The sequence below is a fragment of the Mobula hypostoma genome, unplaced genomic scaffold (genome assembly GCF_963921235.1).
Source record: "Mobula hypostoma unplaced genomic scaffold, sMobHyp1.1 scaffold_75, whole genome shotgun sequence".
Taxonomy (NCBI): domain Eukaryota; kingdom Metazoa; phylum Chordata; class Chondrichthyes; order Myliobatiformes; family Myliobatidae; genus Mobula; species Mobula hypostoma.
The window spans coordinates 8,495-80,583 of NW_026948208.1; the positions used below are offsets into that span (position 1 = coordinate 8,495).

A 72,089-nucleotide genomic window follows, 5' to 3' on the forward strand; every position below is an offset into this window, starting at 1 on the left:
TCACGAACAGGATCCCAGTACAGGGAGAGTCAAGCAGACAGACTGAGTTTTATTCAGATTCAATGTTAACATTTGGCATCACGAACAGGATCCCAGTACAGGGAGAGTCAAGCAGACAGACTGAGTTTTATTCAGATACAATGTTAACATTTGGCGTTATGAACAGGATCCCAGTACAGGGAGAGCCAAGCAGACAGACTGAGTTTTATTCAGATTCAATGTTAACATTTGGCGTTATGAACAGGATCCCAGTACAGGGAGAGTCAAGCAGACAGACTGAGTTTTATTCAGATTCAATGCTAACATTTGGCATCACGAACAGGATCCCAGTACAGGGAGAGTCAAGCAGACAGACTGAGTTTTATTCAGATACAATGTTAACATTTGGCGTTATGAACAGGATCCCAGTACAGGGAGAGCCAAGCAGACAGACTGAGTTTTATTCAGATTCAATGTTAACATTTGGCGTTATGAACAGGATCCCAGTACAGGGAGAGTCAAGCAGACAGACTGAGTTAGTGTCTGCACCACTCTGGGGACTGCGGAGACCGACCGGGCGCCCAATAAGTATTTTACCTTTTGTCTCTCTCTGTTAGTAACTCACCTCTCTTCATCTCACATGGAGGTAGAACAAAGGTGATTTTCTCAACAGCTGATGTAAAAGATTTTGTTCCCTCGGAGGGAAATGGAAATAAATCAGAGAGCGGACATTTACTTTGGGACTTGTTCAGCTTTGACGGAGAGAAGGACGCCGAGGGAAGGAGATAAAGTGAGAGGGGGGACGAGAAAAATGTCAGAGACAACCAGGGGGAGAGAGAGTGTGGGAGAGAAGGGAGGCAGTTGTGAGGGAAGGATGAAAGAGGGAGGGAGAGAGAGAAAGAGACATAATGAGGGGGAAAAGAGAGAGAGACAGAGAGATAGTGAGAAACAAAGAGAGAGAGAGAGACAGTGGAGGGGAAGAGGAGGGAGAGAGAGAGAGAGAGAGAGGGAGAGAGAGAGGGAGAGAGAGAAAGAGAGAGACAGAGAGAGAGAGAGGGAGAGGGGGAGAGGGGGGGACTGAGGCCGGACAGAAAGAGGAGGGGTACCGTTTATGGCGGTGAAAGGTTTGGGTAGAGACGGTGGGGAGGGACGGAGAGGGGGAGAGGGGGGTGGCAGGTGGTCGGGGCAGAAAGAGGAGGGGTACCCTTTGGGATTTGCCGGTGAAAGGTTTGGGTAGAGACGGTGGGGAGGGACGGAGGGGGGAGAGGGGCAGAAAGAGGAGGGGTACCGTTTGGGGATATGGAGGTGAAAGGTTTGGGTAGAGACGGTGGGGAGGGACGGAGGGGGGAGAGGGGCAGAAAGAGGAGGGGTACCGTTTGGGGATATGGCGGTGAAAGGTTTGGGTAGAGACGGTGGGGAGGGACGGAGAGGGGGAGAGGGGCAGAAAGAGGAGGGGTACCGTTTGGGGATATGGAGGTGAAGGGTTTGGGTAGAGACGGTGGGGAGGGACGGAGAGGGGGTGAGGGACAGAAAGAGGAGGGGTACCGTTTGGGGATATGGAGGTGAAAGGTTTGGGTAGAGACGGTGGGGAGGGACGGAGAGGGGGAGAAGGGGGTGGCAGGTGGTCGGGACAGAAAGAGGAGGGGTACTGTTTGGGGATATGCCGGTGAAAGGTTTGGGTAGAGACGGTGAGGAGGGTCGGAGAGGGGGAGAGGGACAGAAAGAGGAGGGGTACCGTTTGGGGATATGCCGGTGAAAGGTTTGGGTAGAGATGGTGGGGAGGGACGGAGAGGGGGAGAGGGGCAGAAAGAGGAGGGGTACCGTTTGGGGATATGCCGGTGAAAGGTTTGGGTAGAGACGGTGGGGAGGGACGGAGAGGGGGAGAGGGACAGAAAGAGGAGGGGTACCGTTTGGGGATATGGCAGTGAAAGGTTTGGGTAGAGACGGTGGGGAGGGATGGAGAAGGGGAGAGGGACAGAAAGAGGAGGGGTACCGTTTGGGGATATACCGGTGAAGGGTTTGGGTAGAGACGGTGGGGAGGGACGGAGAGGGGGAGAGGGGCAGAAAGAGGAGGGGTACCATTTGGGGATATGGAGGTGAAAGGTTTGGGTAGAGACGGTGGGGAGGGACGGAGAGGGGGAGAGGGGCAGAAAGAGGAGGGGTACCGTTTGGGAATATGGAGGTGAAAGGTTTGGGTAGAGACGGTGGGGAGGGACGGAGAGGGGGAGAGGGGCAGAAAGAGGAGGGGTACTGTTTGGGGATATGGCGGTGAAAGGTTTGGGTAGAGACGGTGGGGAGGGACGGAGAGGGGGAGAGGGGCAGAAAGAGGAGGGGTACCGTTTGGGGATATGCCGGTGAAAGGTTTGGGTAGAGACGGTGGGGAGGGACGGAGAGGGGGAGAGGGACAGAAAGAGGAGGTGTACCGTTTGGGGATATGGTGGTGAAAGGTTTGGGTAGAGACGGTGGGGAGGGACGGAGATGGGGAGAGGGACAGAAAGAGGAGGGGTACACTTTGGGGATATGGAGGTGAAAGGTTTGGGTAGAGACGGTGGGGAGGGTCGGAGAGGGGGAGAGGGACAGAAAGAGGAGGGGTACCGTTTGGGGATATGGAGGTGAAAGGTTTGGGTAGAGATGGTGGGGATGGATGGAGAGGGGGAGTGGGACAGAAAGATGAGGGGTACCGTTTGGGGATATGGCGGTGAAAGGTTTGGGTAGAGACGGTGGGGAGGGACGGAGAGGGGGAGAGGGACAGAAAGAGGAGGGGTACCGTTTGGGGATATGCCGGTGAAGGGTTTGGGTAGAGACGGTGGGGAGGGATGGAGAGGGGGAGAGGGACAGAAAGAGGAGGGGTACCGTTTGGGGATATGGCGGTGAAAGGTTTGGGTAGAGACGGTGGGGAGGGACGGAGAGGGGGAGAGGGACGGAAAGAGGAGGGGTACCGTTTGGGGATATGGCGGTGAAAGGTTTGGGTAGAGACGGTGGGGAGGGACGGAGAGGGGGAGAGGGACGGAAAGAGGAGGGGTACCGTTTGGGGATATGGAGGTGAAAGGTTTGGGTAGAGACGGTGGGGAGGGACGGAGAGGGGGAGAGGGACGGAAAGAGGAGGGGTACCGTTTGGGGATATGGCGGTGAAAGGTTTGGGTAGAGACGGTGGGGAGGGACGGAGAGGGGGAGAGGGACGGAAAGAGGAGGGGTACCGTTTGGGGATATGGAGGTGAAAGGTTTGGGTAGAGACGGTGGGGAGGGACGGAGAGGGAGAGAGGGACGGAAAGAGGAGGGGTACCGTTTGGGGATATGGCGGTGAAAGGTTTGGGTAGAGACGGTGAGGACGGACGGGGAGCGGATTGAGGGGGTCGGGGTGAGGGAGAGGGAGATGTGTTCAGAGGTGGGGGGAGTCTGTCCTCACTCCGGGACCGACCGGGACATCCTGCGGGCCCGGGAAGGTTCTGGTTATTCCTCGTATCCAAACACACGGACACCGGGAACAGCAGCCGGCCACTCGGCCCCTCTATCACGTCCTGTCATTCAATCAGACCCGGGCCCCAACACCGCTCCCGTCCCCACTTTGCCCGGACCATTGGCCCCGCTTGCAGGGCAACAGTCTGCCGGTGTTTGCCCCCCAATGTGGTGAATCCCTCTGCTCGCCACCACCGTGGGCTCAGACATTTCCACAGATGAGCCCCTCCTGTCCCCACCGGGACAAACATCCTGTCCGCCCCCTCTCTCACCGTCTTCATCCTTTCAATAAAATCCCCCTCTCCCTCCCCGGGGAACCGGCATCAATCCGACGGGCCGAGCGGTCTCCTCCTACCTCTCAGCGACACATCAGACTCCGGCCGCAGGAGACGCTTCACAAACGCCCCAACTTCCCTCGGAGGGAAATGGAAATAAATCAGAAAGCGGACATTTACTTTGGGATTTGTTCCGCTTTCACGGTGAAGTGAGATCGGGGCGGGCGATGACCTCAGTGGGGGTAACGCCCTCTCGGTTAGTCCGCCTCTGCTATTGGTTGTAACCGGTGATTGACATCGCTTCACACCAATGAGAAGAGCGCAGCTCCTGAATCCTCTGTTGACAGCGGTGGGGGAGGGGCTGGTCACGTGATTAGTAGCCCAGCCGTTAAACCGATAAAGCTCGAGCTCACCAGCGCGTGGATGACGTAACACACCGCGCACGTGAGGGCAGATCCCGGTGTGGGGAGCCCATGTGTGACGTCAGGCGCGTGGGTGCGCCTGTGTGACGTCACCTGTGGGGGAGCGCTGGTATTTAAAAACACCTGAATGGACGTTTCTGATGATTTCAGTGGGACAACAACATTAATCCCGGGTTTCATCACTGAATCCAGTGTTGTGAGATGTAAAGTCCCCTGTTATGTGTCCGGCTGTGCCGTGTTGTTGGTGGAGTGGGCAGCGTGGTGTTTGTCTCGATTCGGGTCACAACACCAGAATTGCCAGCGGGGTCCACACACAGTGTATTAGTCAACAGAAAACCTCCCGTCCCTGCAGTCTCTGTCTCCTGGTAAACTCAACACCCTGACAATGTGGACCATAGACACCCCTTCCTCTCAGAGTCAGGGAATCACTCAGACAGCTGATCGCTGAGAGGAATTATATTTATTGGTCATTAAAGTTCACCCAGATTCGTGTGGACGGATTTGATGTGGAGTTCGGGGTGTCACAGTGAAAGGGCCGGACGGCCGAACTCTCTCCGTTGTCCAAATATCCTTCCAGGTGAGGCGACACTTCACCTGTGAATCTTCCGGGGTCGCCCGTTGTGTCCGCTGCTCCCGATGCGGCCACCTCGACACTGGTGACACCAGATCCTCCGCAGTTGTGCGGGGTAGGGCTGTTTTTATTGGGGGTGGGGGGTCGATGTTATTGTTCCCTTTTGTGCGGGAGGGGTGGGTTTTGGGGGTTGATGATCGGGATGCCGTTTGTTTTTATGCGGGGTGGTGGGAGTTTGATTTTTCTCTCTGAACGACTTCCATGTTCTTTCTTTGTTTCGTGGCTCTCTGGAGGAGAACAAAAAACTCAGTAGTTCATAAATACCTGCCTTGATAGTAAATTAACCTTTGAACTATCCGCTCTGAGCAGTAATTCTGGTGTCCAAACATTTTCATTCCCATTCCGACGTGTCAACCCATCGCCTCCTCTTGTGCCAAGATGAGGCCACCCTCAGGGTCCAGGATCAGCACCTGATATTCCTTCTGAGTACCCCCTCCCCAACCTGATGGCATGAACATGAATACTGGACTCCTGACTGGCTCTAGAAAAGGGTCTGGCCAACAGGAATCCAGAATAAGTGTCCACCATTGTCAACACATATATTGCCCCTTCACAGTGTGGGTGGGGGTCATCAATCGAATCTGCTGCTTCAAAAGTCAATTTAATCGTTCAATCAAGCCAGCTGCTTGGGGTAATAGAGTATGTGGTGGACCCAATAAATACCTTGCTCTTTCTCCCAGTCCTGGATCTGTTGCCCTGTAAAGTGGGATCCATTATCTGACTGTATTTACTCGGATGTGACATCATGCGACACCAGGTATTCCACCCACCGAATAGCGGACCCCTGACTGACACTAGGAAAGGGTCTGGCCAACAACAATCCAGAATAAGTGTCCGACATTGTCAACACATATTTATCATTCTTATATGGGGGCAGGGGTCCAATGTAATCAATCTGCCATACTTTCGCCGGGTACGGAACCTCTCTTAATATGGCCAAAAGGTCCACGCGGGACAGAGCGAGGCTTGACTTGCTGACAAATAGGACATTCCGACACGGTAGTCCGACAGTCATCCACCGTCAAAGATATCCCATGGTCTCGTCCCCACTCTCACGTCCCCTTCTCCCCGGGATGGCCGGACTGTTCGTGGACCCACCTGACTAGAGGCATTGTAATAGCAGATACCGCAGCCAATCCGCCTACCTGACTATTGTAGAGCGTGGTAGGGCTAATGTCCTCCTGGTGAGCATTCACAGGATACACATAAATATCGCGCCTCCGCACCTCTTGCCATATCTGCTGCCAATATTCCTTGCCCCAGATAGGTTTATTATGAACTGTCCACTGGTGCATCTGCCAGCTCACCATCCAGATAGCCATTCCATTAGCCACCGCCCACGAGTCGGTATATATTCTAATTTCCTTGGTGGGGAGTGAAGAGGGCAGGGTAACCGCCACAAGTTCCGCCAGCTGACTGGATCCGCCCTCTCCTTCTTGTATTAACTGAGCATCGTCGGAGGGTCGCAGGGCAGCGGCCTTCCACCGTTGGCGCCCCGACACCCAACGGCTCCAGCCGTCCGTAAACCAGGCACCAGCCTTTTCACCCGATGTCAATTCCTCGTACGGCCGGCCCCATCGAATGGGGGAGGGTTCGAGAGGGGGAGCCGCTTTCTCTTCCTCGGTTCCCGCTGTCATAGGTCATCTGGCTACTTGTTCCTGAAGACGGCTGAGTACTTCGGATCCTTTGTCGGCCCGGTCCTGTATATACCATTTCCAATTCGATTTGGATGACTGCTGTGCACATCTCTGTCTCACCTTCGTATCTGGGGCGAGCACCCAGGACATAATAGGCAAATCGGGTCGCAACACCGTGGGGTCCGATCCCGTGATGGACTCCGTTTCCACCAGGGCCCAGTAACAAGCCAGGGGCTGTCGTTCCAACCGGGTATATCGTCCGGCAGCCTCCGGCATAGTGCGTGACCAGAACCCGAGGGGCACCCTCCTTCCATTCTGCAGTTGCCACAGACTCCATACGGCCACGTTATCGTGAACAGACACCCGTAATTCATACGGAGCCCCCGAGACCCGAGGTGAAAGGGGAATAGTCTGTTCAACTGCTGTTTTGGCCTGCTCGAATGCCTCCTTTTGTTCATCTCCCCGTGTGAGTTCGCTCTTCTTACGAGTGACGGCGTACAACGGTTTCAGTAGGAGAGTCAGTTCGGGAATATGTCTCCTCCAATAACCCCACAAAGTGCTGAGATTCTTGCTTATTAGCGGGGGTAGCTGTGGCTTGTATTTTATTTCGTACCTTTTCCGGTATAATCCCCTCCCCAGCATGCCAGTGGATGCCCAGAAACGTCACGGACTGACTGGGACCTTGCACCTTATCTTCATTCACAGCCCATCCCCTCTCTCACACACAGTGTAACAGGGACCGCAGCGCCTCTGGGACACCCTCCTCGTCCGGGCCCTGTAACATGACATCATCGATGTAGTGGTGAACTCCGACGTTAGGGGGCAGTGCCTCCGCGACACCCTCCTCGTCCGGTCCCTGTAACATGACATCATCGATGTAGTGGTGAACTCCGACGTTAGGGGGCAGTGTCTCCGCGACACCCTCCTCGTCCGGTCCCTGTAACATGACATCATCGATGTAGTGGTGAACTCCGACGTTAGGGGGCAGCGCCTCCGCGACACCCTCCTCGTCCGGTCCCTGTAACATGACATCATCGATGTAGTGGTGAACTCCGACGTTAGGGGGCAGTGCGCAGGTCTCCAAATCACCTGCCACTATCCCGTGGCGTGAGGTAGGACTATGGACAGATCCCTGTGGCAAACGAGTGAAGGTATATTACCGACCGTTCCAGGTGAAAGCGAACTGCTCCTGTGATGCCTCCTCCAAGGGGATCGAACCGAAGGCGCTGGCCAGATCAATAACAGCGTACCATCGACCATCTGCATCATCCGAGATATCATCTGCCAGTGTCACGATGTCGAGTACAGCAGAACTCAACGGGGGAAGAGTATCGATTCAATTGTCGATAGTCAACAGTCATTCGCCAGGACCCGTCTGGCTTCTTTACCGGCCAGACCGGGCTATTGTGCGGGGCCGTGGCGGGTCGAATAACCCCAGTTTGCTCCAAGGAGGCAATAGTTTCAGTTGTTTCCTTGTGACCACCCGGGATCCGGTATTGTGGAACCGACACTATCTGCGTCAGTGGAGGGATAAACAGGGGCTCCCACTTTGCCCTCCCGACTACCACCCGCATGCTCCGGATCCCAAAACTAAAGGTCCCTATCGATGTTTTCAATTGCATTCCCCGTAACACATTCATTCCGAAGATACACTCGGTGGTTACAGCAATTAGGACAGACACAGAACGCGGGACGTTTTTGTCAATCGTTACTCGTACCGTTAGTTCCCGGGCCCTAGTATGGGCACCCCCCACCCCGCCATCACTTCAATATTATACTCGGGTCCCCTCCACTTATCGGGGTCTCCCGGGATCACAGTATGTTCTGCCCCAGTATCGACCAGAGCAACAGTCCGTTGATTATTTTCCTTAGCCCAATGGACATAATGGTATATAATGCCTACAGTCCCCCTGGTCCACATCGAATGGCTCTTATATGTCGGGGGAACCCGGTCATCCCACTTGGTCCGGGAGGGTTTGGGAGGCCGCCATTTCCCGGTCTCCTCCTGTATGGCCTTTTTCACTAAGTCCTGCAATTCAGCTGACGATGGGTACAGTGAGAAGGCAGGAGGAGCAGGAGGGTCCACCGGCGTCTTCCCAGCTTTCATGTGCTCACGATACATAGCATACAATACACTAGTCGGCACACCGTCAATCTTCTCCTTACTGACGCCTGCTTTCAAAAGGGTAGCGAACATCTCCCCTGCGCGTCAGGGCGGGTTTCCTAGTCCCATTGGTACCATTAGTACCTTCCCCTCCAATATTCGTTAGCCGTGTGGAACGGACTCGGTGTTTAACCACCTGCAAGTCGGAAAGGTTCGCCGAGGCATTAGTCATGTCCTCCACATCCCCCTGAACTGAGGGCCCCAATAATGCAAGAGCCACACCCCGAATGGATGGGGCGGCTGACCGCACCAATCTCGTGTACATCCCTCCGGTGAATTCCTCTTGGTCTGGATCTCGACCCCGTCGCCACTGTGTGTCCCAGTCCCCAGACATCCTCTTGACCAGGGCCTGTTGTCTTCAGCGGTGAATGCCTTCAGCGGCAGTCTCCCAGTCCCCCAGTACCTGTGAATCCCAATCAAGGGGGTGCGGGAATACCTTCTTAACAGCATCCAACACTTGAAAAAAGCACCTATTCGCACGGGGAGATTGGAGTAACTCAGTGTTAATACGGGGATTCGAGGTTAAAGACCCCAGCCTTGCTATATTCTTCAGGGTAAAAGGTTATACTAGCCCCTCTATCATACCACAAGCGGAGTAACCATTCCGCTAGCGACTCCCCAGACCTGTGCTTAAAACGGGCAGCCATCTCAGATAGCTCCTTATCATTATACTCCTTGTACTCGAGTCTGTACTCCCGGCTGCCCAGGTACAGTCTTTTGAGAAGTCACCACGGCAGGCCGAGCCTGCAATGGTTCTGGGGGAAAAGCAGTTCCCCCCTCACCGAAGGACCCATTATCATTATACCATATATCCCCATCCCAGGTATCTAGATCTCCCTTGGATAACAACATTGATCTTATCTTCATGCCATCGGGGGTATAATTCTGGCGGTGAGCCGCCTCCTGATGTTTAATTTTCACTGGCCTACATGTCATCTTAATTCCCTTCTCCTCAGCTTCCTGCGCCCTATTCTGACTGGTCCTCACCACCTCAATCATTACTGAGCACCTCTCCTTCACAGCATTCCGTCATCCCTCAACTTATCCCTTTCTTGTTCCACCTCATGGGTCCTTTCCAACTGTTGGCGCAAGGCTGTGGCCAGCAGCCAAGAGCCATCAGTACGAGAACCTCATTTCGATGGAATATTTATTTCTCGCAACAATCTAGCCATCGTACTTCTCCATTTCTCGCCAGTATTATCTAGGCGACCATCCCAACTTATGGGAGGTCCCAACTTAGCAAGGGTGTTAGCAAGTACAGCAAACCCATCAGTATTATCCGCCCACCTTCTTCTTACAGAAACATCTGACTGATGCTAAGCTGGGGCACATCATCACTGATGTTACCTGGGGTCGTCAGGTGTTTCGGGTCTTTCAACGTCATACACCCTCGCCCAGGCGACCCAACCGGGGTTGATCAGACCCCGGCCTGTGTCCTAGCAGCAACACACGGATCTGCCCTCTTTATCCAGAGCCATCTTGACGCTTTCTCTGCTGCATCTATGGTGGTAGAAATGACTCTCCTTCTTCTCTCTCCCGTGACTCCAAGTGCAGTGTGTACTTTGCAGAGCGACTGGCCTTCAAAGCCACGACCCCCGACCTCCACGGGCCAGCACTCTCCTCTCCAGCCTCTTCTCTGCAAGTTGTTCTTCAGATCTTCATACTTGGCTTTTTTCCGCTCGTGGGCCCCCTCCATGCGTTCTTCCCACGGCACGGTAAGCCCAAACATAAGAACGTGCTTCAATGAGTCGGACCACAACACAGTGTCGGGCCGCAGTGTAGTCTCTGTGATGTGGGGAGGAACCTGCAGCTGTTTTCCCAGGTCTGCTTTGAGCTTCCGGTCCTGCGCAGTGAAGAGCAACCCGGTTGCTTTCTGGTGTTCTGTTGGTCTTTGCCCCTCTTTGACACAGCAGATGGTATTCTTGACCGGACTGGTTTTCCGGCAGATGTTAAGGGTGCTGCAGATTGTCTCAGCAATTGTCCGGATGACCTGGTCAGGCCGCCACCGATAACGGCCATCGGCAAGAGCTCTGGGGCAGCAGCTCAGAATGTGCTCTGGCGCGCTGGTCTTCTCACAGAGGGGGCAAGCTGGCCGTTCTGCAAGGCCCCAGCAGTGCAGGTTGGACGGGCTAGGAAGGACGGCATAAACAGCCTGGATAAGGAACCTGATGCGATGTGAATCCACCTTCGAGAGATCATTCCACGTGATCTTCCGCTCGATCACCTGCTCCCATTTGGTCCCGGCTCCTTGTTGTTTCATTGCCACTGCTCTGCTGGTCCTCTCCTCCTCCACAGCTGCCCTTACTTCATTCTGCACCAGTTCTCGTCGCTCTTTCCCCTGTACTTTGTCAAAATGGGGGACTTCAAGGCTTCCGAGTCCAACTCTTCCCTTGGCGACCGCCCCCACCACCAGCACTTTGTGGCGCAGTCGCTCCTCGGCTTCTCCCACTGCAGCTTCCGCTCTCCACTCTCTTCCGGTTCTCACCACCACTCCTGCTCCGGAAACCTGTGGATCTGAAGATCCCGGAACTGCAGCACCTCTCTTGCTCGCAAAACCTTCAACTCCTCCTCGATGGATTTCAGGGGGAGCCTCGGTTTGCAGTTATTCCCGTACAGAGCGATGCTGCTGATGTTCCTTGGTAAACCCAGCCATCTTCGCAGGAACCGGCTGACTACCCTCTCCAATTCAGCAACAGTGGACACTGGAAACTCAGAGAGAAGCAGTGGCCAGAGGATTCTGGGTCGTACACCGTGCTGGTAGATCCATGCCTTAAACCGCCCTGGAAGGCCAGTCCTGTCAACCTCTGGCAGCCATTGTTCAAACTCCCCACAGGTGTTTCTTATTGCCGCCTTATCTCTGAGTGTTGCATCAAACCTCTTCCCAAGACTATTAACAGGGTTCCCTGTGATGGTAGGGGTTGGAATGTCCTCAATAGAGAAACGAAATCTCTCCTGTATTCTCCCCTTCTCCAGCACTGCAGATCCTGATTTTACAGGCTTAAAGGACATCCTTGCCCACCTCATCACCCTTTCCAGCCCCTTCAGAATCCACCCAGCACCGGGCACTGACTCCGTAGTGATAGTCAGATCATCCACGAAGGCTCGTATTGGTGGTTGGCGGATCCCAGATCTTGATTTCGGATCTCGATACTCTGGCTCTGCAGATTTTACCAGCGTCTTCATTGCCAGGTTTGTGATATTGTTCCGGGGCAACCTCTCTGTTCCAGCGAAACATTTTCAGCAATCCACGTATCCTGCTGCCACGCCGTCAATTGTTTCACTGAACTGATACCCAATGAGAACAACCGTGACGGGTGGATGCTGCGACTATTTGGTTTCGCTTGAACAGATGAACCCAGACTCGGTAGTTCCTCCGAGACTCACTTTATTGTTAATACTGAGAAGAAAATAGAGAGTTGCGAGAAATGCTTTTTATTATACATACCTACACCACAAACAGGTAGGGCTAACTTAAGCAACCCCTAGTAGTCTACACGGCCGAGTATACTTAGCAACGTCTGCGTGGTCCCTGAAGCAGGCGATCGACCGTGGACTGGCTGGGGTGGAGGTCCTTGGCGACGATTCGGCTGCTCGGCCCGAAGCTGGGACCCAGGCGAGTGGTCGGCCCAAGAAAGGACTTTCCCACTTTTATACCTGTATCGCCACCCTGCAGTCGATGGTCGGGTGACATGCAACAACCGGCCTTTGCCTTCTTCAGGACAATACATCCTATTAATCTTACAAACAAACAATGTTAAAAAAAACATTCTTTAGAGACAAGGTGATTAATTACTTTTACACAAATCAACAATTTCAGCTTGCTCTGAGGCATATGATCGGTAGACCAGAGTCACATATATTGTTCTCCCCTTATCTAGTATCAAGGGTCAATCCGCCCAACAACATAACAGACCCACGGATTCGTAATTGTTAACCATTTCTCTGTCGTGCCAATTTTCATACATCATACGCTTCCCTATACAAGTAGTTAAGGAGGATTTCATTTAGTCAGAAAGAGGTGAATCTGTGGAATTCTCTGACACAGATGACGGTGGGGGTCAAGTCTGTGGGTAAATTTAAGGCAGAAGCTAATAGTTTGCTGATCAGTCGGGGCATTACAGGATATGCCGAGGAGGAAGGTGCATGGGGTTGAGTGAGAACCGGGATCAGCCATGATAGAACGGCGAAGCAGACTCGATGGGGCTGAATGACCTAATTCTGCTGCAATGCCTTATTGTCTTATACTGCTGAAGTCTTACACAGTGAAGATTGACACAAAATACTTACTACATTCCACCGCTGTTTCTTTGCTCTATTACTAACTCGCCAGCATCATCTTCCAGCGGTACAATATCAACCCTTGCCTCTCGTTTACTATTAATATAGCTGAAAAACTTTTGATGCTTGATATTATTGGCTCACTTGCCTTACTTTTTCATCTAGTCTCTCCAGTGTGTTTTTTTTTTAGTTGTCTCCTGTTGGGTATGAAAAAGCTTTCCAATCCTCTAACTTCCCACTATTTTCTTGCTATATTATATGACCCCGCTTTTGCTTTTATCAAAAACAGGAGAACATCTGTGGATGTTGGAAATCCAAGCGACACATACACAAAATGCTGGAGGAACCTAGGAGGCCAGGCAGCATGTATGGGAAATAGTGAACGGTCAACGTTTCAGGCTGAGACCCTTCACCAGGACTGGGGGGGAAAGAATGATGAGACGTCAGAGGAAGAAGAGTGGGGGTGAAAAGCGTGGAAGAAGTGGTAGGTGATAGGTGAAACTGGGAGAGGGGGAGTAGTGAAGGAAAAAACTTCTTAGGATATAATTTCCTTAACGATTCTCGAAAGATCATTGCTAATGCATCCACATCTCTTCAGCCACCTCTTTCAGATCTCTGGGGTCTACACCATCTGGTCCAGGTGACCTATTTACCTTCAGACCATCTCTGTTTCCCAAGATCCTTCTCCTGAGTAACGTAACTTTACGCATTCTGACCACTGATATGTGGGAATTCCATATTCTCGTCAGGGTCTTTGACAGAGGAGAGTGAATACAATACTTATTCAGTTGATCTGCCATCACCTTGCATCCCACCCCATTACTACCTCTCCATTATCATTTTTCAGTGGCCCGATATCCACTTCTGCCTCTCTTTTACATGTTTATATGTACCTGAACAAACATTTGGTATCCTCTTTAATATTACTGGCTAGCTCACCTATGTATTCTATCTTTCCCTTCTTAATTACTTCAGTTGCATTCTGGTTTTTAAAAGCTTCTGAATCCTCTAACTTCCTAGTAGTTTTTGCTCTATGTCCTCTGTTTTTTTTATGTTGTCTTTCGTTTCTCTTGTCAGCCACGGTTTTGTCACCTTGCATTTGGAATACTACTTCCTCTTTGTAATGTTTAAGGGGAGATTGATAAGTTCATGGCCAAAAGTACAACGAGTCAATTTTAGAAAACCTAGCACATTTATTTTTCAACATAGTCCCCTCCTGCATTTACACACTTAGTCCAGTGGTCGTGGAACAAACGGATCTTGGACCTCCAGAAAGTGTCCACAGCAGGGGTGATTGATAAGTTTGTGGCCTAAGGTAGAAGGAGATGAGATATACAGCTCTCCTTACATGCACATGCAGGCCAACTCTTTGAGGGATTATGCAGAAAGTTTGAAGTTAATAACTCATCTCCTTCTACCTTAGGCCATGAACTTCTGAATCACCCCTGATGAGAACTACACACAAATTGCTGGGAGAGCACAGCATGTCAGGCAGCATCTACGGATGGGAATCAACATTTCGGGCCAAGACCCTTCATCAGGACTCTTGATACCCACGTATCTGGAATATCAACAAGCAAAGAAAATAGAAAGTAGTGCAAAATAGGGAAAACCTTTGACAAAATTTAGTTCAAGGCTTAAAAAAAAACTGTCAAACAGAGCTCAAGAGTTAACAAATACAGCAAAGGTAATAAACACTTTCATCAGTACTGATATTGACTTTTTTAATGAAAATATCTTGGTTACATTTCAATCAATAAAATTTACAAAGATAAATAAGAACTTTAGAAAAGACTATTTACACTCAAACCCACTTAGATTAACACTACCTTGGACAGAAGGAGGAAGAGGAATAACAGACATGAAAGAAAAAGGAAAACACACAGTCAGATAACACTTTTAAGTATATATTATCTTCAAAAATGAACAGGATTCAGCACTCCATGTGTGTATCTGCAATCGTGGTAAGAAATACAGACCAGAAAACTTAAATGAGAGCCCAACTCAGAAAAATGAATCATCACTAGGGAAGAAAACATTAACCAGTGGAATGAGTATGACCCTCCATGGGAGACATCCCAACGACCTGAACAGACGAGATGTTGACAAGGAAGCATCGAGCACCTGACTGAGAGTTGGAAACCTCTTCCCAGAAACAGAGGGGTTCCTTGCAGAAATACAGGACAAGGTGGTTAACGAAAGGAAAGAAAAAAAAAATCAAAAATACTTGAGATACAAAGTAGTAAGTGCAGAAAACGCTAGAGAAACCAGAAACAATCCTGTTGCAGTTTAACTCAATCTGATTACTTACAAAGGTACAATCAAGTGGCACATATCATTCACCAAAATCTTGCTTTAAAATACACACTCATGAATGCCCTCTGTCACATCATAAAGGCACCATAAATTCAAGCCTGATCCAGTTTTACAGTCAAAATATTAACAATTATGTGATAATCAATACAAGCAGGAACAACTCCCTCAACAGATAAAACCATTCCCAACCAACAGATGTTCCTCGATCAGTGGAGCACGACACCACGGGTATTGTTTGTATCATCAGTCAGAAAACCGAAAGACTTTCTCTGCCAGTCAGCTTCCAAATGTTGCTACTCTGTCATCAGTTGACACACCCCGCTGCTGATTCCCTTCTCCTCATCATATGTTCTTGCCCCGACCATCATCCAGAGCCCCAAACTCTGCCCTGTGCAGAGCTGCCTCTGGCTTCTGACCCTGCTCCATCTGCAGAGAATTCAAGGGAAACCTCTTCAATTAGAGCAGGAGAGAGTAATATAGTGACAGCAGGCCTGAATAGGGATCTTGACAGGATGAAAGCCTGGGCAGACGACTGGAATGTCACCTTTGAGCCTACTGAGTGCAAGGCAATGGTGATGTCTAGGAAGAGGAATCCATCTAACCCCGACCTGTAGTTTGGTAACTGCAAAATCCTTGGTATTAATATTGACAGCAAGTTGGTATGGGATAAACTCCTTTCCACTATTTCATACATGGCTGGACAAAGGCTTGGAGCTCTGTGGAAAGTAGCACCCAAATTAGACAAAGAGGGCAGGGCCACGGTTTACAAAGCCCAGGTACAAAGTATCATGGATGAATGCCTCACAGAGTGGCCTCAGCCAGCTTGATTCCATTCAGAGAAAGGCTCCCAGGATTATAGGTGTAGATGAAAATGCACAATGCAGAATATACAAAATGCAGGCCAGCCACAGTCCTGCAGACCCTCACGCCATGCTGCCTTCATCTTATGAGAGACGGCGTACCAGACAATCAAGTTTGTCTATGCCTGCTCAGGCTGTTTCTATGCCTGATGCGAGAAGCCACACACTGGATAGAAGCTTCCTTCACTGTGCTATCAGAATTTGGGACAGTCTTCCAGATGCTGTGGTTGGAAACATCTGCGACGATGGGGTCCGAGCCTTCAAGAGTCGAGTGCACAAACACCTATCATCTCTGGGAGGGAAGTCATATGCTTCTTCATAAGCTATCATGAAGGGGACCAGGATGGCAATGCTTGGTTGTTGGCAAGTAGGGTTAATACCTGACTTTCAAGAGCACTTGTGACTTATCTTCCGGCTGGACTTAGTCCTTAAACTGCTGGAGAACAGTGCGGAAAGAACAGGTGCTGTTTTCTCCCGGTAGGGATTAGTTTTTAGTTCCAAGTGCTCCTGTTACATTCTGTCACCCTGCAACCTTATCCTTCAATCACTTTGAATTATAGAGGGAAGCATGTGTATAAATGTCTCTCTCCAGCAGATTTCATCATGATCATCATGACTCCAGTATTTCTACTATTTTTAATTTCTCTTACCTGTACATATGATTTTTTTTTATATATTCTATCGCTGAGCAGCAGTGAACCTTCTGATTGGCCTATCAGAGTTCTCTTTGGGAACTAGTTGACTTGATCAGCATTTCTGATCTGGCTATTGTTCACGATTGCACTTAATAAAAAAAAAAATCCTTCAGAGTGGTGACTGTTTGGAACCAATCCCACAAGGAGAGAGTGAGAGGTGAACAACAGGGGAGGATTTAAAAGGGCTGTCGTGGAACTGAATCACTGGCAGTGTCCAGCCGGCCTGAGTTGACTCTCTACAGTAAACTAATTGTGTTATAAATTCACTAAGTACCCAAGACAGAGTTTAAAACAGAACTGATTTATTTGTCTAAGATCCAGAATATTAAACTCCAGTCCCATTAAAGGTGAATATGCAGCAGAAGAAACTTCTCCCATGCCCAGTGACCTGGGTGCAGAACTGGGTGTGGTGAGCAGCAGCAATAATTGCAGAGTTCAGCACCGACAGTCACTCTCGAAATTGCATTCAGCAACAGTGATCGACAAATATCCAGCATGCAGCTTATTGAAACTTTCTCCCCGGAGTGAAGCCAGCAGTGTGTCACAAGTGTAACATGATGTAAGGTTTCACTGCTCATGTAATGGCCTCTCTGCAATGTATCACTGTTGAGGTAACGGTTTCTCTGTAGCAGCAATGATTAGGTTACGAATAGACATAACAGAGTTTTGGAGTGCGGGGCTATCCCATGGCAGAAATGTTGTTCTTTCTTGTGAGTCTGGAAGAGAGATTTTCGCTGTATTTTGCTGGGGAGAGATGAGAAGACGCAAATGGAGAGAGTGGGCCCTTTTTCTTCTTTTTTTTTGTTTTCTTTACTAACCCTATAGTCAAAGTAAGAATTATAAAGCTCAATCATTTAATCACATATTGTGTACTGTTTGTTATTTCGGGGTACTGATTTGTAACAGGGGACACATCAAGAAGCATCCACCCAAACGTGATTTCTTAAGTTTGGCCGGGCTGGGGGGCTACCACCCCCTATATTAAGCTGCTAGCCGAAGCCAAAGTTTCATAAGGTTAAATGACTGAGTGAATCGCTTCCCACATTCACAGCAGGTGAACGGCCTCTCCCCAGTGTGAACTCAATGATGCACATTTGGTTGATTTAGCTGACAGAATCTCTTTCCAAAGTCTGAGCAGGTGAATGGCCTCTCCCTAGTGTGAATTGACCGGTGTGTCAGTGGGCAAGATGACCGAGTGAATCCCTTCCCACAATCTGAGGTGATCGGCCTCCACCTGCTGTGAACTCGCTGGTGTCTCTGCAGATGAGATGACTGAGTGAATCCCTTCCCACACACTGAGCAGGTGAATGGCCTCTCCCCAGTGTGAACTGACTGGTGTCTCTGTAGTTGAGATGACCGAGTGAATTCCTTCCCACAGACTGAGCAGGTAAACGGCCTCTCCCCAGTGTGAACTGACTGATGTCTCACTAGGTGAGATGACAAAGTGAATCCCTTCCCACAGTCTGAACAGGTGAACGGCCTCTCCCCAGTGTGAACTCGCTGATGTACCTTCAGTTGGGATGAGCAAGTGAATCCCTTCCCACAGTCTGAGCAGGTGAATGGTCTCACCCCAGTGTGAACTCGCTGGTGTATCTGTAGAAGAGATGACCAAGTGAATCCCTTCCCACAGACTGAGCAAGTGAATGGTTTCTCCCCAGTATGAACTCGCTGGTGTATCTGTAGATCAGATGAACGAGTGAATCGCTTCCCACACACTGTGCAGGTGAACGGCCGCTTCCCAGTGTGAACTGACCGGTGTTCTTGTAGGTTAGCTAACTGTGTGAATCCCTTCCCACACTCTGAACAGGCGAATGGCCTCTCCCCAGTGTGAACTCGCTGATGTACCTTCAGTTGGGATGGGCGAGTGAATCCCTTCCCGCAGTCTGAGCAGGTGAATGGCCTCTCCCCAGTGTGAACTCGCTGGTGTACCAGTAGGTCGGTTGACCGAGTAAATCCCTTCCTGCAGTCTGAGCAGGTGAATGGCCTCTCCCCAGTGTGAACTCGCTGATGTACCTTCAGTTGGGATGAGCAAGTGAATCCCTTCCCACAGTCTGAGCAGGTGAACGGCCGCTCTCCAGTGTGAAGTCGCTGATGTACTTTCAGTTGGGATGACTGAGTGAATCCCTTCCTGCAGTCTGAGCAGGTGAATGGTCTCTCTCCAGTGTGAACTCTCTGATGTACCTTCAGCTTAGATGAGCAAGTGAATCCCTTCCCACAGTCCGAGCAGATGAATGGCTTCTCCCCTGTGTGAACTCGCTGATCTGTCATTACGTTAGATGACCGTGTGAATCCTTCCCCACAAATTCAGCAGATGACCAGCATCTGCCCAGTGTGAACTAATTGGTGTGCCCATAGGTGGGAAGACCGACAGAATCCCTTCTCACATGCAGAACAGGTGAATAGCCTTGTCACAGTGTGAACTTCCTGATGTACCTTCAGTTGAGATGACCGAGTGAATCCATTCCCACTGTCTGAGCAGATCAATGGGTTCCCACCTGTGTAAAATGACGGGAATGCCAGTCAGTCTGATGATCAAGTGAATCCCTCCCCACAGTCTGAGCAGGAAGGATGATCGAGTGAATCCCTTGCTCCACTTCTTAAATACATGGACAGAGACAGCAAAACTGGTGTGTTGTGTTCAAGATTCCCATCGACAAATTCCTTGTCATTTTTAACCTGTAAAAAGATATACAAAATCTATCAATGGGTGTAGGACAACACTTCAGATGAGATCACTTGAGTTGTCAAGGTTTGATCTGGCATCACACTGTTACAGTGAAGTTCAACCCAAGTTGGAGACAGAAATCATCTTCTAACTGGGCACAGTGCTGGTATCTGGAATGACCATCAAATTCTCTGATGCTTTTCCTGTCTCTATAAGAATGGGGCATTTCTGCCATCTCCAATCTGTGACCTGGCTCAGTTTGACTCTCTCCATTGGTATTATACCCTGTTCCCACTGAGCTGCATGGGTTCCTGGCCCCACAGTAACTGAAACACTCTCACACAAATAGCCGGCAGTGCATTCCACACACCCACCACTCTCTGTGTAAAAAACTTACCCCTGACATCCCCTCGGTATCTATTTCCAAGCCCCTTAAAACTATGTCCTCTTGTGTTAGCCATTTCAGCCCTGGAAAAGAATCCTCTGGCTACCCACATGATCAATGCCCCTCATCATTTTATACATCTAAAAAAGGCTCTAAACATAAACAAAGAAATTATACATTGCTTTGAGGATTTGTTAGAAGTATACAAAATTATGAGGGTATGCATAGGGTAAATGCAAGCAGCTTTTTCCACTGAAGTTGGGTGGGATGACAACCAGAGGTCATGGGTAAGTGGGGAAGGTGAAAATTCAACGGGGACATGTGGAAAAGTTGTTTACTGAAATGGTCATGAGAGTGTGTAATGAGATGCCAGCAGAAGTGGTGAACATGACCTCAGTTTCACCATGTAAAAGAAGTTTGGATGGGAGTCTGGATGGTAGGGGTATGGAGGGCGATGGTCCCGGTGCAGGTAGTTGCATTAGACAGCTTAAATGTTTTTTCGACATTGACCAAATGGGCCAAATACCCTGTCTCCATACTGAACGTCTCCATGTTTCTATGACAGAGAAGCTGGCCAAACTTGTTTGGAAGGGAAAAGGTAGGAGTGACAACGGAGCAGCAATGGCTGGAGTTTCTGGGAATAATTCAGGAGCTGGGTGATCGATACATCCCAAAGAAGTGGAAGCATTGGAAACGCAGGAGGACACGACCATGGCTGAAATGAGAAGCCAAAGCCAACATAAAAGACAAAGAGAGGGCAAACAAAAGAGCAAAAACTATTGGGAAGCTTTTAGAAACCAACAGAAGATGACTGAAAACAAAGTCAGATGAGCTGAGGGTGTGGAATTATGATATTGTGGTCATTAAAGAGTCTTGGTAGCACCCAATAGTCTGAGGCATTTAGAAGAACAAATTATCCGGGGCGTCAATATCTGTTGAAGACCAAGGTTCCCTGCACCAGTTACCTTTCAACTTTTATTTTGGCAAGCACATACAAACTCTACACATTCAAAATTCCACTTCTGAAGGCCTCCCACTTACCAAGTGCTCCTTTGCCAGAAAACAGCCTGTCCAGATCCTTTCTGACACCATCAAAATTGACCTTTCTCCAATTTAGAATCTCAACCCATGGTCCAGACCTCTCTTTTTCTATACTTACTTTGAATTTCATGGTATTATGATCACTAATTTCTGTCACCAGCCCTGGATCATTTCGTAACAGCTCATTGCACACTTCTACATCAGGAATTTTACGTACTGATTAAGGGCACATTTGACAAACTCTACCCCATCTAGTTCTTTTACAGTATGGGAGTCCCAGTCAATATATGGAAAGTTAAAATCACTTACTGAATCAACCTTTGTTTCTTGGAATAGTCTGTGATCTCTCTACAAATTTGTTCCTCTAAATCCCTCAGACTGTTGGGTGCAACCAAATCCCAGTAATGGCTACAATATCATAATTCCCTGTCCTGAGCTCATCTGGCTTTCCTACGATGCTTCTTGCATTGTGATATACACAGCTCAGCACATTCATCACACCATGCTCAACCATTTGATTGCTGACTCTGTCTGAAGTCTGAACAACATCTGACTGGTGTCAAGAAAACAAACTCTCCCTCATTGTCACAAACACAAAGGAGCTGATTGTGGACGACAGGAGGAATGGAGACAGGCTAACCCCTGTTGACATCAATGGATCTGGGTTTGAGAGGGTGAACAGCTTTAAGTTCCTCAGCATAAACATCACCGAGGATCTCACATGGTCTGTACATACCGGCTGTGTTGTGAAAAAAGCACAACAGCACCTCTTTCACCTCAGATGGTTGAAGAAGTTTGGGATGGGGCCACAAATCCTAAGAACTTTCTGCAGGGACACAACTGAGAGCATCCTGACTGGCTGCATCACTGCCTGGTATGGGAACTGTACTTCCCTTAATCACAGGAACCTGCAGAGAGTGGTGCGGACAGCCCAGCGCATCTGTAGATGTGAACTTCCCACTATTCAGGGCATTTACAGAGACAGGTGTGTAAAAAGGGCCCGAAGGATATTGGGGACCAAATTCACCACAACCACAAACTGTTCCTGCTGCTCCCATCCAGGAAACGGTACCACAGCAAAAGGACCAACAGGCTCCGGGACATCATTTTCCACCAGGCCATCAGACTGATTAATTCATGCTGATACAAGTGAATTTCTATGTTCTATTGACTGTCCTATGTACAAACTATTTATTATAAATGACTATAAATTAAACATTGCACATTGTTGTGCGATAGCAACAAGAGCACTCTGTGATGGCTATTTAACCTCATTCCCCTTCCTGACTCTCACCCAGTTTCCTGTGTCCTGCACCTTGGGTGTATTTCACCTCTCTTCATGTCATATCTATCACCTCCTCCAACTCCTGGATGATCCGGAATTCATCCATTTCAAGTACCAACTCCTTAAAGTGCAGGGTTACAAGCTGCAGCTGGATGTACATCTTGTAGGTGAAGGCATCTGGGACACTGGAGGTCTCCCCACCTTCCTACCAATGTCTCCTCTTATTAGTAATATCCAATGTGCACAAAAATCTTGTACTGTCCATTTTTTTACACAGTGACAACATATGCACACTGAATTTTATTTAGAGAGGTATTAATTTTAACAGCTAGCAAATCACTGTCAATAAGAACTTTGATCTCCTCTGGGTTTGATCAAGTTTTTCTGCACTCTCGCACAGAATATATAGCAGGCCTGCAAAGGTTAATGGAGGATTTTCTTACCAGAGCTTTTGCACATTGTTTATATGTGGTTTACTTGCTACATTACACTTTAAAAAGGTCAGATTTCCAAATATCACTCCACTTCTTCCCACTTTCAAATTGTCCAGCAACTTTTGCTTCACTACAATACACACAGGTAACACCAGTTTCTGTATTGTACATAAATATTTCCCCTGAACCCTCCCCCCGGAGACTGACAGTGGTGAACTCAGTGATGGCAATGCCAATGAATATGAAGGGAAGGGCAGTAGTCTGTCTCATTGGAGTCTGGCACATTTGTGATGTGAAAGCTACTTGTTGCCCAGGGCAAAGGTGTTTGATATCATTATGTACCCAGAGAGAATGGGTCAAAACATGTCCTCACGGAGAGAAAGTCCAGAAAAGAAGGAGGTGGAACCAGCAACACACACAAAATGTTGGAGGAACTCAGCAGGCCAGGCAGCATCTATGGAAAAGAGTACTGCCTTGCAGAGGGTGGTTAGGGGAGCAGAGAAGGTTATTGGGGTCTCCCTCCCTTCTGTCCAAGACCTCTTTCAGAGGCGATGCCTCCAGAAGACACGGTACATCATTAAAGACCCCTCACACCCTCTGCATGCGCTGTTTGTTCTTCTGCCATCAGGCAAATGTTACAGGAGCATCAAAACTAAAACCACAAGGCGACTAAACAGCTTCCTCCCACAGGCAGTCAGACTGCTAAATAGCTGCTCTACCTGACTCTGCTTTGGACACTTTTAACTCGCACTGGACATTTATAACTGATTTTAACTGATACGTGGCTGTTGTGTTTTACTATTTATTGTTATGTTTATTATTCAGTGTTGTGTTTGTTATGTTATGATTTCACTGCCCCGGAGAAACGCTGTCTCATTCTGCCCTGCAGAGCTGATGTACGGTTAGAATGACAATAAAGTTTCTTGAATCTTGAATCTAATGCTGAGTTCCTCCAGCAATTTGTGTGTGTTGCTCGGATTTCCAGCATCTGCAGATTTTCTCTTGTTTGTGACTGGAGGCAGAACAAAGGTGATTTTCTCAACAGCTGATGTAAAAGATTTTGTTCCCTTTCTCCGAGTTCCCGATCCTTGCATTTAGACAGCTGGAGCTCAGCTCTGTCTGAGAGATCCATCGGTTCCCATTCCCTCATCAGCCGGAAGCTCCCCGGGGCCCGTGTACGGATGGTGGGGCTGAGAGAGAGGGAAGAGAGCAGGACTGTCCCGGGATTGCGGGTCACGGAGTCCGGAGCTCACAGCAACTACCCGAAGTCGGTGTTGAAAACGCCCGCCCGGTGAGACCCCCAACCCGGAGATCCCTTCTTACCTCAACCGATCATCCGGGGCCTTTTGTGCACCGCGCGCTGGTGAGCTCGAGCTTGGTCGGTTTAACGGCTGGGCTACTAATCACGTGACCGGCCCCTCCCCCACCGCTGTCAACAGAGGGTTCATGCGCTCCACCATTCCCATTGGTGTGAATCAATGTCAATCACTACTTCCAACCAATAGCGAAGGCGGATCAGCCGAGAGGGCGTTACCCCGCTGACACCGTCTCCCGAACTTTCCGTCACGGCGGGACAACCGTCAAAGTAAATGTCCGCTTTCGGATTTATTTCCATTTCCCTCCGAGGGAAGTTGGGGCGTTTGTGAAGCGTCTCCTGCGGCCGGAGTCTGATGTGTCGCTGAGAGGTAGGAGGAGACCGCTCGGCCCGTCGGTTTGATGCCGGTTCCCCGGGGAGGGAGAGGGGGATTTTATTGAAAGGATGAAGACGGTGAGAGAGGGGGCGGACAGGATGTTTGTCCCGGTGGGGACAGGAGGGGCTCATCTGTGGAAATGTCTGAGCCCACGGTGGTGGCGAGCAGAGGGATTCACCACATTGGGGGGCAAACACCGGCAGACTGTTGCCCTGCAAGCGGGGCCAATGGTCCGGGCAAAGTGACAATTATTTGTGTTTTGTTGAGACTGTACCTGGAATATGGTGTAAAATCCCGCTCCCCACACTAACACGGGTCATACAGACCAAAGAACAAACTGCCGGAGGAACTCAGTGGGTCGGGCAGCATCTGTGGGGGGAAATGGACCGTCAACATTTCGGGCCGAGACCCTCCCTCCGGACTGAGAGTGGACGGGAAATAGTCAGAGAAAAGAGGTGAGGGGTGGGGATGGGGCAAGAGCTGGGGACTGAGAGGTGGATCCAGGTGAGGGGGAGGTGGGAAGGTGGAAATAGTGACAGGGGTGGGAGGTGAGTGGTTGGGGCAACACGGGGCTGCAGAAGATGGAAATTAATTCCATAGAGGATTAACAAAGAGGTTAGAGAGTATTTGTTATGGAGAGTGCAATGAAGATTCACCAGACTGATCCCTGGAGTGGTGGGGTCATCATATGAAGAAAGATCAAATGTGATAACCCTTTCATTTAGAGAATCGAGGACTGAGAGGTGAACACATTGAAATGCACAACATCATTACCGGCTGAACCAGGGATCCCAGTCTCTGAAAAAGGGGGTGGACTGTCCGGGACTGAGATGAGGGGAAATGTCTCCCCTCCGAGGGTGGTGAATGTTTGTAAATCCCCACCACAGAGGGCGGTGAAGACTCAGTGATCATCCTCACATAAAACAGAGTTCGGCAGATGTGTGGACCGAAGGGATCGAGGAAATGAGGATTGGGTAGAAACATGTGGCTGAGATGGGAGAGCAGCCGTCATCTTGTTGATGGTTAGAGGGGCTGAATGGCCACCTCCTGCTGTTTCTCACTTGATGTTTCAGTGTTCCTGTCCAGTGAGGCTGGAGGAATGTGAATAGAAATTAGTGTTTATACACATGGATGGATTTAAATGAAACCTGCACATTTCCGGTTTGGGTCTGAATTGTGTGTTGGATCAGGATGGGAATCGAGCCTGTGACTCTGTGACCTGGGGGTGGAGGGAAAGGGACAGGGAAGATCTGGAGGAAAAAGTAAAAATGTATCTGGTGTAAATATGGAATAATTTGGGAAATGCAGCAGATGGGTCGGGCAGCGTGTGAGGGGCGAGGAGCAGAGTGACCGGTTCAGTTGGGAGACCCTCCACCCATCACGCGATCCCATGTCCTGTTCACATTTTCCCGCAGATCTGCAGCATCTGCGGGTCACTGCTCTACGTGTCCGTGTAGCTTCATCTTTCACCCATTCAGACAAGGCAGTGAGATCCGGATCTGTCACGTCCTCTCGTTGTGGGTGGACAATGATTTTTTCTGCAATATTTTCAGCATGTTTCCATATAACCACATAACAATTACAGCACGGAAACAGGCCATCTCGGCCCTTCTAGTCCGTGCCGAATGCTTACTCTCACCTCGTCCCAGGCCTCAGATCATAACCACTGGGCTGAGGCCCAGGACTAGGTCTCATTCCACTGTTTGTACCTGCTGAAGTGCAGCCAATGTTTTTGGGTCTCCGACCCATTTATGTGAGAATTTAGCCTTTTATATTTTCTGAGCTTCTCATAAGTTTAGTTATACTTTAGTACCGTTTAGTTAAGCTTCACTCCAGAATTTCAAAAGCAACAACCCATTCAGTCAAATAGTTCCACACATTTAAAATAGTTTATTACATTTTTTAATTTTGTACTACTTATATAATTTAACTATTTAATGTGTATGTTCTTATTTTAAATCACAATGGTTAAAATCTATTGTTATGAATTAGGTTCTATTGCTGCCGCAGAGACAACGAATTACATGACATCTGCCGGTGCTATTAAACCTGATTCTGATAATTGGTCTGGGAGACCCACCACCGGTCACCTGATCCCAGTTACCGCAGATCGTAATGCGAGACTGAAGCCTTTTCCATTTATTTGTATTCCTCAGTTCAGTTAAGTATCCCTCTGTGGTTCCAAAGCAGCTCAGTCTGTCTAATATTTCCACACAATTAAAATGGGGAATTTGTTTATTCTTATCACGTACTGAGCTACAGTGAAAATCTTGCTCGACCTACCATCCACACAGATCGATACATTACTACAGTACATTGAGCTGATATACGACAAAACAATAACTGTAACAAAGCATTATGGCTGCAGAGAAAGTGCAGTGCAGATAGACATATGGTGCAGGGTCACGTCGAGTTACACTGTGAGGTCGAGTCCATTTTATTAGACTGGAGACCATTAATTTGGCTGACAACCGCAGACAGGAAGCTGTCCATGGGCCTGGTGAATCTAAGGTGGGGGTTTATATGGGAGGCAGGGTTTGAGGGTCAGCACAACATTGTGGGCCGAAGGGCCTGTACTGTGCTGTACTATTCTATGTTCTATGTTCTATAAACAATAGTTAACAGTGGTATGTGTATATATGTGTGTAAATATAACTCCCACCCTACTGAGCTCGGGGGAAACAAGGCTTGGAGTCTTGAGACGGTAAAGTATGAAAGTTCAGCTTAACCACAGAATAGGTGATGAGAGAGAGATATTTGTAATCCAGGGTAAATGTTGAGTGAAGGCAATTATGTCAAATTCCACAGTTTCCACGGTGGTAAAACAAGAGAACAGTCGCTGTAGAATTTATCCGTTGTCGTTCTAAATCCACATACGAATAATCACCGAAAGTGACTTGTCACAAGGGGTATCATCTTCAAGTGAATTACCACACCACACCCAGGCAAGGGTTAACACATAAGTGGTCTTCACAGGATACCCCAAATCCGATCCACTCCTATAGATCAAACGAGGTGACAACCACATATTCAACGTATGCTGAATCGATAATTAACCCAACCTTGTGGGCAGAGGAAATTTCTAAACAGTGACCCTTGGCTACTAGTTCCCTTGTTTTGAACCTTCAATTTTTCCTCCTTTATCTCGGTCTGACTCTGAGTGTCTGTGTCCTCGGTTAAAACTAAACAAGCTGTGAGCGATGTAAACAAGATGCAAGTCAGACTGATTCGCCGTCTTAATCTCTCTCTCTCTCTCTCTCTCTCAAAATGACAGTCCACAGCAAACGAAACCTAGGGATTCATAACAACGGTCACTCCCCATTGTGAACTGACTGGTGTGCCAGTAGTTGGGATGACTGAGTGAACCCTTTCCCACATTCTTTGCAGGTGAATGGCTTCTCCCCAGTGTGAACTCGCTGATGTCTCTGTAGGGTGGATGATCGAGTGAATCTCTTCCCACATTCTGAGCAGCTGAACAGCTTCTCCCCAGTGTGAACTCGCTGATGTACCATAAGGGCAGAAGAGTGAGTGAATCTCTTCTCACAGACTGAGCAGGTGAACGGCTTCTCTCCAGTATGAAGTCGCTGATGACTCTGTAGGTTGGATGATTGAGTGAATCCCCTCCCACAGACTGAGCAGGTGAATGGCTTCTCCCCAGTGTGAACTCGCTGATGAATCTGTAGGTCGGATGACCGAGTGAATCTATTCCCACATACTGAGCAGGGAAACGGCTTCTCCCCAGTGTGAACTCGTTGATGACTCTGTCGGTCGCATGACCGAGTGAATCCCTTCCCACAGACTGAGCAGGTGAACGGCTTCTCCCCAGTGTGAACTCGCTGATGACTCTGTAGGTTGGATAACTGAGTAAATCTCTTCCCACATTCTGTGCAGGTGAACGGCTTCTCCCCAGTGTGAACTCGCTGATGACTCCGTAGGTGGGATGATTCAGAGAATCTCTTCCCACATTCTGAGCAGGTGAACGGCTTCTCCCCAGTGTGAACTCGCTGATGACACTGTAGGTGGGATGACCGACTGAATCTCTTCTGACAGATTAAGCAGGTGAACGGCTTCTCCCCAGTGTGAACTCGCTGATGTACCAGTAGGGTGGAAGACTGAGTGAATCTCTTCCCACAGACTGAGCAGGTGAACGGCTTCTCCCCAGTGTGAACTCGCTGATGACTTTGTAGGTGGGATGACCGAGTGAATCTATTCCCACATACTGAGCAGGAGAACAGCTTCTTCCCAGTGTGAACTCGCTGATGTACCAGTAGGGTGGAAGACTGAGTGAATCTCTTCCCACATACTGAGCAGGTGAACGGCTTCTCCCCAGTGTGAACTCGCTGATGTACCAGTAGGGTGGAAGAGTGAGTGAATTCCTTCCCACAGTCTGAGCAGGTGAACGTCCACTCCCTGGTGTAAACACACTGGTGAGCCATTAGGTCAGACGACTGAGTGAATCCTTTCCCAGAAATTCAGCAGATGACCAGCATCTGCCCGGTGTGAACTGACTGGTGTGTCCACAGGTGAGACCACTGACTGAATCCTTTCTCACACACAGAACAGGTGAAAGGCCTTGCCCAGTGTGAACTTGCTGATGTACTTTCAATTGAGATGACCGAATGAATCGATTCCCACTGTTTGAGCAGGTGAACGGCCTTTCTCCTGTATAAAATGACGACTGTGCCAGTCTGTCAGATGATCGAGTGAATCCCTCCCCACTGTCTGAGCAGGAAGGATGGTCGATTGAATCCCTTGCTCCACTTCTTAAATGTCTGGACAGAGACAGCAAAACTGGTGTTTGAGATTCCTGGAGACAAATTACTTCTCGTTTTAACCTGTAAAAAGATTTACAAAATCCATCAATGGATGTACGACAACATTTCAGATGAGATTACTTGAGTTGCCAAGGTTTGTTCTGGTATCACACTGTTACAGTGAGGTTCAACCCAAGTTGGACAGAGAAATCATCTCCTGACTGGGCACAGTGCTGGTATCTGGAATGACCATCAATTCCCTGATGCTCTTCCTGTCTCTATAAGAATGGGGCACTTCTGCCATCTCCAGTTTGTTCCTTGGCTCAGTATGACTCTCTCCATTGGTATTATTCCCTGTTCCTGCTGAGCCACATGGGTGCATGGCCCCACAGTAACTGAGACAGTCTCGCGCAAATAGTCTTTCTTGACGTGCAACTGGGATTTTCTTGTATTAACTTAAGGTGCCACAGTTTTAACGGCATATGAAAAATTCCTGCTGAGATGAATGGTTGGTCCACACAGCTGTTAAAAGGACTTAGAGTGAATTTTTGTATTATTTCAGGTTCTTGTCACAGTCATCGAAAATTACAACAGAGAAACAAGCCCTTTGGGCCATCTAGTTTGTGCTGAACTACTTAAACTGCCCAATCCCATACCACTACCATCCAGGTACCAATGCAGACCTCTTAAATGTTGAAATTGAGCTCACATTCACCACTTGTGCTGTCTGCTCATTCCACACCCGGATGACCGTCCGTGTGAAGAAGTTTCCCCTCATGCTCCCATTAACGTTTCACCTTTTACCCTTAACCCATGGCCTCTAGTTGTAGACCCACCATCTCAGTGGTAAAAGCCAGCTTGCATTTACCCTATCTATACCCCTCATAATAGTGGTATACCTCCATCAAATCTCCCCTCAATCTTTTATGTTCCAAGGAATAAAGTCCTGACCTGTTCAATCTTTCCTAATAACCCAAGTCCTCCAGACCTGGCAACATCCTTGTGAATTTTCTCTGAACTCTTTCAACCCCTTTTACATCTTTCCTGTAGGTTGGTGACCAAAACTGCACACGATACCCCAAATTAGGCCTCACCAATGTCTCGTGCAGCATGAACAAAACATTCATCTCCTGTACTCAGTACTTTGGTTCATGAAGGCCAATATGCCAAAATCTTTCTTTCCGTCCCTATTTAACTGTGACACCACTTTCAGTGAATTATGGACATGTATTCCCAGATCCCTTTCTTCTGCAGCACCCCTCAGTAACCGACCATTCACTGTGTAAGACCCAGGTCCTACCAAAATGCAACACCTCGCACTTGTCTCCATTAAATTCCATTTTGCATTTCTTCACCCATTTTTCCATCTGGTCCAGGTCGCACTGCAAGCCATGATAGTCTTCCTCGCTGTCCACTACACCCCCAGTCTTGGTGTCATCCACAAATTTGCTGATCCAGTTAACCACACTATCATCCAGATTACTGATATAGATGACAAAAAGTAACAGATCCAGCACTGATCCCTGTGGCACACCACTGGTCACAAGCCTCCGGTCAGAGAGGCAACCATCTGCTACCACACTCTGGCTTCTCCCAAAGACAGTGTCTCATCCAATTTACTATCTCATCTTGAATGTTGAGTGACTGAACCTTCTTGACCAACCTCCCATATGAGACTTTGTCAAGTGCCTTGCTAAAGTCCATGTAGACAACATCCACTGCCTTGCCTTCATCCACTTTCCTGATAACTTCCTCGAGAGACTCTATAAGATTGGTTAGACATGACCTGCTGCCTATCCTTAATCAGTCCACATCGATCCAAATACTTGTATATCCGTGTCCTACACACACATTCCAATAACTTTCCCACTACTAATGTCGGGCTCACCAATGTATAAATTCCCAGTTTATTTTTAGAGCCTTTCTTGAACAGCGGAGCAACATTGGCTGTCCTGCAATCCGTCACCTGTTCATCACCTGTCACGAAGGATGATTTAAATATCTGTGCATGGGCCCCGACAATTTCTGCACTTGTCTGCCGCAGAGTCCCAGGGAACAACTTGTCAGGACCTGGGGGGTTTTCCACGTTAATTTGCCTGAAGACAGCAAACACATCCACCTCTGTAATCTGTACAGGGTCCATGAAGTTGATGCTGCTTTGCCTCACTTCTATAGACTCTGTGTCCATCTCCTGAGTAAATACAGATGCAGAAAAGATCTCCCCCATCTATTTTGTCTCCTCATATGGATTACCATTCAGACCTTCCAGAGAATTAGTTTTTTCCCTTGCATTCTTTTCACACTAAAAAGTTGGATGCCCTCGGGGGTGGAATTATGATATTGTAGTTATTTAACAGTCTTGGTAGCACCCAACAGTCTGAGGCATTTAGAGGAACAAAATATCTGGGGCCTCAGTATCTCTTGAAAACCAAGGTTCCCTGCACCAGTAACCTTTCAACTTCTATTTTGCAGGCACGTACAATCTCTGCACCATCAAAATTTCACTTCTGAAGGCCTCCCACTTACCAAGTACTCCTTTGCTAGAAAACGCCTGTCCCAAACCACACTTGTCAGATCCCTTCTGAAACCATTAAAATTAACCTTTCTCCAATTTAGAATCTCAACCCATGGTCCAGACCACACTTTTTCCATATTTACTTTGAATCTCATAGCATTATGATCACTAAATTCTGTCACCAGCCCTGGATCATCAGCTCATTGCACACTTCTACGTCAGGAATTCTATGTACTGATTAAGGGCACATTTGACAATTCTACCCCAGCTAGTCCTTTTACAGTATGGGAGTCCCTGTCAATATATGGAAAGTTAAAATCACTTAATGAATCAACCTTTGTTTCTTGGCATGGTCTGCAATCTCTCTACAAATTTGTTCCTCTAAATCCCTCAGACTGTTGGGTGCAAACAAGTCCCAATAATGGCTACAATATCATAATTCCCTGTCCTGAGCTCATCTGGCTTTCCTACGATGCTTCTTGCATTGTGATATACACAGCTCAGCACATTCATCGCACCATGCTCAACCATTTGATTGCTGACTCTGTCTGAGGTCTGAACAACATCTGACTAGTGTCAAGAAAACAAACTCTCCCTCATCGTCACAAAAACAAACGATCTGATTGTGGACGACAGGAGGAATGGAGACAGGCTAACCCCTATTGACATCAATGGATCTGGGGTTGAGAGGGTGAACAGCTTTAAGTTCCTCGGCATAAACATCACCGACGATCTCACATGGTCTGTACAGACCAGCTGTGTTGTGAAAAAAGCACAACAGCACCTCCTTCACCAGAAGCTTGGGATGGGGCCCCAAATCCAAAGAACTTTCTACTGGCACACACATTCCAATAACTTTCCCACTACTGATGTCAGGCTCACCAACGTATGGTTTCCTATTTTATTTTTAGAGCCTTTCTTGAACAGTGGAACAACATTGGCTGTTCTCCAATTCTCCAGTACCTCACCTGTCACTCAGGATGATTTAAATATCTGTGCTTGGGCCCCGACAATTTCTGCACTTGTCGGCCGCAGAGTCCCAGGGAACAACTTGTCAGGCCCTGGGGATTTATCCACGCTAATTTGCCTTCAGACAGCGAACACCTCCATCTCTGTAATCTGTACAGGGTCCATGAAGTTGATGCTGCTTTGCCTCACTTCTATAAACTCCTATAAACTCCTGTATATCTCCTAAGCAAAAAAAATATCTCCCCCATCTATTTTGTCTCCTCATATTGATTACCATTCTGACCTTCCAGAGAATTAATTTTTCCCCTTGCCATCTTTTCGCACTTAACATATCTGTAGAATCCATGAGGATTCTCCTTCACCTTGTCTGCTGGGGCAAAGTCATGCCTTCTTTTATTTCTTTCATAAGTGTTCACCTGAATTTCCTGTACTTCATAATTACCCATTTGTTCCTATCTGCCTGTACCTGGTATGCGCCTCCTTTTTATTGATCTGGGAGATGAAAGCCAAAGGGGTGATGGAGCTGCATGGTGGGAGGAGGGGGTAGGGGAGGGTTAAACTAAAGTTGCAGGGGAATGGGAGCCTGAACAACAGAACAGATAGTAGAGGTGTTGTGGAGACAGATGTTGTTCAGTCCTTAGGCAAAGTCAGGAATGAAAAACATTGAACATGGTGCAGTGAATATGCTCAATCCTGTATATTTCAATACAGGGAGCAGCGTAGGAAAGGCGGATGTGTTCAGGGCATGGATCAACACCTGGAATTATGACACTAGGATCTGGCAACTGTGGATTGGGACAGGCTGCTTTATGGCAAAGGTGCGCTTGGTAAATGGGAGGCCTTCAAACCGAAATTTTGAAAGTACAAGGCGGGTATGTGCCTGTCAGAATAAAAGGTAAAGATAGAAACTGTAGGGAACCTTGGTTTTCAAGAGATATTGAGACCCTGGTGAAGCACAAAATGGAGTTGTAGAACAGGGACAGGCAGGTAGGTTCTTATGGAGTTTAAGAAATGCAAGAGAACACATAAGAAATAAATCAGGATGGCTACAAGGCATGAGATTCCCCTTGCAGAAAAGATGAAGGATAATCCTCAGGGATTCTGGAGATAGATTAAGAGCAAAGGGACTGCAATGCACAAAATTGGTCCTCTGGAAGACCGGAATGGCAAACCACGTGTGGAACCAAAGCAGATGGGGGAGATCTGAGTATGGAATGAGCTGCCAGACGAGGTGGTAAATGTGGGTTCTTTTTTAACATTTAAGAATAAATTGGACAGATACATGGATGGGAGGTGTATGGAGGGATATGGTCCGTGTGCAGGTCAGTGGGACTAGGCAGAAAATGGTTCGGCACAGCCAAGAAGGGCCAAAGGGCCTGTTTCTGTGCTGTAGTTTCTATGGTTCTTTGGTTCTATCTCAAATATATTTTTCATCTCATTTACTCAGGAGATGGACACAGGGTCTATGGGATTGTGGAAAAGCGGCATTAAAATCGTGGACCCTGTACGGATTAAAGAAGAGGAGGTGATTGCCATCCTGAGGCAGATTAGGGTGGATAAATCTCTAGGGCATGACAAGGTGCTCCCTTGGACCCCACGGGAGGCAGTGCAGAAATCGTTGGGGCCCTAGCAGATATAACTAAATCATCCTTAGTGACAGGGGAGTTATCACAGGATTGTAGGATAGCCAAAGTCAGTTCGCTCTTCAACATAGAGCAGAGAAATCTACAGCATACTCCAGGCCATTCAGCCCACAATGTTCTGCCAACCATATAACTTACTCTAGAAACTGCCTGGAATTTCCCTAGCACATAGCCCTCTATTTTACTGAGGTCCGTGTACCTATCTAAGAGACTGTTAAAAGACCCTATTGTATCTGCCTCTACCACCACCGCTGGCAGTGCATCCCACACACCCACCACTCTGTGTGTAAAAAAACTTACCCCTGACATCCCCGCAGTATCTATTTCCAATCACTTTAAAACTATGCCCCCTCGTGTTAGCCATTTCAACCCTGGGGAAAAACCTCTGGCTATCCACACGATCACTACCCCTCATCATCTTATACACCTAAAAAAGGCTCCAAACATAAACAAAGAAATGATATATTGCTTTGAAGATTTGTTAGAAGTATACAAAATTATAAGGGTATAGATCGGGTAAATGCAAGCAGCTTTTTCCACTGAGGTTGGGAGGGATGACAACCAGAGGTCATGGGAAAGTGGGGAAGGAGAAAATGTAATGGGAACATGTGGAAAAGCTCTTTTCACCATTGACTAGATGGGTCAAATACCCTGTTTCCGTACTGAACTACTCCATATTTTTATGACAGACAAGCTGGACAAACTTGTTTGGAAGGGAAAAGGTAGGAGTGACAACGACGCAGCAATGGCTGGAGTTTCTGGGAGCAATTCGGGAGCTGAGTGAGAGATACATCCCAAAGAAGTGGAAGCATTGGAAAGGCAGGAGGACACAACCGTGGCTGGAATGAGAAGCCAAAGCCAACATAAAAGCAAAAGAAAGGGCAAACAAAAGAGCAAAAACTATTGGGTAGCTTTTAGAAACCAACAGAAGACGATTAGAAAAAAAAGTCAGATGAGCTCAGGGGGTGGAATTATGATATTGTAGTCATTAATGAGTCTTGGAGCACCCAACAGTCTGAGGCATTTAGAGTAACAAAATAACCGGGGCCGAAATATCTCTTGAAAACAAAGGTACAATATCATAATTCCCTGTCCTGAGCTCATCTGACTTTCCTACGATGCTTCTTGCATTGTGATATACACAGCTCAGCACATTCATCGCACCATGCTCAACCATTTGATTGCTGACTCTATCTGAGGTCTAAACAACATCTGACTGGTGTCAAGAAAACAAACTCTCCCTCATTGTCACAAAAACAAAGGAGCTGATTGTGGATGACAGGAGGAATGGAGACAGGCTAACCCCTATTGACATCAATGGATCTGGGGTTGAGAGGGTGAACAGCTTTAAGTTCCTCAGCATAAACATCACCGAGGATCTCACATGGTCTGTACATACCGGCTGTGTTGTGAAAAGAGCACAACAGCACCTCTTTCACCTCAGACGGTTGAAGAAGTTTGGGTTGGGCCCCAAATCCTAAGAACTTTCTACAGGGACACAATTGAGAGCATCCTGACCGGCTGCATCACTGCCTGGTATGGGAACTGTACTTCCCTTAATCGCAGGAACCTGCAGAGAGTGGTGCGGACAGCCCAGCACATCTGTAGATGTGAACTTCCCACTATTCAGGACATTTACAGAGACAGGTGTGTAAAAAGGGCCTGAAGGATATTGGGGACCCAATTCACCACAACCACAAACTGTTCCTGCTGCTACCATCCAGGAAACGGTACCACAGCAAAAGGACCAACAGGCTCCGGGACATCATCTTCCACCAGGCCATCAGACTGATTAATTCATGCTGATACAATTGCATTTCTATGTTATACTGACTGTCCTATGTACAAACTATTTATTATAAATGACTATAAATTACACATTGCACATTTAGATGGAGACATAACGTAAAGATTTCTACTCCTCATGTATATGAAGGATGTATGTAATAAAGTCAATTCAATACAATTCACCCTCCCCACTATCTGTTCTGTCACTCTGGCTCCCATTCCCCCTACAACTTATTTTAACCACATCACCCTCTCTCCCCACACTAGCACTAGCGAGCCTTACCACTGGGATATTAATCCCCTCTTGTTCTGTTCCCCTCACTAACGGATCCCCTATCACCCCTTTGACTTTCCTCTGTCAGTGATCCCCCCAACAGTTTCTAAAGTGGATCCACCTGTTGTTGTGTGGGATGGACACAAGAGTACTCTGCGTTGGCCATTTAACCTCATTCCCCTTCCTGACTCTCACCCAATTTCCTGTGTCCTGCACCTTGGGTGTAACTCATCTCTCTTCACGTTACATCTATCCCAATGCCCCCCACCCCATCCCGACTCCTGGATGATCTGGAATTCATCCATTTCAAGTTCAAACTCCGTAAATTGCAGGGTTACAAGCTGCAGCTGGATGCACATCTTGTAGGTGAGGGCATCGGGGACACTGGAGGTCTTCCCACCTTCCCACCAATGTCCCCAATAATTTGTAATGACCAGTGTGCACATAAAGCTTTTACCGTGCATTTTTTTTACCCAGTGACAACATGGGCAGAGTGAACTTTAAATAGAGAGGTATTCATTTTAACAGCTAGCAAATCACTGTCAATAAGAACTTTGATGTCCTCTGGGTTTGATCAAGTTCATCTGCACTCTCACACAACCTGTATAGTAGGCCTGTAGCGGGTAATGAAGGATTTTCTCTCCACAGCTGTTCCACACTGTCCATATGTGATTTGCTTGCTAAATGACTCTTAAAAAGGTCAGATTTCCAACTAACACTCCACTACTTCCCACTTGCAAATTCTCCAGCAACTTTTGCATCACCACAATACACACAGGTAACACCAGTTTCTGTATTGTACATAAATATTTCCCCTGAACCCTCCCCCAGGTGACTGACGGTGAACTCAGTGATGGCAATGCCAGTGAATATGAAGGGAAGGGCAGTAGTCTGTCTCATTGGAGTCTGGCACATTTGTGATGTGAAAGCTACTTGTTGCCCAGGGCAAAGGTGTTTGATATCATTATGTACCCAGAGAGAATGGGTCAAAACATGTTCTTACGGGTAGAAAAGTCCAGAACAAGAGGAGGTAGAACAAGCAACAGACACAAAATGCTGGAGGAACTCAGCAGGCCAGGCAGCATCTATGGAAAAGAGTACTAATGCTGAGTTCCTCCAGCAATTTGTGTGTGTTGCTTGGATTTCCAGCATCTGCAGATTTTCTCTTGTTTGTGACTGGAGGCAGAACAAAGGTGATTTTCTCAACAGCTGATGTAAAAGATTTTGTTCCCTTTCTCCGAGTTCCCGATCCTTGCATTTAGACAGCTGGAGCTCAGCTCTGTCTGAGAGATCCATCGGTTCCCATTCCCTCATCAGCCGGAAGCTCCCCGGGGCCCGTGTACGGATGGTGGGGCTGAGAGAGAGGGAAGAGAGCAGGACTGTCCCGGGATTGCGGGTCACGGAGTCCGGAGTCACAGCAACTACCCGAGATTCTCGCTTACCTGCGGCCGATCCCGCAGCCGTGATGCCGAGGCCTTCGTGTACTGCGCGCATGCGTGATATTCACCAACGTCATCAACCTTGAAGCCTGCGCACTTGATCGATGCCTCAGCGCCGGCGAAATTTATAACGCAATGCTTTATGGGTAATCACCGTGCCATTAACAGTTTTTTCAAACACTGGTTCCATGTCCATATCTCAGTTTTTTAGTGTCTGTATAGAAAACTCAGCAGCTGTTTTAACGGAGAAAGCGGCTCCAATAAACAATATACTCAATATCAAAGTGTATCTAATGCCAAAGTACAATCCTCTTACAAAGGCAGATATAAAACACAAGAGATTCTGCAGTTGCTGGAAATACGGAGACGCACACACACACACACAAAATGCTGGAGGAACTCTGCAGTCCAGGCAGCAGCGAAGCAGAGGAGTACATAGTCTAGGAATTCTGAAGGAGCTCGGCCTACACGTTGTCTGTTTATTCCTCTCCACATTTGCTGCCTGATCTGCTGATTTCCTCCAGTGTTTTGCATTTTTTTAAAAATCAGTTTCCAAATGTTTCTGTTCTTTCATCTGCAGGCACATCTTTTTGGCCTGATTCCTCTTCCTACTCCTCCTCGTAAACTCTAGACCCCATATCTCTCTGGAGCCCCAAAGCACTGACTCATGCTGGCAACACTTTGGTTTCCGACTCTGCTCCATCGAAGATTCACTCACTCGTCTGCTGTCAGACTTTAGAGGCGCATTGCAACAGCCCAGCTGTCTGAAGCACAGTCCTTTGAAATGAGTGAAAATGTCCCAAAACGTTCAAAAGATCAGGGAAGAAGGAGTTTAACCACCTTCGGCCGGACCCCTGGGGAACGTCAACACCACAGTGAGCTCATCATCTTATTCAGTCTGGAGAAAAACATGCAGGAAATTCATGCAGGTGGAGAAGGTGATAAGAGCCATTGGTCGTGAGAGTAGCCAGAGGCTTTTTCCCAGGACGGAAATTGCTAACACAAGGGGTAAGTTTAAAGTAAGTAGTTGCAAGGGAGATGTCAGTGGTAAGTTTTTTTTACACAAAGAGTGGTGGGTGTGTGGAATGCACTGCCCGTGACAGTGGTAGAGGCGGATACAATAGGGTCCTTTAAGAGAATCTCAGATAGGTACATGGAGCTTAGGAAAATAGAGAGCTATGAGGTAGGGTAATTCTAGGTGTTTTCTAGAGTAGGTTACATGGTCGGCACAACATTGTGGACCGAAGGGTCTGTAATGTCCTGTAGGTTTCTATGATTCTATGACATTCAAGGGAAATCTCTTCTCCCACGGACTGGTGACTAGTTGCAATCTGTCATCACAGAGAGAGTGAGAGGGGGACGGCAGGGATGGATTTTAAAATACTGATATGGAACAGAAACATGGGCAGGGATCAGATGGGCCGAGTGGCCTCTCCAGTGTACAATGTGAGTGTAGTAGAGACAGTAAGCACCTAGGACACGGAATTTGATAGAGAACTGATTTATCTTTCACAGATCCACAATATTAAACACCAGTCTAGTTTAAGGCTAACATCAGCAGAACAGACTCCTCCAATGCTCAGTGACCAGGGTTCAGTCCTGGGTGCGAAGAGCAGCCGCAAGAAACATAGAAACATAGAAACATAGAAAATAGGTGCAGGAGTAGGCCATTCGGCCCTTCGAGCCTGCACCGCCATTTATTATGATCATGGCTGATCATCCAACTCAGAACCCAGCCTTCCCTCCATACCCCCTGACCCCTGTAGCCACAAGGGCCATATCTAACTTCCTTTTAAACATAGCTAATGAACTGGCCTCAACAGTTTGCTGTGGCAGAGAATTCCACAGATTCACCACTCTCTGTGTGAAGAAGTTTTTCCTAACCTCGGTCCTAAAAGGCTTCCCTCTATCCTCAAACTGTGACCCCTCGTTCTAGACCTCCCCAACATCGGGAACAATCTTCCCGCATCTAGCCTGTCCAATCCCTTTAGGATCTTATACGTTTCAATCAGATCCCCCCTCAATCTTCTAAATTCCAACGAGTACAAGCCCAGTTCATCCAGTCTTTCTTCATATGAAAGACCTGCCATCCCAGGAATCAATCTGGTGAACCTTCTTTGTACTCCCTCTATGGCAAAGATGTCTTTCCTCAGATTAGGGGACCAAAACTGCACACAATACTCCAGGTGTGGTCTCACCAAGGCCTTGTACAACTGCAGTAGTACCTCCCTGCTCCTGTACTCGAATCCTCTCGCTATAAATGCCAGCATACCGTTCGCCTTTTTCACCGCCTGCTGTACCTGCATGCCCACTTTCAATGACTGGTGTATAATGACACCCAGGTCTCGTTGCACCTCCCCTTTTCCTAATCGGCCACCATTCAGATAATAATCTGTTTTCCTATTTTTGCCACCAAAGTGGATAACTTCACATTTATCCACATTAAATTGCATCTGCCATGAGTTTGCCCACTCACCTAACCTATCCAAGTCACCCTGCATCCTCTTAGCATCCTCCTCACTGCTAACACTGCCACCTAGCTTCGTGTCATCTGCAAACTTGGAGATGCTGCATTTAATTCCCTCATCCAAGTCATTAATATATATTGTAAACAACTGGGGTCCCAGCACTGAGCCTTGCGGTACCCCACTAGTCACCGCCTGCCATTCTGAAAAGGTCCCGTTTATTCCCACTCTTTGCTTCCTGTCTGCTAACCAATTCTCCACCCACACCAATACCTTACCCCCAATACCGTGTGCTTTAAGTTTGCACACTAATCTCCTATGTGGGACCTTGTCAAAAGCCTTTTGAAAATCCAAATATACCACATCCACTGGTTCTCCCCTATCCACTCTACTAGTTACATCCTCAAAAAATTCTATGAGATTCATCAGACATGATTTTCCTTTCACAAATCCATGCTGACTTTGTCCGATCATTTCACCGCTTTCCAAATGTGCTGTTATCACATCCTTGATAACTGACTCCAGCAGTTTCCCCACCACCGACGTTAGGCTAACCGGCCTATAATTCCCCGGTTTCTCTCTCCCTCCTTTTTTAAAAAGTGGGGTTACATTAGCCACCCTCCAATCCTCAGGAACTAGTCCAGAATCTAACGAGTTTTGAAAAATTATCACTAATGCATCCACTATTTCTTGGGCCACTTCCTTAAGCACTCTGGGATGCAGACCATCTGGCCCCGGGGATTTATCTGCCTTCAATCCCTTCAATTTACCTAACACCACTTCCCTACTAACATGTATTTCGCTCAGTTCCTCCATCTCACTGGACCCTCTGTCCCTTACTATTTCTGGAAGATTATTTATGTCCTCCTTAGTGAAGACAGAACCAAAGTAATTATTCAATTGGTCTGCCATGTCCTTGCTCCCCATAATCAATTCACCTGTTTCTGTTTGCAGGAGACCTACATTTGTCTTTATCAGTCTTTTCCTTTTTACATATCTATAAAAGCTTTTACAGTCCGTTTTTATGTTCTCTGCCAGTTTTCTCTCATAATCTTTTTTCCCCTTCCTAATTAAGCCCTTTTTCCTCCTCTGCTGAACTCTGAATTTCTCCCAGTCCTCAGGTGAGCCACTTTCTCTGGCTAATTTGTATGCTACTTCTTTGGAATTGATACTATCCCTAATTTCTCTTGTCAGCCACGGGTGCACTACCTTCCTTGATTTATTCTTTTGCCAAACTGGGATGAACAATTGTTGTAGTTCATCCATGCAACCTTTAAATGCCTGCCATTGCATATCCACCGTCAATCCTTGAAGTGTCATTTGCCAGTCTATCTTAGCTAATTCACGTCTCATACCTTCAAAGTTACCCCTCTTTAAGTTCAGAATCTTTGTTTCTGAATTAACTACGTCACTCTCCATGTTAATGAAGAATTCCACCATATTATGGTCACTCTTACCCAAGGGGCCTCTCACAACAAGATCGCTAATTAACCCTTCCTCATTGCTCAAAACCCAGTCCAGAATAGCCTGCTCTCTAGTCGGTTCCTCGACATGTTGGTTCAAAAAACCATCCCGCATACATTCCAAGAAATCCTCTTCCTCAGCACCTTTACCAATTTGGTTCACCCAGTCTACATGTAGATTGAAGTCACCCATTATAACTGCTGTTCCTTTATTGCACACATTTCTAATTTCCTGTTTAATACCATCTCCGACCTCACTACTACTGTTAGGTGGCCTGTACACAACTCCCACCAGCGTCTTCTGCCCCTTAGTGTTACGCAGCTCTACCCATATCGATTCCACATCTTCCTGGCTTATGTCCTTCCTTTCTATTGCGTTAATCTCTTTTTTAACCAGCAACGCCACCCCACCTCCCCTTCCTTCATGTCTATCCCTCCTGAATATTGAATATCCCTGAACGTTGAGCTCCCATCCCTGGTCACCCTGGAGCCATGTCTCTGTGATCCCAACTATATCATAATCATTAATAACAATCTGCACTTTCAATTCATCCACCTTATTACGAATGCTCCTTGCATTGACATATAAAGCCTTCAGGCGCTCTTTTACAACTCTCTTAGCCCTTTTTAATGCTTGCCCTGGATTTGTTGGCCTGCCACTTTTACTTTTCCCCTTTGTACTTTTTGCTTCTACGCTCACTTTACACCCCTCTGTCTCTCTGCACTGGTTCCCATCCCTCTGTTGTGAACTAACCTCCTCACACCTAGCCTAGAACTGCAGATTCTGACAGTAACAGTCCCTCATGAACCTGCAGCTGCCTTCAGTCACCGTGATGTTTAAATATTTAACACGGAGCTAATTTGATCTCCTCCCGGCTCCCTGATGTGAAGTTGCTGGTGTTGCAGCAGTTGGGATGATTGAGTAAAACTCTTTGCTCACTCCGGACAGAAATGTGGCCTCTATTTATTGTGAACTCACCGGAGCATCACAGGTGGGTTAACTGAATGAGTCTCTTCGCGCACACGGAGCAGGTGAACGGCCGCTTCCCAGCGCAAAGCTGCTGGAGTTTTGGACAGAGTGAAGGATGTTGTAATGGTGCATCAATCGCAGGGTCAAACAGTTAAACAAGGCTGGTAATTGTATTAACAAGTGAGACAGAGAAACACACACACACACACACACACACACACACACACAGTAGAACTTATAGACACTGGATAGCTCGGAGTAACTCGGCCGGAAATTCACTCGGCAAGGATCAGACCGACCGAGCCCCAGGAATTCGCACTGCCCCTTTAGATATAATCCAGGGCACGAAGGAATCTGTGCCCAGACTCGGGACAAGTTTACAGGTAACCAATCTGAAGAGGAACAAAGGTTCATGGATATTTACTTATATACCTGCAAAGTCTCAGGGAGAATTAATTAGAAGTATCCAAGGATAATTGCATTGTGATTGTCAACTATAGAAGACACAACTCTAACATATAAAAATCCCCGAAGCGCAACAACACATTTGAGTTACAATTCATAAAACTCAGAGAACTGACAAACAAAACAGCAAAGAAAAAAAACAGAGACCTGAGAATACTCTACCTCCGACACGACGGTGCGACAAATCCCGTCCCACCACGGCCGCATCTGACGGCCCAGTACTGTCTGGAATGTCCTTTGGAATTCTGAATTAAGGACAGGATCCAAAATATTCCTCCCGAACTAGCAAGATGATCCTCGGTAGTGAGGGGTGGCGGGGGGGGGGGGGGTGGCGGTGTCGTGGCGTGGAGGGAAAGGCATGTGAGTCTTCCGATTCGGGGCCAAATAGGGACAACGTAAAAGTTTAAATCCCGATAGGCGGAGTGAATTTTTAGAGAAGAAGGAGGACGTGATATATATGTTGCCAGGACAGTTTTCCTTCTGACTTTAAAGAGGCCGATAAAGCGAGGGGCTAGTTTTCGTGATTCAGGTTTGAGTGGACGAACTTTACTTGAACAGAGACCCGCTAATCAATATTGAAAGAGGGGCCAAACCGCCTTTGTCTGTTGGCCTTGGCCTGCTGCCGGGCTGAACTTTCTTTCAGAATCCTTTGCCCTTGAGACACCTTTAAACAAGTTATTCTGCGGAGGGCAACCCGACATCTAATTCCTGATCAGGAGACAGAGCGGGCAGAAACTCAATGTGACACGAACTGGGTCATACCCAGTGGTGAATGCTGAAGGGTGCTGTGGGTGAACTCGGCCCAGATTAAATGGTTACTCCAAGAGGAGAGAGGCAGAGAAGAACCTGTTCCAGGTCTTGGTTCGTCTTCTCAGCCTGTCCATTAGTGTGAGGGTAGAAGCCTGAGGAATGACAGGAGGTAGCCCCAAGCAGCCTGCAATGTGCTTGACGGAGATTGGAGGTGAATCGGGACCTCGGTCCAAAACAACATCTGTGTGAAAACCTTCATATGAAAACTTGTCTGTGAGAATTTGTGCGTCTATCGGGAGAATGGGAGTTTATTTCGAAGAATGTATCCACAGGCCTTGAAGAACTTATAGAACACAACTAAAATAGTGGTAAAGGAATGTGATGGGGACAGGCAGATAATGATATCTACAGAATGGTGAGACCGCGGAGTGAAGATATGGGTAGATCTTGTAGAGAAACTCGGCTCATCCCAAAAACCCCTGCATTTACCAGGCCCGGATGGTTTCGTTCAGAAACGTTGACAAATTGTTTTTCCTTTCAGATTATGCCTGACCCAGTCCTCCAAGAGATGTCAGCTGCTATAGAAATCTTGACTTTTGCCTGGATGTTGCGTCCGGTAGCAGGTCCAGTAGTTTAGGAAGTACACGGAAGTCAGCGTGGACACTTGAGAAGCGGAGTTTACCCTGAGTACAAACACAGTTCAGGTCTGATTTTACAAACAACGTGAAACATTTGAGTTGGTGTCAATATGACGACATGCTGGTGGAGGCGTCGTGGTCTGAGAGGGAGAGATTGACGGTGACTGGAACATCACGACATGTCTCACAAAGTATCAGGGGCTGTGATTTGGATGGAGCTCTCTGATGCTCTGATGGAGATGGGTTCACCAGGAGCCTTCAAAGGTAACTGCGTACACAGATGACGGGCGATTTATGTGTAGATATCGAAACAATACAGGAAACAAAGTTAACGAGACGGTCCAAGTGATAGTCAGCGCGAAGAAGGTAAGACCATGAGATACAGGCGCAGAATTACTCCATTTGGCCATCGAGTCTGCTCCGCCATTTCATCATGGCTGATCCAATTTTCCTTTCAGCACCGATCTCTTGCCTTCTCCCCGTATCCCTTCCTGCCCCGAACAATGAAAAATCTATCACTTGCTGCCTTCAATATCCCTAAAAACGTGGCCTCCGCAGCTGCGACTGGCAAAGACTTCCACAAACGCACAGTTCTCTGGCTAAAAAAAAATCCATCCTCTTTACCGGACTTAAAGAGCGTTCCTCTATTCTGAGGCTGTGTCCTCTGATCCTGGACTCTCTCCCCGGAGAAAACATCCTTTCTGCATCCACTCTGTCAAGGCCTTTCATCATTCGATAGGTTTCAATGAGGTCACCCCTTATTCTTCTGAATTCCGGTCAGTACAGGCTCAGAGCCCTCCAACGCTTTTCATAGGACAAGACGTTCAATCCTGGAATCATTTTCGTGAATGAAACCCTTTTTAGCTTCAACACATCTTTTCAGGTTAATGTGCCCAACACCGCTCACAATACTCCAACTGAGGCCTTGCCAGTGCTGCAGGAAGTCTCCAGCATTAAACTAGGTGCATCAGTGACCTCCTTCTGTATCGTTAACTGAGTTAATTCACTGATGTCAAGGCTGACCAAAGTGTGATCACCTCTCTTTCTCTCCCTTTTCCCATTCGGAATCAGACAAACCTCACTTCTTATCGCCTTAGTAACATAGAAACCTAGAAATCATACAGCACAATTCAGGCCCTTCGGCCCACAAGGCTGTAACGATCATGTCCCTACCTGAGAATTACCTAGGCTTACCCATAGTCGTCTATTTTGCTGAGCTCCATGTATCCATCCATGAGTCCCATAAAAGACCCTATCATTTCCGCCTCCACCACAGCTGCCGGCAGCCGATTCCACACGCTCACCACTCTCTGCGGAAAAGAATCTTATCCCTGATATCTCCTTTGTACTTGCTTCCAAGCACCTTAAAATTATGCCCTCTCGTGCTAGCCACTTCACTCCTGGGGAAAAAGCCTCTGACTGTCCACACGATCAATACCTCTCATTGTCTTTCAACTAATTTAAATTCAATCTAACACAACCCTCCTGCATCTGAATCAGAACCAGGTTGAATATCACAGGCATTTGTCGTGAAATTTGTTAACTTTTCGGCAGCAGTAAAATGAAATACAGGATAAATAAATATAGAGGAAAAAAAAACTGAGTTACAGGTGGCGGAGGGAAAGAAGCAGTTCCTGAATCTCTGAGCGTGAGCTTTCAGGCTCCTGTATCTCCTTCCCGATGGTAACACTGTGCAGAGGGCATGTCCTGGTGGTGAGCAACTTTAATGAGGGATACCGCTGATCATCCCTTGTAATAATGATCAGTGAGGTACAGAGAGTTTGTATTTACCAACAAGTAAATTTTATTATTTCAACTATAAAGCGCGTAGGTTCACACGCTGTCTACCTGTGTGCATTCTACCAGAACCCCTGACACTCCATAAACAGTCAATGAAGAGAAAAGGTATTACTCGGGAAAGGAGTCTACGCTGCCGTCGTGATCCCGATCTCCACGTGTCCGTGGGGTCCTCCCTATTCATCATGGTTGGTCTCTGGCTGCGGGAGGGTTATCGCCCCTGTCTATTTGGAGTTCCCGAGTCTTCTACTGCTCCTCACAAATTGAACCACTGGATCTCTATCCTGACCTACCTGGGTCACCTTCTTACTGGTCATTGTACAGGGCAACAGCCGACATTGTTTCATGGCTCTGCCCACCCCAGCCTTGTGTATCTGGGTCTTTACATCCAGTTCAATGAGGCAGCCCAGGCAGACAGAGGCAACCGAACGAGACTACAGATTGCTTGTTTGGTAGGTCTGGCATTTTACATAATCAGTATCTACTCCTCTGAGAATGGTCTCAGGTTTATTGTTCTGATTAGATTGTCCCAGAGTCAGGAGTCAGTTCAGAGTCCACGCCCTTTACATAACAAACGGCTGCTTGTTTGAGAATGGTCTCAGGTTTAGCAGATGATCACCTGAAGCTTCTTCCTGTGTCCACATTCACCCAGTGTCCTTCTCGGGTCAGCTGTGGTCTGAATGCGCCAGGGTGGATGCTCTGATTAGATTATCCAAGAGCAAGAATCAGTTCAGAGTCCACGAAATGGGAGTTTTCCTTTTTTTAATTTAATTTTTATTTGGATGAGGTATTTGCAAGTATTACACCAACTTTTTACATATAAAACCTTTTTCCATTTTTTATACATGTATAAATCTATATATATTTATATATTCACAAGTACACACTGAGATGATATAAAAATAATTAGGCATTTAAATAGATATTTATGCGCAGTTGTAATTCCACTCTATTAAACTAGATAATAATAATAGTTGTTCAAAATAGTAATAGTACTGTATGAATAATAATCTCCATGTATCTCTTCTGGTCCATTTCTTTCTGTTCCAAAATATTGTGTGTAACCCTATGTAGTTTCCTTCATAGGTGTTTATGTTTGTTCCTACCCACAAACATACTTATCCAATCTCTGTGTACATATTTACTTCATTTTATCATATTTTTCTCTCAAATCCTTTTCTTTGCTTGTGTTAATTCCTCGTTTTCCAGAAACAGAATAGTGAACATTCGAACCAAGGGAGCTTACGTTAACACTATTACGATGTTGATAGGGAAAGCAGTACAAACCATTAAGAGAGTCATCTAAAGTCTGCTCGCTTTGGGGTTATAAATTCAATCCATTTATTCCAAATTTGATATTTTTTTTTAATTTTTGATTTCTCAGAGAGTAAGTCATCATTTCTATTTTAAACATCTCCAAAATAATTTCGTGCCAATCTTCTAATGTCGGTGATGTTGGATTTAGCCACTTCCTGGTGATTGATTTCATACTTGCCGCTAAAAGGGCCGGCAGCAGCGTCATATCTCCTTCTGTTCCAAAAACAATACATGCCCCAAATAGAGAGTCTCAAAGTTCAGAGGTATCTGGGTCTTAAATACCTTAACTAATGTTCTGTGAATACCTTTCCAATATAAACTTAATTTAGGGCAATCCCAAAAAATATGGAAATGATTTGCCTTGGAGCCACACCTTCTCCAACTTGCCATGTTTGTGTCTTTATATTTTTCCTAGCATGTGGTCTTGAAGTATCTTATAATATTTTTCCAACACTATTCTCTCCAAATCAAAGAGTTAGTCGAAGACCACTGAAAGCTGAATATTTTCCCCCAAGCCTCCTCTGAAACTACCAACCCAGCTTCTTTCTCCCACTTCTCTTTAATATATGCTGTGTTTTCATTTTTGGTATGAGAGAGGGCATTATGTAATCAGGAAAATAATTTTCTTGGTATTGAGCTGTAAGCCGAATTCAGAATCTTGAAAAATTCTAATTCTGCTGTTGCTATGTCTGCATACCTACAATTCTGGTTAAAATAGTGTCATACTTGAAGGTACCTAAAAAAGTCATTGTGTTCTAGGCCATGTTTGTCCTGCAGGGATTGAAAACTTTGTAATACACTTTTATGTGTGAATGAGAGGTAGGTTGTAAGACCTTTCTTTATCCATAGTTCAAATCTTTTAACTCTTCTGCTGGGAGGGAATTCGGTATCATAAGCACACCATTTGAAAAGTTTTAACATGTTATAGATTCCACATGAATTAGCCACCTTCTGCCATACATTTAGTGTGAGATTTATCAAGCAATTTTTAATCTTTTCCAATTGGGCCATCAATCCTTTGTCTGCAATTGAGGCCTGTAGAGGAAAACTGTCAATCAATCCAAATTCTATTTCCTTCCATCTAGCCTTGTATCGCTTATTACACCAATACAACAGAGGGGTTATCTGTGAAGCATAAAAATAATTTCTCAAGCAAGTAAGTGCTATACCTCCTCCTTCCTTTCCTAACTGGAAGGTGTTAAATCGGATCTAGGTTTCTTTCCTTACCAAATAAAGTGGGAAATCCATTTGTGCCGTTCCCTGAATTGATTATCGTCCACCTCCACAGGTAAAGACTGGAAAAGGTAAAGTAACCGAGGGGGAATATTAATTTTATGGTATTTATCCTTGTATTTAAACTTAAAAGGGGGATAAGGTTCCATCTATGTGGAAGGGTTTTCACAGGTGGCCCGGGGTGTTTGGAAGCTTCTCGACCACTATGGAAATGTTGTTTACTTGTAATACCAAAATGGCATTGTTGTCTGTGACAAAATGAAACCCGTATTGTATCGGAGTGTTTTGCTAATAATGTTCATGCAGCACTATGCTGCGTGAACCTGAGTACCTGACTGTAGACTGCAGTTCCTACACTGTATGTCATCTGCCACTTCATTGTTTGTTCTCCAAACCTGTCCGAGTCCTTCATTAGACAGCCGCTTAGCTCTAAGCTACCTGTCCGGCACCTATCTTTGTATTAACTGCAAAGCTGGTCACCAAGCCATCAATTCTGTCATCCAGATCGTTGATATCTAACAGGAAAATAAGCGGTCTCAATCCTGACCCCAGCGGAATGTCATTATTTACTGGCAGCAAACAGAATAGGTTCGCATTGTTCTGAGTCTTTGCCTCCTGCCAGTAGACCAATCTCCAATCGATGGAAGTATCTTTCCTGTAACACCATGAGCTGTGATCTTGTTAAGCAGGCGCATGGGTGCAAGACCTTGTGCAAGACCGTCTGACAATCCAAGCAAACAACATCCACTGCCTCTCCTTTGTCTATCCTGCCTGTTATTTCATCAAAGAATTCCAACAGATTTCCAAGACAAGATTTTCCCTCCAGGAAACCATGATGACTTTAGCCGAAATTATCATGTGCCAAGTACCCCGAAAAATCATCTTTAATGGACTCCAACCACTGAGGTCAGAAACTGTCATATAATATCTGTTCTTCTGCTTCCCTTCCTTCTTAAAAAATGGAGTGACATTTGCAACCTTTGAGCCTGCCAATACCATTCCCAAGTCTAGTGATTTTTGAAAGGTCATGGCCCATTCTTGAAGATAAACATGAGGGGGAACTTCTTCCCTCAAAGGTGGTGAGAATGTGGAATGGGCTGCCAGAGCAAGTGGCAGGGGCGATTTCAACATTTAAGCCAAGTTTGGATGGGTGTATGGATGGAAGGGAATGGAGGTTGTTGGATGAATACTTTGGCTCAGACTAGATTGTAGTGTTCTATGACTTTAATGCCTTCACAATCTCTTCACCTACCATTTTCTGAACCCTGGGGTGTACACTGTCTGGTCCAGGAGTTTTACCTACCTCCAGGCATTTCAGCTTCCAAAGCAAATTTTCTCCTTAGTAATAGTACCTATTCTCACTTCTGCCCCGATACTCTTGAAGTATTGGCATTTTTGGGGGAGAAAGAGATGAGAAGTGAGATATGAAATGTAAGGGGGAGGAAGTGAAGTGAAATATCACCGAAGAGTATATTCTCCTCAACGAAACGTATTCTTTTGGAAAAATATCTTGCTCCCATTCTGAAATGGAACTTTACAAAGAAAAATAATAACTGAAATGACAAATTTAGAAAACAGTATCTGCACTGAAACAGACTTGGATCAACACCACCTAGGACAGAAGGAGAATGAGGAATTACAGACATTAACAACTTTCATAACAAAACTTTCAGATAAAATTCCTAAATATATATTTTCTTCAAAAATAAGCAGGATTCAGCACTCCATGCAAGCATATACAATTGTGATATGAAGTACACACCAGGAAACTTAAATGAGAGGCCAACTCAGAAAAATGAATCACCGGTATTGAAGAAAATGTTAACCAGTGGAATGATTATGACCCTCCATGGAATACACCCCAATGATCTGAGCAGACGAGATGTTCGTCAAGGAAGCATCAAACGCCCGACCCAAAGTGGCAGACGTCTTCACAGAAAGAGAGGTTCCTTGCAGAAATACAGGACAGGGTGGTTAACACAAAAATGATCAAAAATACATAAAAGACTAACAAACAAGGTGATGAATGCAGAAAATGCCAGGAGAAACCAGACAAAATCCAACACTTTCTGGGATCCTGCAGCAGTTTAACTCAATCTGATTACTTACAAAGGTACAATCAAGTGGCAAACATAATTCAGCAAAATCTTGCTTTAAGCTCATGACTGACCACTATAAATTCAAGCCTGATCCAGTTTTAGAGTAAAAATCTTACAAATTATAGATAATCAATAGATTATTACAGATAGGACAATCAGACATAATAACCATCTCGATATAATATTACAGGATAAACAAGCAGGAACAACTCCCTCAATAGATATAACCATTCCCAACACACATCCCTCGACCAGTGGAGCACCTCACCTCAGGTATTGTTTGTGTCATCAGTCAGAGAACCAAATTATTTTCTCTGCCAATCAGCTTTGAAATGTTGCTACTCATTCGTTGCCACACCACGCTGCTGATTCCCTTCTCCTCATCATACGTTCTTACCCCGACCATCGTCCACAGCCCCAAACTCTGCCCTGCGCAGACCCGCCTCTGGTTTCTGACCCTGCTCCATTGAACATCCAACTAATGGTTTCCCATTCTGCTTTCAGTCTTTAGAGGACAGTGGTGTTTTCTAACAACCCTTTAGAAGCAGGGAAAATGACCCATAATGTGGAAATGAGCCCTGAATAAGGACGTTAACTACCAATGTCATGCTTCTCAGCACAGAGATTAGAGGGGCGAAGAACATCTCAGACAGAACTGCAGTCAGCTCGACTTCTTCAGTCTGCAGAGAATTCAAGGGAAACCTCGTCACCCATCACCACAGGGAGAGCGAGAGATGAACAATAGGGGAGGATTCAAAAGGACTGTCGTGGAATAGAATCACTGGCAGGGTCCAGCCAGCCTGAGTTGACTCTCTACTGTACACTAGGTGTGTTATAAATTCACTAAGTACCAGAGACAGAGTTTAAAATAGAACTGATTTATTTGTCTCAGATTCAGAATATTAAACTCCAGTCCCATTAAAGGTGAATGTGCAGCAGAAGAAACTGCTCCCATGCCCAGTGACCAGGGTGCAGAACTGGGTGTGGTGAGCAGCAGCAATAATTGCCGAGTTCAGCACCGACAGTCACTCTCGAAATTGCATTCAGCAATGGTGATGGACAAATATCCAGCATGCAGCTTATTGAAACTTTCTACCCATTGTAAACCCGGTAGTGTGTCACAAGGTTAGATTATTAAGTGAATCACTTCCCACATTCACGGCAGGTGAACAGACGCTCCCCTGTGTGAACTCAATGATGCACATTTAGCGATTTAGCGGAGATGGCTGAGAGAATCTCTTCCCAAAGTCTAAGCAGGTGATTGGCCTCTACCCAGTGTGAACTTGCTGGTGTTTTAGTAGATGAGATGACCGAGTGAATCCCTTCCCACATTCTGAGCAGATGAATGGCCTCTCCCCAGTGTGAAGTGACTGGTGTGTCAATAAGTTGGATGACTGAGTGAATCCCTTTCCACAGTCTGAGCAGGTGAAAGGCCTCTCCCCAGTGTGAACTCGTTGATGACTCTGTAGGTCGGATGACCGAGTGAATCCCTTCCCACAGACAGAGCAGGTGAACAGCCTCTCCCTGGTGTGAACTGACTGATGTCTCCACAGGGAAGATAAGAAAGTGAATCCTTTCCCACATTCTGAGCAGGTGAACGGCTTCTCCCCAGTGTGAACTCGTTGGTGACTCTGTAGGTTGGATGACTGAGTGAAAGTCTTCCCACACACTGAGCAGGAGAATGAACTCTCCCCAGTGTGAACTGACTGGTGTCTCAGTAGGTGAAATAATAAGGTGAATCCTTTCCCACAGAGTGAGCAGGTGAACGGCCTCTCCCCAGTGTGAACTCGCTGGTGTACCAACAGGTTGGATGACCGAGTGAATCCCATACCACAGTCTGAGCAGGTGAACAGCCTCTCCATAGTGTGAACTCGCTGATGTTCTGTCAGTTGAGATGAACGAGTGAATCCCTTCCCGCAGTCTAAACAGGTGAACGGCCTCTCTCCAGTGTGAACTCGCTGATGTACCTTCAGTTTAGATGAGAAAGTGAATCTCTTCCCACAGAGTGAGCAGGTGAACGGTCTCTCCCCAGTGTGAACTCGTTGGTGTAGCAATAGGTTGGATGACCGAATGAATCCCATCCCACAGTCTGAGCATTTAAACGGCCTCTCCCCAGTGTGAACTCGCTGATGTTCCTTCAGTTGAGAGGAACGAGTGAATCCCTTCCCACAGTCTGAGCAGGTGAATGGCCTCTCCCCAGTGTGAACAGACTGGTGTGCTTGTAGGTTGGATAACTGAGTGAATCCTTTCCCACAATCTGAGCAGGTGAATGGCCTCTCTCCAGTATGAACTCGCTGATGTACCTTCAGTTGAGATGACCAAGTGAATCCCTTCCCACAGTCTGAGCAGATGAACCGCCATTCCCTGGTGTGAACTGACTGGTGAACCATTAGGTCAGATGACTGAGTGAATCCTTCCCCACAAATTCAGCAGATGACCAGCCTCTGCCCAGTGTGAACTGACTGGTGTGTCCACAGGTGGGAAGACCGACTCAATCCCTTCTCACACACAGAACAGGCAAATGGCCTTGTCCCAGTGTGAACTTGCTGATGGATCTTCAATTGAGATGACCGACTGAATCCATTCCCACTGTCTGAGCAGGAAGGATGATCGAGTGAATCCCTTGCTCCACTTCTTAAATATCTGGACAGAGACAGCAAAACTGGCGTGTTGTGTTTGAATTCCCATGGACAAATTCCTTGTTATTTTTTACCTGTAAAAAGATTTACAAAATCCATCAATGGGTGAAGGACAACATTTCAGATGAGATCACTTTAGTTGCCAAGGTGTGATCTGACATCACACTGTTACAGTGAAGTTCAACCCAAGTTGGAGAGAGAAATTATCTTCTAACTGGGCACAGTGCTGGTATCTGGAATGACCATCAAACTCTCTGATGCTCTTCCTGTCTCTATAAGAATGGGGCATTTCTGCCGTCTCCAATCTGTGACCTGGCTCAGTTTGACTATCTCCACTGGTGTTATTCCCTGTTCACACTGTGCTGCATGGGTGCCTAGCCCCACAGTAACTGAAACATTGTCACGCAAATAGCCTTTGTTAACGTGCAGCTGGGATTTTCTTGTGTGTACTGTTAATTTAAAGTGCCTCAGTTTTAGCGCCATGTAAATATCTCCAACTCAGATGTATGGTTGGTCTGCACAGCTGTTAAAAGGAATCAGAGTTGAATATTAGTATTATTATTTAAGGTTCTTGTCAGAGTCATAGAAAAGTACAACACAGAAACAGACCCTTTGGCCCATCTAGCTGGTGCCGAGCTATTTAAACTTCCTACTCCCATACCCCTACCATCCAGGTACCTACACAAACCTTTAACATGTTGCAATTGAGCTCGCATGCACCACCTAAGCTGGCTCCTCACTCCACACCCAGATAACCGTCTGTGAGAAGAAGTTTCCCCTCATTTTCCCCTTAACATTTCACCTTTCACCCTTAATCCATGGCCCCTGGTTGTAGTCCGACCCCATATCAGTGGAAAAAGCCAGCTTGCATTTACCCCACCTATAACCCTCAAAATTGTGGCATACCTCCATCAAATCTACCCTCAAACTTCTATGTTCCAAGGAATAAAGTCCTGACCTGTTCAATCTTTCCTTATAACCCAAGTCCTCCAGACCTGGCAACGTCCTTGTGAATTTTCTCTGAACTCTTATCCTCTTTTACATCTTTTCTGTAGGTTGGTGACCAAAACTGTACACAATACTCCAAATTAGGCCTCACCAATGTCTTGTACAAAGTCAACATAACATCCACCTCCTGTACTCAGTACTTTGGTTTATGAAGGCCATTGTGCCAAAATCTTTCTTTCCGTCCCTATTTAACTGTGACACCACTTTTAGTGAATTATGGACATGTATTCCCAGATCCTTTCCTTCTACAGCACTCCTCAGTAACCGATCATTCACTGTGTAAGACCCAAGTCCTAACAAAATGCAACACCTCACACTTGTCTCCATTAAATTCCATTTTCCATTTCTCAAACCATTTTCCCAGCTGGTCCAAATCGCACTGCAAGCCATGATAGCCTTCCTTGCTGTCCACTACACCACCAATCTTGGTGTCATCAACAAATTTGCTGATCCAGTTAACCACACTATCATTCAGATTACTGATCTAGATGACGAACAGTAACAGATCCAGCACTGATCCCTGTGGCACACCACTGGTCACAGGCCTCCAGTCAGAGAGGCAACCATCTGCTACCACACACTGGCTTCTCCCAAAGACAGTGACTCATCCAATTTACTATCTCATCTTGAATGCTGAGTGACTGAACCTTCTTGACCAAACTCCCATATCAGACTTTGTCAAGTGCCTTGCTAAAGTCCATGTGGACAACATCCACTGCCTTGCCTTCAACCACTTTCCTGATAACTTCCTCGAAAGATTCTGTGAGATTGGTTAGACATTACCTACCATACACAAAGCCATGCTGCCTATCCTTAATCAATCCACATCTATCCAAGTACTTACAGTATATATCTGGTTGCTGCACACACGTTCCAATAACTTTCCCACTACTGATGTCAAGCTCACCAATGTACAATCTCTTAGTTTATTGTTAGAGCCTTTCTTGAACAGCAGAACAACACTGGCTGTCCTCCAATCCTCCAGTACCTCACCTGTCACTAAGGATGATTTAACTATCTGTGCTTGGGCCCCGACAATTTCTGTACTTGTCTGCTGCAGGGTCCCAGGGAACAACTTGTCAGGCCCTGGGGATTTATCCACGCTAATTTGCCTTAAGACAGCAAACACCTCCACCTCTGTAATCTGTACAGGGTCCATGAAGTTGATGCAGCTTTGCCTCACTGCTGTAGACTGCGTCCATCTCCTGTGTAAATGCAGATGCAAAAAAAAATCTGTCACATCTATTTTGTCTCCTCATATGGATTACCATTCTGATCTTGCAGAGGATTAATTTTTTCCCCTTGCAATCTTTTCACTCTTAACATATCTGCAGAATCCCTGAGGATTCTCCTTCACCTTGTCTGCTGGGGCAAACTCATGTCTGCTTTTATTTCTTTCATAAGTGTTCACTTGAATTTCCTGTACTTCATAAGTACTCCATTTTTTTCCCCTCTGTCTTGTACCTGGTATGCACCTCATTTTTATTGATCTGGGAGATGAAAGCCAAAGGGGTGATAGAGCTGCTAAGGGAGGTGGGGGTGGGGGTAGGGGAGGGTTAAACTAAAGTTGCAGGGGGAATGGGAGCCTGAATAACAGAACAGATAGTGGAGGGGTTGTGGAGACGTTTGTTGTTCAGACCTCAAAGTCAGGAATGAAAAAGTTGAGCATGGTGAAGTGAATATGCTCAATCCTGTATATTTCAATACAAGGAGCAGCGTAGGAAAGGCGGATGTGTTCAGGGCATGGATCAACACCTGGAATTATGACACTAGCATCTGGCAACTGTGGATTGGGACAGGCTGCTTTATGGCAAAGGTGCACTTGGTAAATGGGAGGCCTTCAAAGGGAAATTTTGAAAGTACAAAGCGGGTGTGTGCTTGTCAGAATAAAAGGTAAAGATAGAAACTGTATGGAACCTTAGATTTCAAGAGATATTGAGACCCTGGTGAAGCACAAAATGCAGTTGCAGAACAGGGATAGGCAGGCAGGCAGTTATGGAGGATAAGAAATGCAAGAGAACACATAAGAACTAAATCAGGAAGGCTAAAAGTAGGCATGAGGTTGCCCTTGCAGAAAAGATGAAGGATAATTCTAAGGGATTTTAGAGATAGATTAAGAGCAAAAGGATTACAAGGGACAAAGTTGGCGATGCATGTTTGGAACCAAAACAGATGGGGAATATCTTAAATTTTTTTTTTCACCTCTATTTACTCAGGAGAGACGCGGTTGGTGGCGTAGTGGCATCAGTGACGGACTTTGGGATGAAAGGTCCCGAGTTCGAATCCAGACGGCTCCCCTGCATGCTTTCCATCCGTGCTGGGTTACGAGCTGGTGATCTCTTTGGAAACTCACCCAGCAGAAGGCAATGGCAAACCACTGCTGTAACTTGCCTCGTACGCGGTTCCCCATTACATCAGAGAGGAGCGGAGGGGAACCGTCTGCTAACTGGAGAATCTCCAGATGCGACATACCTTTCCTTTTCCTTTATTCAGGAGATGGACACAGAGCCTATGGAAGTGTGGAAAAGCAGTATTAACATCATGGACCCTGTACAGATTAATAAAAGAGGAGATGTTTGCTATCCTGAGGCAGATCAGCATGGATAAATCGCCAGGGCATGACAAGGTGCTCCCTCGGACCCTACAATAGGCAAGTGCAGAAATTGTCAGGGCCCGAGCAGAGATAATTAAATCATCTTTAGTGACAGGGGGTGTTATCAGAGGATTGTAGGATAGGCAAAGTTATTTCGCTGTTCAACATAGAGTATAGAAATCTACAGCATATTCCAGGCCATTCAGCCCACAATGTTGTGCCAACCATGTAACTTACTCTAGACACGGCCTAGAATTTCCCTAGCACATAGACCTCTATGTTTCTAAGCTTCATGTACCTATCTAAGAGGCTGTTAAAAGACCCTATTGTATCTGCCTCGACCACCGCTGCTGGCAGTGCATTCCACACACCCACCACTCTCTGTGTAAAAAAACTTACCCCTGCCTTCCCCTTGGTACCTATTTCCAAGCAGCTTAAAACTATGCCCCCTTGTGTTAGCCAGTTCAGCCCTGGGAAAAACCTCTGGCTATCCACACGATCAATGCCCCTCATCATCTTATACACCAAAAAAAGGCTCTAAACATGAACAAGGAAATTACACATTGCTTTGTGGATTTGCCAGAAGTACACAAATTATAAGGGTATAAATAGGGTAAATGCAAGCAGCTTTTCTCACTGAGGTTGGGAGGGATGACAACCAGAGGTCATGGATAAGTGGGGAAGGTGAAAATTTAACAGAAACATTTGGAAAAGCTCTTGACTGAAATGGTCATGAGAGTGTGGAATGAGATGTCAGCACAAGTGGTGAATATGAGCTCGATTTCACAATTCGGAGAAGTTTGATAGGTACCTGGTAGGGGGTGTGGAGGGCGATGGTCCTGATGCAGGTCGTTGCATTAGACAGCTTAAATGTTTTTTCAGCATGGACTAGATGGGCCAAATAGCCTGTTTCCATACTGAACTTCTCCATGTTTCTATGACACAGAAGCCGGCCAAACTTGTTTGGAAGGAAAAAGTTGGGAGTGACAACGGAGGAGCGATGGCTGGAGTTTCTGGGAGCAATTCAGGAGCTGAGTGATCGATACATCCCAAAGAAGTGGAAGCATTGGAAAGGCAGGAGGACACAACCATGGCTGAAATGAGAAGCCAAAGCCAACATAAAAGCCAAAGAGAGGGCAAACAAAAGAGCAAAATCTATTGGGAAGCTATTGGAAACTAACAGAAGATGACTATGTCAGATGACCTCAGTGAGGGGAATTATGATATTGTAGTCATTAATGAGTCTTGGTAGCACCCAACAGTCTGAGGCATTTAGAGGAACAAAATACCTGGGGCCTCAATATCTCTTGAAAACCAAGGTTCCCTGCACCAGTTACCTTTCAACTTTCATTTTGGCAGGCACATACAAACTAGACACCCTCAAAATTTCACTTCTGAAGGCCTCCCACTTACCAAGTACTCCTGTCCCAAAATACACTTGTCAGATCCTTTCTAATACTATCAAAATTGAACTTTCTCCAAATTAGAATCTCAACCCATGGTCCAGACCTCTCATTTTCCATATTTACTTTGAATCTCATGGCATTATGATCACTAATTTCTGTCAGCAGCCATGGATCATTTCCTAACAGCTTACTGTACACTTAAACACGAGGAATTTTACGTACTGATTAAGGGCACATTTGACAAACTCAACCCCATCTAGTTCTTTTACAGTATGGGAGTCCCAGTCAATATATGGAAAGTTAAAATCACTTACTGAATCAACCTTTGTTTCTTGGCATGGTCTGCGATCTCTCTACAAATTTATTCCTCTAAATCCCTCAGACTGTTGGGTGCAACCAAGTCCCAATAATGGCTATAATATCATAATTCCCTGTCCTGAGCTCATCTGGCTTTCCTACGATGCTTCTTGCATTGTGATATACACAGCTCAGCACATTCATCACACCATACTCAGCCATTTGATTGCTGACTCTGTCTGAGGTCTGAACAACATCTGACTGGTGTCAAGAAAACAACCTCTCCCTGATTGTCACAAAAACAAAGGAGCTGATGTGGACGACAGGAGGAATGGAGACAGGCTAACCCCTATTGACATCAATGGATCTGGGGTTGAGAGGGTGAACAGCTTTAAGTTCCTCGGCATAAACATCACCGAGGATCTCACATGGTCTGTACATACTGGCTGTGTTGTGAAAAGAGCACAACAGCACCTCTTTCACCTCAGACGGTTGAAGAGGTTTGGGATGGGGACCCAAATCCTAAGAACTTTCTACAGGGACACAACTGAGAACATCCTGACTGTCTGTATCACTGCCTGGTATGGGAACTGTACTTCCCTTAATTGCAGGAACCTGCAGAGAGTGGTGCGGACAGCCCAGTGCATCTGTAGATGTGAACTTCCCACTGTTCAGGATATTTACAGAGACAGGTGTGTGAAAAGGGCCCAAAGGATATTGGGGACCCAATTCACCACAACCACAAACTGTTCCTGCTGCTACCATCCAGGAAACGGTACCACAGCAAAAGGACCAACAGGCCCCTGGACATCATCTTCCACCAGGCCATCAGACTGATTAATTCATGCTGATACAATTGCATTTCTATGTTATATTGACTGTCCTGTGTACAAACTATTTATTACAAAGTACTATAAATTACACTTTGCACATTTAAATGGAGATGTAAAGATTTCTACTCCTCACGTATATAAAGGATGTATGTAATAAAGGAAATTCAATTCAATTGACCCTCTCCACTATCTGTTCTGTCTGGCTCCCATTCCCCCTACCACTTAGTTTAACCACATCACCAACCCCACCCCTCCACCCCCCGACACACTAGCACTAGCAAGCCTTACCACTAGGATATTAGATCTCTGCTAGTTTTAATTCCCTAAGTAACCAATCCCCTATCAGCCCTTTGACTTTCCTCTGCCAGGTAATCCTACCAACAGTCTCTAAAGTGGTCCACCTGCTGTTGTGTGGGACAGCAATAACAGTACTCAGCGATGGCTATTTAACCTCATTCCCCTTCCTGTCTCGCACCCAGTTTCCTGTGTCCTGCACCTTGAGTGTAACTCACCTCTCTTCATGTCATATCTATCACCCCTTCCAACTCCTGGATTATCCGGAATTCATCCATTTCAAGTTCCAACTCCTTAAAGTGCAGGGTTACAAGTTGCAGCTGGATGCACATCTTGTAGGTGAGGGCACCAGGGACACTGGAGGTCTCCCCACCTTCCCACCAATGTCCCCTTAATTTGTAATGACCAGGGTGCACATAAAGCTTGTACTGTGTACTTTTTACCCATTGACAACATGTGCACAGTGAATTTTATATAGAGAGGTATTCATTTTAACAGCTAGCAAATCACTGTCGAGAACAACTTTGATCTGCTCTGGGTTCGATCCAGTTCATCAGGCCTGTAACGGGTAATGAAGTATTTTCTCACCACAGTTTTTGCATATTGTCCATATTTGGTTTGCTTGCTAAATTACGCTTCAAAAAGTCAGATTTCAAAATATCACTCCACTTCTTCCCACTTGTAAATTCTCCAGCAACTTTTGCATCGCCACAATACACACAGGTAACACCAGTTTCTATATCGGACATAAATATCTCCCCTGAACTCTCCTAAGGAATTGAGGATATATTAAAAAAAATCATTTTGATCCTATGTAACCTCTGGCTACAAGAATAACTGGGATTGTATAGGAATTTTTGAACTGAAGTAAACTCTGTCTTCTGCGGTTAGCTAAGACAGGCTCATTACCGGTTCCCTGCGGCTTGCAGAGAGACACACTGAGAGCTGATAACATTACACATTGCACCCTCTTTAGTTGATAATATTATACATTGTACCCTCATTTGAGTAAAGGGAGGAGGACTCGCCGATTAGGACAGGAATGAACATCTCTCTGTAATTAATCAGGGCCTTGCAAAGGGAATAACTGATAAGGACTGGACAGTATATCAATCTGTAATTAAAACCTTGATTTAGCAAACTCTTATCTAAGTAATTAAGTTTTGCACCAACAGACTTAGTGGGCGTACCAGTTCAAATAACATCCTCCAAAAGTAATGTATGGGGTTTACTATGAATAAGTATACGGCTGTAACCTAAGTCACTTGTCAGACGGTGGCAGTGCTTACGTGCCTTCCCTTTGACAACTGGGTCTCAAACTCCTGCAGGAGAATGCACAATAAACTGTGGTGACGATAAGAAGCTGGTCTCCCGTGTTTTATTCAGATTCAACTTTAACATTTGGCGTCACGAACAGGATCCCATTATAGGGAGAGTCAAGCAGACAGACTGAGTTAGCGGCTGGACCACGCTGGGGACTGTGGAGACCGACCGGACGCCCAATAGGTATTTTACCTTTTGTCTCTCTCTGTTAGTTGCTTTGGAGGTACGGTCCCTCACCCGAGGCTGATTGTATAACCTTGATGGGATCGGGAAAGAATCTTTTGGCAGAAATTTTACCAAATGGGCAGGAGGCAGTACTGGCTAAATTTTACAAAGTGGGCAGGAGGCAGACGTGCCGTGTAAGTTTATCAATTGATCAGGGGGTGCCAGCCGGTTAAATTTATCTGATTGTTAATTGAGCAGGAGGCTTTGAGCCGGGTAAATTACTTAGAGAACACGGGTCAATTGCAGTCGATTGATACGAGCAGGCCAGGAGCAGCCCTACACAATCTGTGTGAGAGTTTTCCAGACAAGGAAAAAAGATTTGCGAATGTTGAGTACAGGGTTGAATAAGAAATCAGGGAACAAAATGTGGTCATTGTGCGGGGGTGTGGGGGGGAACCTGGAATATTACCTCGTGAGAACAAACAGTAAGTTTGATATGGAAAAAGAACTGTGGAAAGAAGTGGAAATGGTGGAAAAGGGAGTGGAAGGAAAAGGCAGATGTAAAGTGGAACAGTATATGATCAGCAAGTTAGAGGAATAATGCATGTGACAAAGGGAGAGAGGTATGTACTGCAGAAGGAACGCCAAAGGTTGGGAGATGCTAAAAGCGGAGCGTGAATGGGTGGATGGGCACCAAAAACGAGAGCAGGAAAAACAACATAAGCAAACCGAGGCCTAGGTAGGAGAGAAGGGCAGGAACGTCAGTCTGAAGTTCGAACTGTTTGGGAAACAAGGATTCCGGAACCCATGTCTGGCATACTGACCCTGTTTGACAACAGTGACCGTGATGAGGAGTGGGGCACCCCCCCCCACCTTATCAGGGGCCAAGTGCACCCAGTGCCCCCGAACCCCAATCCTCCCAGTACTCAGATACGGTGGCCGCTCGGGTAAAACAGCAGCGGCAGGGAAGGGGAGACTCTCTATGCCCTGAGATCCAGAAAGGGAATACCGAGGATTATTCCGAGACAGGGAGGGAAGAATCCAATAAAACCCCAGAGTTAATGGCTCCACGAAGACAATTGCCGACCCGAATGCTGTCCAATCCACGAGGAGGAGGGACAGCCCTCAGTGATTCCTGTGTATGCACCCTGGAAGCCTCAGGAAATGATGATGATCATGATTCAGCCCCAGATAGAAAAGAAAAACCAGCACAGTTTGCTCAGTATGTCCGCAGTACTATACAAATGTATAATGTGACCAGGGAAGATTCATTCTGTCTCTGCTGCGTGATTCTCTCAGCTGATGAGGGGCGGAAATGGAAGGCAGAATTGAGATACCAAACCTATCAGGAGTTACAGGCAGGAAACCATAATGAGAATGAACAGACAGACCAGATTAATCAAGCCTTGGAAGGGCTCTCCAGCAACCTGTAAACATCACTAAAGTACCTGAATGCAAACCTAAGCCTGGGGAATCGGGACCGGACTCTCGGGAGCAATTTGTGGCCTGCTACAGCACTTTCACAGGAGACCAAGCCTTTAATTAATAGGAATTCATTCCCTCCCCCCTTTAATGCCTACTGCTCCAATGCTGACCAATTAAGTTAGCCAACATGATTAAAACTAATAATATGGATTGGCCTGACAATGACCAAAATCAAATGCGAATAGCTTTGATATAGTATTGGGACCCGGTTTTCGAAACCATATCAACCCCAAAAGGTGCTAATATTAAAGGTGAATATCTTAATTAACGAGAGCTGTATAACTCATCTCCTTCTACCTTAGGCCACAAACTTATCAATCACCCCTGCTGTGGACACTTTCTGGAGGTCCAAGATCCGTATGCTGCACGACCGCTGGACTAAGTGTGTAAATGTAGGAAGGGGTTATGTTGAAAAATAAATGTGCAAGGTTTTCTAAAATTGACTCCTTCTACCTTAGGCCACAAACTTATCAATCACCCCTTGTACTCACCGCTCTACAGCTCCCTCGAGTTTTGGCTATTATTAAATGTGCGGCCCACAGCCACATGTCCAACCAGGTCACTAAAGGCAATGCTTTAGCAGATTAGACAGCGAAAAGTGTGTCACAATCCTCGGTAGTTGTAGTCTCCTCGGGTTCCCGTCAAACAACCCTCTGTCACTGAAGCAGAACGGGTTTGCCAGACATGCGGGAGGTACATACTTTTCAGGGGGACGCCTCTGAGGAGGAGCGCAAACTGTGGTCCCAGATGGGGTGCCAGAAAGACCCCGACGTAGGTTTTCAGATCACCCCAGTGGGACAGGTTTGTGTTCCGACACAGTTTTTACCAATATTGGTCGATTATATACATAATTGTACACACCTGGGAAAGGATGGAATGGTTGGTAACCTGTACCCTGCACATCAGGTATGACTCCCTCGACAGGTGAATCTTTTTCGTGTCTACAAGTTGATTTTATTGTATTGCCTAGAGTATATTGCTATAGATACTGCTTAGTTATTATAGATGTGTTTAGTAGATGGATTGAAGCTATTCCAACTACCAATAATACTGCTATGACTGTTGTGACGGTATTATTAGGGGAAATAATTCCCAGGTATTGCCAGAGATACTGAGCTCTGACAACGGCCCATGCTTTGTGGTGAAAGTAGATAAAGAGACATGTAACAACATGTAACAAACTGGCTATCCAGCAACAATTCCACTGTGTACACAAGCCACAGGCCACTGGCATTGTGGAAAGAGCCAATGGCACTCGGAAGAGTAAATTGGCCAAACTAGCGGCAGAGACTGGACTCACTTGGTTGGAGGCCCTACCGTTAGCCCTATTCCACATGAGGGTTACCCTTCAGGGGAAAACAGGGTTGTCACCAGCTGAAATCATTTATGGATGGCCCATGAGAACACCCTGGGGACCAAGACCTTGTGTACCATTGATCCCAGTAAGTCTACCAGCAAAATTCAATATGCATACCCTAGAGGAAGAGATGGGGAAATATATATGCAAACTAACCAAAATTTTCCAAGCATTACATTCACAGGTACGACAGGCTTACAAGGAAGAGAACTACCCCGCAGAGAGGAGTTACTATCTCACCCTAGAACCTGGGGATTTTGTCCTGATCAAGAACTGGGATTCAGGGAAACTCGAACCTCACTGGAGAGGACCATATCAGGTGCTACTGACCACTCCCACGGCTGTGAAACTGAAGGGGCAATCTCGGTGGATACATTGAACAGACTACAAATGTGTTACTGAAGGAACTGAGTAGAAGGACTCTCTCGGACTAAAGGAAAATGTATTGGTTGATAGTGGTGTTCATGTTTATGTCTTTGAGTGGGCTCACCCCAGCATCCAGGGGCCCCCATGTTAACACCTTTCTGTCTCTCTGTCCGATCTATGCCAAACAGGTAGAACTGGGGGCTGGTGGGTTTGTGCCAAAATCCCACAGCATGGTAAAACTATGGTTCCAATGTCAGTAATCCCGCTCAACCAGAGTGAGGAACTCTCAGCCTGGGCTTTCTCAAATAACACCCAGGTAACTTAGGTGAGGAACTGTGGTCCAGTCAGAGATGACTGTGGCTGTCAGTGTTTTGAGAGATGGTATCTCAGGCCCCCACCAAACAGAACTTCCTATACAGGGAAACATGCATCCTGGCCATACTTGCAGGTGCCCAGCAGCGGAGAGGAATAACTGAGACTGAACGATTTTGGATGATCACTTTTCTCTCTGATGGAGTAGCCAGGAATTCACGTGAGATAATCAATCTGGCTGCAGCACTTGAGGAGCTGGCCACAATACTGCAGGGGCCCTGATAGAAACACAGGCCCAAGTAACAGAAATATCCACTGAAATGATTGCAATCCGGCAAACCGTCCTACAGAATCGTATGGCTTCAGATTTTATCCCACCTGAGAAAGGGGGAACCTGTGCTATTATTGACACAGAATGCTGCACCTATATCCCTGATGAGTCTACTAACATTCCATCCCTCTCCAACCACACTGCCAAGGAGACTGCAGCATTAAGAAAGTAGGGCAGGATTTACATGGGGTTACCGAAGGGTCAAAATGGTGGTCTTCAAAGGCCTGTTCAGTAATATGTGGGGCATGATATTGCATTATGGCCTAATAGTTGTACATATCATTATTATAATTACTGTTGTACGCTGTTTTTACCCTCTGATAAGTCAATGCTGTACTCGGTTGCTTTCTTTGTAAAACATTACTGCTTTGATCATCATGTAATGGTCAAAAGGAGATCATTGTGGACTTCAGGTATGGCAGGAGTCACACTCACGTCCCCATCTACAACAACGGATCTGTCGTGGAGCGTGTATCAAGCTTCAAATTCCTTGGTGTCCACATTTCCGAGGATCTCACCTGGTCCCTGAACTCCTCCATCCTGATCAAGACGGCGCAACACGCCTTTATTTCCAGCGGAGCATGAAGAAAGCTCACCTCTGTCCCAGGATACTGACAGGCTTTTACCGCTGTACCATTGAGAGCATACTCACCAACTGCATCTCAGTGTTGTATGGCAATCGTCCCGTATCAGACCGCAAAGCACTCCAGCGTGTGCTGAAAACTGCCCAGCGGATTATCGGCAGCCAATTGCCCACCATTGAGAACATCTACCATAAACGCTGCCTGGGCAGGGTGAAAATCATTATCAGGGATGCATCTCACCCTAACCATGGACTTTTTACTCTCCTCCCATCCGGTAGGCGCGACAGGAACCTCCGCTCCCGCACCAGCAGGCACAGGAAGAGCTTCTTCCCTGAGGCTGAGACCCTGCTGAACCTCACATCACAGCGTTAAGCAGTATTGCATCCGTATTGTACTGTCTCAGTGCTTTTATATTTGTGTGCTGTAGCACTTTTTTTGTTTGCAGTTATTCTGTAAATAACACCATTAGAACCATAGAACCATAGAAACTACAGCACAGAAACAGGCCTTTTGGCCCTACACAGCGGTGCTGAACCATTTTCTGCCTAGTCCCACAGACCTGCACACGGACCATATCCCTCCATACACCTCCCAACCATGTATCTGTCCAATTCATTCTTAAATATTAAAAAAGAACCTGCATTTACCACCTCGTCTGGCAGCTCATTCCATACTCCCACCACTCTCTGTGTGAAGAAGCCCCCGCTAATGTTCCCTTTAAACTTTCCCCCCTTCACCCTTAACCCATGTCCTCTGGTTTTTTTCTCCCCCTGCCTCAGTGGAAAAAGCTTGTTTGCATTCACTCTATCTATACCCATCATAATTTTATATACCTCTATCAAATCTCCCCTCATTCTTCTACGCTCCAGGGAATAAAGTCCTAACCCGTTCAACCTTTCTCTGGAACTGAGTTTCTCAAGTCCCGGCAACATCCTTGTAAACCTTCTCTGCACTCTTTCAACCTTATTTATATCCTTCCTGTAATTTGGTGATCAAAACTGAACACAATACTCCAGATTCTGCCTCACCAATGCCTGAGACAACCTCATCATATTCTTTGCATTTCTGGTGGGATGCTAAATGCATTTCATTGGCTTTGTATTTGTACTCGGTACAATGACAATAAAGTTGAATCTAATCTCATCTAATGATAAAATATGTAAAAGGGTTAACTCTTAGTTAAACAATAGCAGTCTGTTTTTCTGAAAGAAACTGCTGATGATCAACAGATGTGCTAAGCCATGCTGAGCCACATTTCTTCTTGAGGGTCGCTGGCTAGGGTTTCAGGATGCTTATCTCCTTGTGCACTCATGCGTAGAGATAGGACAGCTTCAGTCTGTTCTGTGTGTGTAAGCCATTATGACTATTTTGTAATTTGTCTTTAGGGGCTGTCATGTAGTAAATAACTTTGGCTCCAGCCTGTCTTGTGTTGGGGGCATCTGGACGGATATATCTGTGGTGTAAGGGGAATTGTTAGTCAGTTAGTGGATTGGGCGGGAACAGTCATACACTGTTCCTGTTTGAGTGACTAACTGAGTAAAGGTCAAGTGCTTGGGCTAAAGAGTTTGCACTTATACCGTCTCTGAGTGACTTTATCCGGATTCGACTTCCACAGAATGGGAGTGGTTTTAAAGGGCTGGGCTGCTGGAAGCACATCACCAGACCTGGAGTGATTGCAACTGGGTCTGACAGAGGCATAACTGGTTCTTCTGGCAACATTCAGTCTCACTCCGACTATTCCCTACCTTCCTTTGTACAGGTATGTAATGTCTAAAGGACCAGTGTTTGAGTAAATGAGACTCACCAAACTTTCTCCTGACTGAATCACTGGAATCTCCGAGTCAGATGGGTTCTCTCCAGTTGATGCTCTCAACCCTCGGGCTGGTTCACTTGTTGCTGTTCCCTCGTCTTCAGTCGTGGTTTGCTTCCAGTTGGGGTTTTTCTTCCAATAAATCTCTCACCGCAGGTCTAACTTGAACATGAAAGATAATGAAGCCCATTAACAATAAAAAGGAGAAACAAACATTTCTGCTTCATGTTACTAAGAACAAAACTCACTGAAACTTGCCCCTCACATCTCCTCTGACCATAAATGTATTCGACTTTTCAACCACCTTGGATCGTCTGTCCACTCCATCAATTCCTCTCGTAATCTTATAAACATCCATCCAGTCTCAGCCCAGCCTGCGCCGCTCTGGAGAAAACAACCCAAGTTTGTCCAGCCTCTCGTTACAGCTCATGCCCTCTAACCCAGGCAAACCTCTTCTGCGCCCTCTCCAAAGCCCCGGCATCCTTCCGAGAGTGGGGCGATCAGAACAGTATTTAATACTCCGGATGTGGCCTGACTGGAGTTTTATAAAGCTTCAACACAGCTTCCCGGCTTTTGAACTCAATGCAACAACTAATAAAGACAACCACGCCATTTGCCTTCTTAACCACCCGATCAATCTGTGCAGTCTCTTTCAGGGAGCGATGAACTTGGAGTCTAAGATCCCTCTGATCATCAACACCGTTCAGGGTTTTGCATTTAACAGTGTCCTGTCTCAGACATTCGACCTACCGAGCTGCCAAGGTGATCGTCACTAATCAAATCTCACTGAGTTGTCTCAGGTCCTGTTGAATTTATTGCCAAGTGCACAAGTCCGGGAAGGTACAGGGACAGAGAAACACTGACTTGTAGCAGCATCACAGGCAAGTACATTCAGATAACACACAGAACACATTATACGATTCTGTGTCAGTAACAATCTATAAATATGTTTTATGTCATTAACAATATATAAAATACATTGTGTCATGATCAATATTGAAAGGTGCATTTTGTGTCAATTTAGGTGTCACCATTGAAGAAACCAAAAATATCAGGTCAAAATCCAGAATGATCTACGCTGGAATAGTCAGACACATCATGCAATAGGAGCCATAAATTTTCACCATTGTTCAGCTTCAGTTAAGGAGAAGTTGTACCTCACCACTGTTAGGCCACATTTGGAATATGCAGTTGCTGCCTGGGACCCAAACACAAACAAAAAACACTACTTCCACCGAGCGAGTCCAAAGACAGGCAGCCCGATTTGTCACAAATACCTATGAGAGAGAAGCCAGTGTTACTCAACCTTCAAATTCATTAAAGTGGAACTCTCTCCAAGATAGATGTGACCTGTCTTTACAAAATGTTAAATGGTCAACTCGACAGAGACTACCAATCCCACATCAAACCCAAACCTTTTAGGAGCAGAAGAGGGCACTAAACTCAGTGTGAAATACTAACTACCAAATCAGATGTGTACAGCAATTCATTTTGCCCCGCACAATTAAAGCGAGGAATACTCTTCATCCTAACACAGTCACACAACCAAACCCAATTAAACTTAAGGCAGCTTTTCTTCTGGAAAAATCTCCTTCTTAAACCCACCCCCGCCTCCTCCAGTTTAAATTCCATGCGGAATATTTTGGAGGATAAAGAACCAATAACAGACGTGGAGATGTTGAATTTGGCCCCTGTCTCCATTCCTCCTGTCGCCCACAACCAGCTCCGTTGTTTCTGTCACCGGGAGGCAGAGGCTGTTTCCTTGTGTCGGGGTGATGACTCCTTCTCTGCTGGCTGACCCGTTATTACTGGAGATGAGGCCGGTCAGTCAGCGGATTTAACCCGCAGATTGGAGCTGTGGGTGGCGATAAAGTCACGGGTGAACACACGGAGAGTGAAGGGGACAGGGTGTGTGTGTGTGTCACGGGTGAACACACGGAGAGTGACGGGGACAGGGTGGGTGTCTGTGTGTGTGTCACAGGTGAACACACGGAGAGTGAAGGGGACAGGGTGTGTGTGTGTGTCACGGGTGAACACACGGAGAGTGACGGGGACAGGGTGGGTGTGTGTGTCACGGGTGAACACACGGAGAGTGAAGGGGACAGGGTGGGTGTGTGTGTCACGGGTGAACACACGGAGAGTGAAGGGGACAGGGTGGGTGTGTGTGTGTGTGTGTGTCACGGGTGAACACACGGAGAGTGAAGGGGACAGGGTGTGTGTGTCATGGGTGAACACACGGAGAGTGAAGGGGACAGGGTGTGTGTGTGTGTGTCACGGGTGAACACACGGAGAGTGAAGGGGACAGGGTGTGTGTGTGTGTGTGTGTGTGTGTCACGGGTGAACACACGGAGAGTGAAGGGGACAGGGTGTGTGTGTGTGTGTGTGTGTGTGTGTGTGTGTGTGTGTGTGTGTGTGTGTCACGGGTGAACACACGGAGAGTGAAGGGGACAGGGTGTGTGTGTGTCACGGGTGAACACACGGAGAGTGAAGGGGACATGGGGTGTGTGTGTGTGCTGAGGGTCGGAGAGACAGAGGTGAGGGAGCCACTCTGACCGCCTGCCGGACATCTGACAGGATCCAGACACGCAAGGCCGGGTGAAGGCCCAGGTCTCCGAGTTCACGCCTCCGTATGTCTCCTCCTACCTCTCGGCGATACATCAGACTCCGGCCACAGCTTCACAAACGCCCCCAACTTCCCTCGGATGGAAATGGAAATAAATCAGAAAACGGGACATTTACTCTGAGAATTGTTCCGCTTTGACGGAGAGATCGGCGCCGGCGCGGAACACGGAACCCGGAACCAGCGGGGGTACTGCCCTCTCCGCTGGTCCGCTTCTGCTATTGGGTGTAACCAGTGATTGGCATTACATCCCACCAATGGCAATAGCGCAGCTCAAGCGTTGGATTTCAGTGACGGGAGGTATGGTCACGTGATTAGTAGCCCAGCTGTTAAACCAATAAAGCTCGAGCACAGCAGCTTCTGGGTGACGTAAGACACCGCGCACGTGAGGGCAGATCCCGCTGTGGGGAACCCATGTGTGACGTCAGGCGCATGGGTGCGCCTGTGTGACGTCACCTGTGGGGGCGCGCTGGTATTTAAAAACACCTGAATGGACGTTTCTGATGATTTCAGTGGGACAACAACATTAATCCCGGGTTTCATCACTGAATCCAGTGTTGTGAGATGTAAAGTCCCCTGTTATGTGTCCGGCTGTGCCGTGTTGTTGGTGGAGTGGGCAGCGTGGTGTTTGTCTCCATTCGGGTCACAACACCAGAATTGCCAGCGGGGTCCACACACAGTGTATTAGTCAACAGAAAACCTCCCGTCCCTGCAGTCTCTGTCTCCTGGTAAACTCAACACCCTGACAATGTGGACCATAGACACCCCTTCCTCTCAGAGTCAGGGAATCACTCAGACAGCTGATCGCTGAGAGGAATTATATTTATTGGTCATTAAAGTTCACCCAGATTCGTGTGGACGGATTTGATGTGGAGTTCGGGGTGTCACAGTGAAAGGGCCGGACGGCCGAACTCTCTCCGTTGTCCAAACATCCTTCCAGGTGAGGCGACACTTCACCTGTGAATCTTCCGGGGTCGCCCGTTGTGTCCGCTTCTCCCGATGCGGCCGCCTCGACACTGGTGACACCAGATCCTCCGCAGTTGTGCGGGGTAGGGTTGTTTTTTTTTGGGCGGGGGTTCCCATTTGTGCGGGAGGGGTGGGTTTTGGGGGTTGATGATCGGGATGCCGTTCTTTTTTATACGGGGGGTGGGCTGGGAGTTTGATTTTTCTCTCTGGACGTCTTTCATGTTCTTTCTTTGTTTCGTGACTCTGTAGGGGAGAACTAAATCTCAGTTGTTCATAAATACCTGCTTTGATAGTAAATTAACCTTTGAACTATCCGCTCTGAGCGGGACTTCCCGGTGTCCAAACATTTTCATTCCCATTCCCATTCCCGTTCCGACGTGTCAACTCATCGCCTCCTCTTGTGCCAAGGTCAGGGTCCAGGATCAGCACCTCATATTCCGTCTGAGTACCCCCACTCCCCTCCAACCTGATGACATGAATATCGATTTCTCCTTCCGGTGAACAAATCTCCCCCTCACCCCTTACTCCCTCTCCCTTTCTTCCTCTCTGACATTTCACGTCCTCTCACCTCAGCATGTCAGGCAGCATCTATGGATGGGAATCAACATTTCGGACCAAGACCCTTCATCGGGACTCTTGATACCCAAATATCTGGAATATCAGCAAGCAAAGAAAATAGAAAGTAGTGCGAAATAGGGAAAACCTTTGACAAAATTTAGTTCAAGCCTTAAAAAATCCTGCTAAACAGAGCTCAATAGTTAACAAATACAACAAAACAATACACTTTCATCAATACTGACATTGACTTTTTATGAATATATCTTTCTTCCATTTCAATCAGTAAAATACACAAAGATAAATAAGAACTGAAATGACAACTTTAGAAAAGCCTATTTACACTCAGACC

General features: G+C 46.7%; 2 protein-coding genes and 2 long non-coding RNA genes across 4 annotated transcripts in view; all 4 read right to left on the reverse strand.

The window, feature by feature from the left end:
• Positions 1–15,024: 15,024 nt before the first annotated feature.
• Positions 15,025–23,946, reverse strand: LOC134341838 (zinc finger protein 227-like). The gene is made up of 2 exons (XM_063039772.1): positions 23,847–23,946; positions 15,025–19,389 (listed from the first exon to the last, which is right to left on the reverse strand). Exon 2 carries the CDS (start codon positions 18,979–18,981, stop codon positions 17,794–17,796), a length of 1,188 nt encoding a protein of 395 aa, XP_062895842.1. The 5' UTR covers positions 18,982–19,389; positions 23,847–23,946; the 3' UTR covers positions 15,025–17,793.
• Positions 23,947–26,067: 2,121 nt separating this feature from the next.
• LOC134341829 (zinc finger protein 585A-like) lies at positions 26,068–52,889 on the reverse strand (the record flags this gene model as incomplete). Its single annotated transcript, XM_063039762.1, has 3 exons — positions 26,068–28,601; positions 52,124–52,256; positions 52,593–52,889. Coding segments are annotated over 3 exons (1,506 nt in total), but the record flags the coding sequence as incomplete, so codon positions are not given.
• A 14,699-nt stretch (positions 52,890–67,588) lies between these two features.
• LOC134341842 (uncharacterized) lies at positions 67,589–70,386 on the reverse strand. The gene is made up of 2 exons (XR_010016877.1): positions 70,240–70,386; positions 67,589–67,758 (listed from the first exon to the last, which is right to left on the reverse strand). It is a non-coding gene; the product is annotated as an uncharacterized LOC134341842 (long non-coding RNA).
• A 634-nt stretch (positions 70,387–71,020) lies between these two features.
• LOC134341841 (uncharacterized) overlaps positions 71,021–72,089 on the reverse strand; it is a 221,136-nt gene continuing 220,067 nt past the window's right edge. Inside the window, exon 2 of the long non-coding RNA XR_010016876.1 lies at positions 71,021–71,181. This is a non-coding gene — a long non-coding RNA (uncharacterized LOC134341841). The remainder of the gene's footprint in view (positions 71,182–72,089) is intronic.

Coding starts and splice junctions, on each gene's coding strand:
- LOC134341838 (XM_063039772.1), bottom strand. CDS start 18,981: ATGACAGATCAGCGAGTTCACACAGGGGAGAAGCCATTCATCTGCTCG.